General features: G+C 47.1%; 1 protein-coding gene across 1 annotated transcript; it reads left to right on the forward strand.

The window, feature by feature from the left end:
- The first annotated feature begins 12,701 nt into the window (after positions 1-12,701).
- Positions 12,702-27,233, forward strand: ZBTB7B (zinc finger and BTB domain containing 7B). Its single transcript, XM_088465640.1, has 2 exons — positions 12,702-13,757; positions 25,720-27,233. The coding sequence occupies exons 1-2, from the start codon at positions 12,706-12,708 to the stop codon at positions 26,117-26,119; spliced, it is 1,452 nt and encodes a 483-aa protein (XP_088321766.1). The 5' UTR covers positions 12,702-12,705; the 3' UTR covers positions 26,120-27,233.
- Positions 27,234-72,089: the final 44,856 nt, after the last annotated feature.

Raw genomic sequence — 72,089 nt, forward strand, 5'->3', positions numbered from 1 at the left:
TACCTCTCTATTCTATTCTACCTGATTACCTCTCTATTCTATTCTACCTGATTACCTCTCTATTCTACCTGATTACCTCTCTCTATTCTACCTGATTACCTCTCTCTATTCTATTCTACCTGATTACCTCTCTCTATTCTATTCTACCTGATTACCTCTCTCTATTCTATTCTACCTGATTACCTCTCTCTATTCTATTCTACCTGATTACCTCTCTCTATTCTATTCTACCTGATTACCTCTCTCTATTCTATTCTACCTGATTACCTCTCTATTCTATTCTACCTGATTACCTCTCTCTATTCTACTCTACCTGATTACCTCTCTATTCTATTCTACCTGATTACCTCTCTATTCTATTCTACCTGATTACCTCTCTCTATTCTACCTGATTACCTCTCTATTCTATTCTACCTGATTACCTCTCTCTATTCTACCTGATTACCTCTCTCTATTCTATTCTACCTGATTACCTCTCTATTCTATTCTACCTGATTACCTCCCTCTATTCTTTTCTACCTGATTACCTCTCTATTCTATTCTACCTGATTACCTCTCTCTATTCTACCTGATTACCTCTCTCTATTCTATTCTACCTGATTACCTCTCTATTCTATTCTACCTGATTACCTCTCTCTATTCTACCTGATTACCTCTCTCTATTCTACCTGATTACCTCTCTCTATTCTATTCTACCTGATTACCTCTCTCTATTCTATTCTACCTGATTACCTCTCTATTCTATTCTACCTGATTACCTCTCTCTATTCTATTCTACCTGATTACCTCTCTATTCTATTCTACCTGATTACCTCTCTCTATTCTACCTGATTACCTCTCTCTATTCTATTCTACCTGATTACCTCTCTATTCTATTCTACCTGATTACCTCTCTCTATTCTACCTGATTACCTCTCTCTATTCTATTCTACCTGATTACCTCTCTATTCTATTCTACCTGATTACCTCTCTCTATTCTACCTGATTACCTCTCTCTATTCTATTCTACCTGATTACCTCTCTGTTCTATTCTACCTGATTACCTCTCTGTTCTATTCTACCTGATTACCTCTCTGTTCTATTCTACCTGATTACCTCTCTATTCTATTCTACCTGATTACCTCTCTCTATTCTACCTGATTACCTCTCTATTCTATTCTACCTGATTACCTCTCTCTATTCTACCTGATTACCTCTCTATTCTATTCTACCTGATTACCTCTCTATTCTATTCTACCTGATTACCTCTCTCTATTCTATTCTACCTGATTACCTCTCTCTATTCTACCTGATTACCTCTCTATTCTATTCTACCTGATTGATTACCTCCCTCTATTCTCTAATGTACCCCCCTGTGTCTTTTCCCATAGTAAAGGGCTGTGAGGAGTACAGGTGCTATCAGTATAGATAGTGATAACGTTGCAGGTGGACCTGCTCTATATCACACATTGTAAAGTAATTTCAAGGCGGAATAACTTGCCATATCTCTCCTAGCCAGGATCCCTCGCATTGCATTATGGGATGTGCAGTTGTGTCCTGCAGTACAAAGACTGACCAGCAGAGGGCCTCGGCAGAAGTTGCTGGTCCTCTGCCCTTGTGTTTGGGTTTAGCCCAGGGTGCACTTTTGGTGTTCGGCTGGTTCCCAGTCTTTGATGTGCTGATAGCCTTTTATCACCCCTTCCCCCCCCCCCAATCAATTCCTGTCAGAGTTTACAGTATGTCCCACCTGTTTGTTGGTCACCCCAATAGTGCTTGGTAGTGGGGTTTGTTCAAGTTGGGCGCCCCCTCATTGGTATGTTGGGTTATTAATGTTGTGCCCCCCCCCCTCATTGGTACATTGTGTTATTCTCATGGTGCCCCCTCATTGGTATGTTGGGTTATTAATGTTGTGCCCCCCCCCATTGGTACGTTGGGTTATTGGGTCATCTCGCTGGTGCCTGCCCCCTCCCCCCAGTTGGTTACACACCTATATTTATTGCATACACTGTGTTATTTCCGTATGGTCCCTTACCACAGCGCGTGTCCCTGCCATCTGCCGTGCGCTGTGATGTGAGAGGTACGAGGTACTAGGTGTATGGAAAATGTTGACGTTCTGCTCTTCCTTATCTAAACGTGTCTGAAAAAAACCAAGTGACAAGTGCCCCTCCCCCTACCTCCAATCTCCTTCCCTCCACCCCCTCTCACCCCAACTTCAAAGGGGGAGCAGCTCTTCTCCCCTCACACTTCTGGGAAGTTTCTGTGGGCGGCATTTTCACACAAAAAGAAAAGCGAATTGTCTGTTATCACTGCGTCTCCAGAGCTGGCATTTTGGGGTGTAAGTTAGTCGCCTGTGTGTGTTCTGTTGCCAGTAGTCCGGGGAGCGAGGACCTTGCGTCTGAAGGCTTGACGCTGGGACTGGAGGACGGGGCTCAGCCCACAGGTATGAGATCTGGTTATCTGTACTCTCAGTGCAATCACCGTATAGACTCTGCCACTCCGGCTCACTGTCAGGTTATTCCGCCATTGCTCACTTCACCTCACAAAATGGGGACTGAGAGAGTATTCTATGTAGCTGTCATTACGGGAGTGTTGTGTGTGAGCACATAGGGCTATAGCATCTGTGTGGTGAGCTCAGTGTGGGGTACGTTAGTGGTGTGTTTGTGTGGTGGTGGTGGTCTGTGGGGTCTTTGTGTCTGCGTGGTGGGCTGTGGGTTTTGTGTGGGTATGCATGGCTGCGGGGTCTTTGTGTTCTTGAGGTGTCTGTGTCAATGTGGTGGACTGTGGGGTCTTTGTGTTGTGGTGGGGTGTGAGTGTTGTCTGTGTCACTATGGTGAACTGTGGGGTCTTCGTGGTGGGGTGTGAGTGTTGTCTGTGTCAGTATGGTGGACTGTGGGGTCTTTGTATTGTGGTGGGGTGTCAGTGTTGTCTATGTGTGGTGGACTGTGGGGTCTTTGTATTGTGGTGGGGTGTCAGTGTTGTCTATGTGTGGTGGACTGTGGGGTCTTTGTATTGTGGTGGGGTGTCAGTGTTGTCTATGTGTGGTGGACTGTGGGGTCTTTGTATTGTGGTGGGGTGTCAGTGTTGTCTATGTGTGGTGGACTGTGGTGTGTGTTTGTGTGGTAGGCTGCTGGGTGTGTATATGTACGTCCGTTTCTGGTGGCCTGTGGGGTCTTTGTGGTGGGGTGGGATGTGTGGGGGGAGCTCTGGGATCTCTGTGCATGTCTTTGGTTAGTTGTGGGGTCTTTGTTGTGTGTGGGCTGTGGTTTTGGGTTGTGTGTGGTAGGCTGAAAGGGGGGGATGTTAGGATTGTGGGGGCTGTGTGTGATTAAATGGGAGCATAATACTACTATTTTTATTGTCTATATCTGATGTCACAGCTATTTGTGTGTGTGTGTGTGTTAATACCAGTTATTATATGGTGTAGTGTAATACCAGCTATCTATGGTATATATATGACCTGGTGTAGTTTGTGATAATACCAGTTAATAATTGATTATATGGTATATATATGACCTGATGGAGTATATATGGTTTTGTGTGTGATCATTTCAGTTATTTATGGTGTGTATGTATATGTATGTGTATATATATATATATATATATATATATATATATATATATATATATATGACCTGGTGTAGTGTGTGATAATATCAGTTATTAATTTATTATATGGTATGTATGACCTGGTGTAGTGTGTGATGATACCAGTTATTCATTTAGTATATGGTGTATATATGACCTGGTGTAGAGTGCGATAATTCCAGGTATTATATGGTATATACTGTATATATGACATTGTGCAGTATATATGATGTAATGTGTATATGACGTAGTGCAGTATACCTGGTGTAGTGTGTCATAATAATACCAGTTATTATATAGTATGTATGATGTGGTACAGTGTACATGGTGTAGTGTGTGATAATACCAGTTATTATATAGTATATATGACGTGGTGCAGGGTACATAGTGGAGTGTTTGATAATATCAGTTATATGTTATATATGACCTGGTGTAGTGTGTGATAATTCCAGTTTTTATATGGAATATATATGATCTTGTGCAGTATACATGGTGCAATGTGTATATATCCATAGTGTGTGGAGTAGTATAAATGGCCTAGTGTGTGATCATACCAGTTATTATATGGTATACATGTAGTAGTGTAGTGTGTGATAATACCAGTTATTATATGGTATACATGTAGTGTTGCAGTGTATGTGGTGTAGTGTGTGATAATACCAGTTATTATATGGTATACATGTAGTGGTGTAGTGTGTGATAATACCAGTTATTATATGGTATACATGTAGTGGTGCAGTGTATGTGGCGTAGTGTGTGATAATACCAGTTATTATATGGTATACATGTAGTGTTGCAGTGTATGTGGTGTAGTGTGTGATAATACCAGTTATTATATGGTATACATGTAGTGGTGCAGTGTATGTGGCGTAGTGTGTGATAATACCAGTTATTATATGGTATACATGTAGTGGTGCAGTGTATGTGGCGTAGTGTGTGATAATACCAGTTATTATATGGTATACATGTAGTGTTGCAGTGTATGTGGTGTAGTGTGTGATAATACCAGTTATTATATGGTATACATGTAGTGGTGTAGTGTGTGATAATACCAGTTATTATATGGTATACATGTAGCGGTGCAGTGTATGTGGTGTAGTGTGTGATAATACCAGTTATTATATGGTATACATGTAGTGTTGCAGTGTATGTGGTGTAGTGTGTGATAATACCAGTTATTATATGGTATACATGTAGTGTGTGATAATATCAGTTATTATAGAGTATACATGTAGTGGTGTAGTGTGTGATAATACCAGTTATTATATGGTATACATGTAGTGGTGCAGTGTATGTGGAGTAGTGTGTGATGATACCAGTTATTATATGGTATACATGTAGTGGTGTAGTGTGTGACAATACCAGTTATTATATGGTATACATGTAGTGGTGCAGTGTATGTGGAGTAGTGTGTGATAATACCAGTTATTATATGGTATACATGTAGTGGTGTAGTGTGTGTGATAATACCAGTTATTATATGGTATACATGTAGTGGTGTAGTGTGTGATAATACCAGTTATTATATGATATACATGTAGTGGTGTAGTGTGTGATAATACCAGTTGCTATATGGTATACATGTAGTGGTGTAGTGTGTGATAATACCAGTTATTATATGGTATACATGTAGTGTGTGATAATACCAGTTATTATATGGTATACATGTAGTGGTGCAGTGTATGTGGTGTAGTGTGTGATAATACCAGTTATTATATGGTATACATGTAGTGTTGCAGTGTATGTGGTGTAGTGTGTGATAATACCAGTTATTATATGGTATACATGTAGTGGTGCAGCGTACATGGCGTAGTGTGTGATAATACCAGTTGTTATATGGTATACATGTAGTGGTGCAGTGTACATGGCCTAGTGTGTGATAATGCCAGTTATTATATGGTATACATGTAGTGGTGCAGTGTACATGGTGTAGTGTGTGATAATACCAGTTATTATATGGTATACATGTAGTGTTGCAGTGTATGTGGTGTAGTGTGTGATAATACCAGTTATTATATGGTATACATGTAGTGGTGCAGTGTATGTGGCGTAGTGTGTGATAATACCAGTTATTATATGGTATACATGTAGTGGTGCAGTGTACATGGTGTAGTGTGTGATAATACCAGTTATTATATGGTATACATGTAGTGTTGCAGTGTATGTGGTGTAGTGTGTGATAATACCAGTTATTATATGGTATACATGTAGTGGTGCAGTGTATGTGGAGTAGTGTGTGATAATACCAGTTATTATATGGTATACATGTAGTGGTGTAGTGTGTGATAATACCAGTTATTATATGGTATACATGTAGTGTTGCAGTGTATGTGGTGTAGTGTGTGATAATACCAGTTATTATATGGTATACATGTAGTGTTGCAGTGTATGTGGTGTAGTGTGTGATAATACCAGTTATTATATGGTATACATGTAGTGGTGCAGTGTATGTGGTGTAGTGTGTGATAATACCAGTTATTATATGGTATACATGTAGTGTTGCAGTGTATGTGGTGTAGTGTGTGATAATACCAGTTATTATATGGTATACATGTAGTGGTGCAGCGTACATGGCGTAGTGTGTGATAATACCAGTTGTTATATGGTATACATGTAGTGGTGCAGTGTACATGGCCTAGTGTGTGACAATACCAGTTATTATATGGTATACATGTAGTGGTGCAGTGTACATGGTGTAGTGTGTGATAATACCAGTTATTATATGGTATACATGTAGTGGTGTAGTGTGTGATAATACCAGTTATTATATGGTATACATGTAGTGGTGCAGTGTATGTGGTGTAGTGTGTGATAATACCAGTTATTATATGGTATACATGTAGTGTTGCAGTGTATGTGGTGTAGTGTGTGATAATACCAGTTATTATATGGTATACATGTAGTGTGTGATAATATCAGTTATTATATGGTATACATGTAGTGGTGTAGTGTGTGACAATACCAGTTATTATATGGTATACATGTAGTGGTGCAGTGTATGTGGAGTAGTGTGTGATAATACCAGTTATTATATGGTATACATGTAGTGGTGTAGTGTGTGTGATAATACCAGTTATTATATGGTATACATGTAGTGTGTGATAATACCAGTTATTATATGGTATACATGTAGTGGTGTAGTGTGTGATAATACCAGTTGTTATATGGTATACATGTAGTGGTGTAGTGTGTGATAATACCAGTTATTATATGGTATACATGTAGTGTGTGATAATACCAGTTATTATATGGTATACATGTAGTGGTGTAGTGTGATAATACCAGTTATTATATGGTATACATGTAGTGGTGCAGTGTACATGGCCTAGTGTGTGACAATACCAGTTATTATATGGTATACATGTAGTGGTGCAGTGTACATGGTGTAGTGTGTGATAATACCAGTTATTATATGGTATACATGTAGTGGTGTAGTGTGTGATAATACCAGTTATTATATGGTATACATGTAGTGGTGCAGTGTATGTGGTGTAGTGTGTGATAATACCAGTTATTATATGGTATACATGTAGTGTTGCAGTGTATGTGGTGTAGTGTGTGATAATACCAGTTATTATATGGTATACATGTAGTGGTGCAGTGTATGTGGTGTAGTGTGTGATAATACCAGTTATTATATGGTATACATGTAGTGTGTGATAATATCAGTTATTATAGAGTATACATGTAGTGGTGTAGTGTGTGATAATACCAGTTATTATATGGTATACATGTAGTGGTGCAGTGTATGTGGAGTAGTGTGTGATGATACCAGTTATTATATGGTATACATGTAGTGGTGTAGTGTGTGATAATACCAGTTATTATATGGTATACATGTAGTGGTGTAGTGTGTGATAATACCAGTTATTATATGGTATACATGTAGTGGTGCAGTGTATGTGGAGTAGTGTGTGATGATACCAGTTATTATATGGTATACATGTAGTGGTGTAGTGTGTGATAATACCAGTTATTATAGAGTATACATGTAGTGGTGTAGTGTGTGATAATACCAGTTATTATATGGTATACATGTAGTGGTGCAGTGTATGTGGAGTAGTGTGTGATAATACCAGTTATTATATGGTATACATGTAGTGGTGTAGTGTGTGATAATACCAGTTATTATATGGTATACATGTAGTGGTGCAGTGTATGTGGAGTAGTGTGTGATAATACCAGTTATTATATGGTATACATGTAGTGGTGTAGTGTGATAATACCAGTTATTATATGGTATACATGTAGTGTTGCAGTGTATGTGGTGTAGTGTGTGATAATACCAGTTATTATATGGTATACATGTAGTGTGTGATAATATCAGTTATTATAGAGTATACATGTAGTGGTGTAGTGTGTGATAATACCAGTTATTATATGGTATACATGTAGTGGTGCAGTGTATGTGGAGTAGTGTGTGATGATACCAGTTATTATATGGTATACATGTAGTGGTGTAGTGTGTGATAATACCAGTTATTATAGAGTATACATGTAGTGGTGTAGTGTGTGATAATACCAGTTATTATATGGTATACATGTAGTGGTGCAGTGTATGTGGAGTAGTGTGTGATAATACCAGTTATTATATGGTATACATGTAGTGGTGTAGTGTGTGATAATACCAGTTATTATATGGTATACATGTAGTGGTGTAGTGTGTGATAATACGTTATTATATGGTATATATGACCATGTGTAGTGTGTGATTAGTACCAGTTATTATATGGTATACATGTAGTGGTGTAGTGTGTGATAATACCAGTTATTATATGGTATACATGTAGTGGTGTAGTGTGTGATAATACCCGTTATTATATGGTATACATGTAGTGTGTGATAATACCAGTTATTATATGGTATACATGTAGTGGTGTAGTGTGTGATAATACCAGTTATTATATGGTATACATGTAGTGGTGTAGTGTGTGATAATACCAGTTATTATATGGTATACATGTAGTGGTGTAGTGTGTGATAATACCAATTATTATATGGTATACATGTAGTGGTGTGTCATCCAGTCACTTGCTGTTAGTTTGCAGTACATTAACCCTTTCCTGGCGTTTGTACAGGGGAATGTGGTTTATCCTCTGTGTCTATGACACCCCACACGCTGTGTTACTGAGAGGGAGGAAGCATCTCTCTTATCTGGTTACAGATGAGTTTCCACTGTGTGGTATTATACAGAGAGAGCAGCTTTTTGTAAAACCTGTATATTACCCCAGTGCCTTATATAAGAGCTCCCTCCGCTTGTACTGGGGCAGTGCTGTGTGCGTCCTGGTACAACAGGTCTGTCCAGTCCCCCTCTCCTCTCTCCAGCAGGGAGGAGCCCTCATGACTCTGTTCGTTAGCAGAACAGGACAGTAGGTGTTATGTAAGGTCCCCCTCCCTCACCCCTAATCCCGTCTGTCTGTGACCGCACAGCCATCTCTTTCCATTTATATTATCTGTAACAGCCTAACCGGCCTTCTATACAGGATTTACTGGTTATTTCCACATTATCTCTTTTACTGAGGTCTGCAGATCATTGTTTCACTCCATCTACCCCCTGACAGGTACACAGTGATATATTCTGCAGATTATTACATTACTGACCTCTCTAGTGATCTGCAGAATATTGCTCTGTCCCATCTACCCCCTGACAGGTACATAGTGATATATACTGCAGATTATTACATTACTGACCTCACTAGTGATCTGCAGAACATTGCTCTGTCCCATCTACCCCCTGACAGGTACATAGTGATATATACTGCAGATTATTACATTACTGACCTCACTAGTGATCTGCAGAACATTGCTCTGTCCCATCTACCCCCTGACAGGTACATAGTGATATATTATGCAGATTATTACATTACTGACCTCTCTAGTGATCTGCAGAACATTGCTCTGTCCCATCTACCCCCTGACAGGTACATAGTGATATATTCTGCAGATTATTACATTACTGACCTCTCTAGTGATCTGCAGAACATTGCTCTGTCCCATCTACCCCCTGACAGCTACATAGTGATACATTCTGCAGATTATTACATTACTGACCTCTCTAGTGATCTGCAGAACATTGCTCTGTCCCCTCTACCCCCTGACAGGTACATAGTGATATATACTGCAGATTATTACATTACGGACCTCTCTAGTGATCTGCAGAACATTGCTCTGTCCCATCTACCCCCTCTTCCTATAATTGCCAGTCTGTTACACGGGACATTTCTTAGCATTAATATACACAGTGTGGGCCTGCAGCGACCCCACACTTAATTCCTTTTGTAGTGGGGTCTATCGGAAATGGAGACCCAGTAAAGTGATGATGTTATCAAGCCGAGCGAGGCGGAGGCGTTAAGCCCCATCGCAGTATTATCTGCTGACAGATCTAACTGATCTTCCTGTGTCTTCGTCTCGGGCTGCTTAACCTCTCCCAAATTTTACAGAGTCAGCTTTGCCTCCCCAACATGAACGAGAACATATACATAGCTATAGACATCCCGACCTCCTCTGACACACTCATTCCTCATGAATGGTAAGACTGCACTCTCAGTGATGTCACTGCCTCCTAGTGACTGGATAGGCTGCACTCTCAGTGATGTCACTGCCTCCTAGTGACTGGATAGGCTGCACTCTCAGTGATGTCACTGCCTCCTAGTGACTGGATAGGCTGCACTCTCAGTGATGTTACTGCCTCCTAGTGACTGGATAGGCTGCACTTTCAGTGATGTCACTGGCTCCTAGTGACTGGATAGGCTGCACTCTCAGTGATGTCACTGGTTCCTAGTGGCTGGATAGGCTACACTCTCAGTGATGTCACTGCCTCCTAGTGACTCGATAGGCTACACTCTCAGTGATGTCACTGGCTCCTAGTGACTGGATAGGCTACACTCTCAGAGATGTCACTTGCTCCTAGTGACTGGATAGGCTACACTCTCAGTGATGTCACTGGCTCCTAGTGACTGGATAGGCTGCACTCTCAGTGATGTCACTGGCTCCTAGTGACTGGATAGGCTACACTCTCAGTGATGTCACTGGCTCCTAGTGACTGGATAGGCTACACTCTCAATGATGTCACTTCCTCCTAGTGACTCCATAGGCTACACTCTCAGTGATGTCACTGGCTCCTAGTGACTCGATAGGCTACACTCTCAGTGATATCACTGGCTCCTAGTGACTGGTTAGGCTACACTCTCAGTGATGTCACTGGCTGCTAGTGACAGGATAAGCTGCACTCTCAGTGATGTCACTGGTTGCTAGTGACTGGATGGACTGCACTCTTAGTGATGTCACTGGCTCCTAGTGACTGGATAGGCTGCACTCTCAGTGATGTCACTGGCTCCTAGTGACTGGATAGGCTACACTCTCAGTGATGTCACTTCCTCCTAGTGACTCCATAGGCTACACTCTCAGTGATGTCACTGGCTCCTAGTGACTCCATAGGCTACACTCTCAGTGATATCACTGGCTCCTAGTGACTGGTTAGGCTACACTCTCAGTGATGTCACTGGCTGCTAGTGACAGGATAAGCTGCACTCTCAGTGATGTCACTGGTTGCTAGTGACTGGATGGACTGCACTCTTAGTGATGTCACTGGCTCCTAGTGACTGGATAGGCTGCACTCTCAGTGATGTCACTGGCTCCTAGTGACTGGATAGGCTGCACTCTCAGTGATGTCACTGGTTCCTAGTGACTGGATAGACTGCACTCTTAGTGATGTCACTGGCTCCTAGTGACTGGATAGGCTGCACTCTCAGTGATGTCACTGGTTCCTAGTGACTGGATAGGCTACACTCTCAGTGATGTCACTGCCTCCTAGTGACTCGATAGGCTACACTCTCAGTGATGTCACTGGCTCCTAGTGACTGGATAGGCTACACTCTCAGTGATGTCACTGGCTCCTAGTGACTGGATAGGCTACACTCTCAGTGATGTCACTGGCTCCTAGTGACTGGATAGGCTGCACTCTCAGTGATGTCACTGGCTCCTAGTGACTGGATAGGCTGCATTCTCAGTGATGTCACTGGTTCCTAGTGACTGGATAGACTGCACTCTTAGTGATGTCACTGGTTCCTAGTGACTGGATAGACTGCACTCTCAGTGATGTCACTGTCTCCTAGTGACTGGATAGACTGCACTCTCAGTGATGTCACTGCCTCCTAGTGACTGGATAGACTGCACTCTCAGTGATGTCACTGCCTCCTAGTGACTGGATAGACTGCACTCTCAGTGATATCACTGGCTCCTAGTGACTGGTTAGGCTACACTCTCAGTGATGTCACTGGCTGCTAGTGACTGGTTAGGCTGCACTCTCAGTGATGTCACTGGCTGCTAGTGACAGGATAAGCTGCACTCTCAGTGATGTCACAGGCTCCTAGTGACTGGATAGGCTGCACTCTCTGTGATGTCACAGGCTCCTAGTGACTGGATAGGCTGCACTCTCAGTGATGTCACTGGTTGCTAGTGACTGGATAGGCTGCACTCTCAGTGATGTCACTGGTTGCTAGTGACTGGATAGGCTGCACTCTTAGTGATGTCACTGGCTCCTAGTGACTGGATTGGCTGCACTCTTAGTGATGTCACTGTCTCCTAGTGACTGGATAGACTGCACTCTCAGTGATGTCACTGCCTCCTAGTGACTGGATAGACTGCACTCTCAGTGATGTCACTGCCTCCTTGTGACTGAAGAGATGCACTCCTACATTTGGGCTTAGATGTCAATGGGTTGTTGAACAGAACAGATGGTCTCTGATGATATACTGTATGTGACACAAGAAGAACACTTTGGGAATTCTTTGTTTATTCATTATAGAATTTGGATTCAGTGTAGCACCCCTGTAAGGACATTTTTATCCTGCAACTTTTGTCATTTCTAAAAATAAATAAATACCCCCTTTGTCATTGTGAGATGTGGGAGTCTCTGACTTTGCCTATCTTGCACGGAATGACTTGGGTCAGGGCTCTTGGCTGAAGGTAGAGCTTGGTGCCAGCTTGGCGTTAATCAGGGTGTAACTATGACCACGTTGCTGTGACCATACATGCTGTGCCTGGCGCCTGTGGGGTCGGGGTGCTGGGGCGAGCAGCAGCCTTTGTGCTGACATATGGATACGTCTCTTATGTCACGTTGTTTGTTTGCTGCAGGTGACGATGGCTTGCTCAGAAGACGATCTGATCGGGATCCCATTCCCGGAGCACAGCAGCGATCTACTGTCCAGCCTGAACGAGCAGCGCCACCGAGGTGTATTGTGTGACATCACCATCAAGACACAGGGCCTGGAATACCGCACCCACCGCGCAGTGCTCGCTGCCTGCAGCCAATACTTCCGCAAGCTCTTTACCGGGACACCGTCTGGTAAACCATCACGGGATGTGTGTCAGCTGGACTTCCTAAAACCTGATGCCCTGGGGGCCCTCCTGGACTTTGCCTACACAGCCACACTGACCATCAGCAATGCAAACATGCGGGATGTTCTGCGAGCTGCCCGCCTGCTAGAGATCCCATGCGTAGTGGAAGCCTGCGTAGAAATCCTGCGCTGTAACGGCAGTCGGGAGGAGATGGGAGGGGATGCAGAAGACCTTGATGGGTTCTTACGGGCACGTGAGTATCTAGAGTGTTATGGCACACAGGAAAATGGCGAGGACACCACTCCACCTCCAGAGGCAGATGGCCCCCATTCCGCGGTGCTATCTATGCCGCTACACCAGAAGCCAGTGCAACTCATTCCCCGTAAGCACAGGAGGAAGTTCCTGCAGGTGAGGCCCAGTCATAGGGCCCAGAATGGAAACCCCTATGTCGTAGAAGATGACTCCATGGAAAGAGCCGTCAGCCCCACGGAAGCCCCGTCACCTACAGAATTTCCTCCAGATGACAGCATCCTGAACTGCAACCGATACACGTCAGACAACAGGCTGGTGGGACGTCTGTTTGTTCCGCCCTCTCCACCTGAGGACCTCTTGTCCGACGAGGAGCCCTCTGACATCCCCTTCCTGAACCCGCTTGACCATGAGAATCCAGAATTGACGGCCACCTCCCTAGATGACCCAAGCAAGCAGATGAGAAGGAGACGGTCACAGATGCCGCAGGAGTGTCCTGTGTGCCACAAAATTATCCATGGTGCTGGGAAACTGCCCCGCCACATGCGTACGCACACGGGGGAGAAGCCGTTTGTGTGTCAGGTCTGCGGTGTCCGATTCACCAGGTAAATGTGATGCATGAGAGGTCTCCGTCCTTGTCCCATTTTCCATATGAAACTGATATATTATCATATGACTGCAGTAACTTGTATCAGCCTCTAGGTGTCCAACAGTAATAGTTAGTGCCTCCCACAGCCTGGGCACTGCAGTAACTTGTATCAGCCTCTAGGTGCCCTGCACAACAATAATAGTTAGTGTCCCCTACGGCTTAGGCACTGCAGTAACTTGTATCAGCCTCTAGGTGTCCTACACTGCAATAATAGTTAGTGCCCCCTACAGCCTGGTCTCTGCAGTAACTTTTATCAGCACAACAATAATAGTGCCCCTACAGCCTGGACAATGCAGTAACCTGTATCATCCTCTAGGTGTCCTGCACAGCTATAATAGTGCTCCTACAGCCTGGGCAATGCAGTAACCTGTATCAGCCTCTAGGTGTCCTGCACAGCTATAATAGTGCCCCTACAGCCTGGACAATACAGTAACCTGTATCAGCCTCTAGGTGTCCTGCACAGCTATAATAGTGCTCCTACAGCCTGGAAAATGCAGTACCCTGTATCAGCCTCTAGGTGTCCTGCACAGCTATAATAGTGCTCCTACAGCCTGGGCACTGCAGTAACCTGTATCAGCCTCTAGGTGTCCTGCACAGCTATAATAGTGCCCCTACAGCCTGGGCACTGCAGTAACCTGTATCAGCCTCTAGGTGTCCTGCACAGCTATAATAGTGCTCCTACAGCCTGGAAAATGCAGTAACCTGTATCAGCCTCTAGGTGTCCTGCACAGCTATAATAGTGCCCCTACAGCCTGGGTACTGCAGTAACCTGTATCAGCCTCTAGGTGTCCTGCACAGCTATAATAGTGCCCCCTACAGCCTGGGCAATGCAGTAACCTGTATCATCCTCTAGGTGTATCTGCACAGCTATAATAGTGCCCCTACAGCCTGGGCAATGCAGTAACCTGTATCATCCTCTAGGTGTCCTGCACAGCTATAATAGTGCTCCTACAGCCTGGGCAATGCAGTAACCTGTATCATCCTCTAGGTGTCCTGCACAGCTATAATAGTGCCCCTACAGCCTGGGCAATGCAGTAACCTGTATCATCCTCTAGGTGTCCTGCACAGCTATAATAGTGCTCCTACAGCCTGGGCAATGCAGTAACCTGTATCATCCTCTAGGTGTCCTGCACAGCTATAATAGTGCCCCTACAGCCTGGGCAATGCAGTAACCTGTATCATCCTCTAGGTGTCCTGCACAGCTATAATAGTGCCCCTACAGCCTGGGCAATGCAGTAACCTGTATCATCCTCTAGGTGTCCTGCACAGCTATAATAGTGCCCCTACAGCCTGGACAATGCAGTAACCTGTATCAGCCTCTAGGTGTCCTGCACAGCTATAATAGTGCCCCTACAGCCTGGGCAATGCAGTAACCTGTATCATCCTCTAGGTGTCCTGCACAGCTATAATAGTGCTCCTACAGCCTGGGCAATGCAGTAACCTGTATCATCCTCTAGGTGTCCTGCACAGCTATAATAGTGCTCCTACAGCCTGGGCAATGCAGTAACCTGTATCAGCCTCTAGGTGTCCTGCACAGCTATAATAGTGCCCCTACAGCCTGGACAATGCAGTAACCTGTATCAGCCTCTAGGTGTCCTGCACAGCTATAATAGTGCCCCTACAGCCTGGGCAATGCAGTAACCTGTATCAGCCTCTAGGTGTCCTGCACAGCTATAATAGTGCCCCTACAGCCTGGGCAATGCAGTAACCTGTATCAGCCTCTAGGTGTCCTGCACAGCTATAATAGTGCCCCTACAGCCTGGACAATGCAGTAACCTGTATCAGCCTCTAGGTGTCCTGCACAGCTATAATAGTGCCCCTACAGCCTGGGCAATGCAGTAACCTGTATCAGCCTCTAGGTGTATCTGCACAGCTATAATAGTGCCCCTACAGCCTGGGCAATGCAGTAACCTGTATCAGCCTCTAGGTGTATCTGCACAGCTATAATAGTGCCCCTACAGCCTGGACAATGCAGTAACCTGTATCAGCCTCTAGGTGTATCTGCACAGCTATAATAGTGCCCCTACAGCCTGGACAATGCAGTAACCTGTATCAGCCTCTAGGTGTCCTGCACAGCTATAATAGTGCCCCTACAGCCTGGGTACTGCAGTAACCTGTATCATCCTCTAGGTGTCCTGCACAGCTATAATAGTGCCCCTACAGCCTGGGCAATGCAGTAACCTGTATCATCCTCTAGGTGTCCTGCACAGCTATAATAGTGCCCCTACAGCCTGGACAATGCAGTAACCTGTATCATCCTCTAGGTGTCCTGCACAGCTATAATAGTGCCCCTACAGCCTGGGCAATGCAGTAACCTGTATCATCCTCTAGGTGTCCTGCACAGCTATAATAGTGCCCCTACAGCCTGGACAATGCAGTAACCTGTATCAGCCTCTAGGTGTCCTGCACAGCTATAATAGTGCCCCTACAGCCTGGGCAATGCAGTAACCTGTATCAGTCTCTAGGTGTCCTGCACAGCTATAATAGTGCCCCTACAGCCTGGGCAATGCAGTAACCTGTGTCATCCTCTAGGTGTATCTGCACAGCTATAATAGTGCCCCTACAGCCTGGACAATGCAGTAACCTGTATCATCCTCTAGGTGTCCTGCACAGCTATAATAGTGCCCCTACAGCCTGGACAATGCAGTAACCTGTATCATCCTCTAGGTGTCCTGCACAGCTATAATAGTGCCCCTACAGCCTGGACAATGCAGTAACCTGTATCATCCTCTAGGTGTCCTGCACAGCTATAATAGTGCTCCTACAGCCTGGACAATGCAGTAACCTGTATCAGCCTCTAGGTGTCCTGCACAGCTATAATAGTGCCCCTACAGCCTGGACAATGCAGTAACCTCTATCATCCTCTAGGTGTCCTGCACAGCTATAATAGTGCCCCTACAGCCTGGACAATGCAGTAACCTGTATCAGCCTCTAGGTGTATCTGCACAGCTATAATAGTGCCCCTACAGCCTGGGCAATGCAGTAACCTGTATCAGCCTCTAGGTGTATCTGCACAGCTATAATAGTGCCCCTACAGCCTGGGCAATGCAGTAACCTGTATCAGCCTCTAGGTGTCCTGCACAGCTATAATAGTGCCCCTACAGCCTGGACAATGCAGTAACCTGTATCATCCTCTAGGTGTCCTGCACAGCTATAATAGTGCTCCTACAGCCTGGACAATGCAGTAACCTGTATCAGCCTCTAGGTGTCCTGCACAGCTATAATAGTGCCCCTACAGCCTGGACAATGCAGTAACCTGTATCATCCTCTAGGTGTCCTGCACAGCTATAATAGTGCTCCTACAGCCTGGACAATGCAGTAACCTGTATCAGCCTCTAGGTGTCCTGCACAGCTATAATAGTGCCCCTACAGCCTGGACAATGCAGTAACCTGTATCAGCCTCTAGGTGTATCTGCACAGCTATAATAGTGCCCCTACAGCCTGGGCAATGCAGTAACCTGTATCAGCCTCTAGGTGTCCTGCACAGCTATAATAGTGCCCCTACAGCCTGGACAATGCAGTAACCTGTATCAGCCTCTAGGTGTCCCTGTACCTTAATAAAAGCACCCAACCTCCAATGCTTCATATCGCTTCCTGAAAGCTCACCCACTCCCCATAGCCTAGTGCACCTCTGCGAGAGGGGCCTTTCCCTCATATCCCCCCAGTACCGATCCACTTATTCCTCTTCTGTATAGAATGAAAGCTCTTGTTATCAGAGGGCTCCATGCTCTTACTTCATCCCTCTTTAAGCTCAGGGTAATTCCATGTTTAGTGGAGCAGTGCTGCCCACCTCACATTGTGATAACGTGACGTGGTGGTTGGTGTGTGTACATATATATGTGTGCGTGCGTGTGTATGGAGATATATATATATATATATATATATATATATAATTCCTATGACATGAATAAAGTTACCTTCCAATAGTGCTGCCCACCGCACATTGTGATAACGTGACGTGGTGGTTGGTGTGTGTACATATATATGTGTGCGTGCGTGTGTATGGAGATATATATATATATATATATATATATATATATATATAATATTCCTATGACATGAATAAAGTTACCTTCCAATAGTGCTGCCCACCGCACATTGTGATAACGTGACGTGGTGGCTGGTGTGTGTACATATATATGTGTGCGTGCGTGTGTATGGAGATATATATATATATATATATATATATATAATATTCCTATGACATGAATAAAGTTACCTTCCAATAGTGCTGCCCACCGCACATTGTGATAACGTGACGTGGTGGTTGGTGTGTGTACATATATATGTGTGCGTGCGTGTGTATGGAGATATATATATATATATATATATATATAATATTCCTATGACATGAATAAAGTTACCTTCCAATAGTGCTGCCCACCGCACATTGTGATAACGTGACGTGGTGGTTGGTGTGTGTACATATATATGTGTGCGTGCGTGTGTATGGAGATATATATATATATATATATATATATATATATATAATATTCCTATGACATGAATAAAGTTACCTTCCAATAGTGCTGCCCACCGCACATTGTGATAACATGTGACATGGTGGCTGGTGTGTGTACATATATATATGTGTGTGTGTGTGTATATATATATCACCACGAGCATGGCGGCCGGTATAGAGCACCACGAGCATGGCGGCCGGTATAGAGCACCACGAGCATGGCGGCCGGTATAGAGCACCACGAGCATGGCGGCCGGTATAGAGCACCACGAGCATGGCGGCCGGTATAGAGCACCACGAGCATGGCGGCCGGTATAGAGCACCACGAGCCAGAGCCCTGTGATTAGGGTCTTTGTAGAACTTTTGGTGGTGATTTCAGGAACTTTTATCTGTTTTACGTCCAATATTTGTTTTGAAAATGAAGCTGAAAAGCTGTAAAAAAAAAAATTTCCCTGGAAAGTCTGACGGCAGATTTAGGGCTGGATTCAGTTAGCCGCAATAAGCCGCGTTGTGTGGTAACTTTGCACAAATGCGGCTTATCGTGTGTATCAGGCAATCCTATTGGCCGCTGCTTTTCGAGGTGCGAAATCCTCATAGACCACTTTGTCACCATCTCAAAGCAGCTGATAAGTTGTGCAAGGTCCCTTTTTATGGACTTGACTCAGAACCCCTTGGACTCTCCCCTTAATGACTAATTAGTCAAAACTGATTTTTTAATTTGACCCATACTGACATGTCACTTTTGTAGAGAAAATGTATAAAGTGTTAGAAAATGAGTTGAGTACTGGGACAGGTATATGGGGGGGCTGTATGGATGGGACAGGTATAGGGGGGTGCTGTATGGATGGGACAGGTATATGGGGGGGCTGTATGGATGGGACAGGTATAGGGGGGTGCTATATGGATGGGACAGGTATATGGGGGGGCTGTATGGATGGGACAGGTATATGGGGGGGCTGTATGGATGGGACAGGTATATGGGGGGGCTGTATGGATGGGACAGGTATAAGGGGGTGCTGTATGGATGGGACAGGTATATGGGGCGGCTGTATGAATGGGACAGGCATATGGGGGTGCTGTATGGATGGGACAGGTATATGAGGGGTGCTGTATGGATGGGACAGGTATATGGGGGGCTGTACGGATAGGACAGGTATATTGGGGGGCTGTGCGGATAGGACAAGTATATGGGGGTGTTGTATGGATGGGACAGGTATATGGGACAGGTATATGGGGGGCTGTATGGATGGGACAGGTATATGGGGGGGCTGTATGGATGGGACAGGTATATGGGGGGGCTGTATGGATGGGACAGGTATAGGGGGGTGCTGTATGGATGTGACAGGTATAGGGGGGTGCTGTATGGATGGGACAGGTATATGGGGCGGCTGTATGAATGGGACAGGCATATGGGGGTGCTGTATGGATGGGACAGGTATATGAGGGGTGCTGTATGGATGGGACAGGTATATGGGGGGCTGTATGGATAGGACAGGTATATTGGGGGGCTGTGCGGATAGGACAAGTATATGGGGGTGTTGTATGGATGGGACAGGTATATGGGGGGTGTATGAATGGGACAGGTATATAGGGGTCTCTATGAACTGGTATATGGGGGCTGTATGGATGGGTCAGGTATATGGGGGGCTGTATGGATGGGACAGGTATATGGGGAGGCTGTATGGATGGGACAGGTATATGGGGTGCTGCATGCATGGGACAGGTATATGGGGTGCTGTATGCATGGGACAGGTATATGGGGAGGTTGTATGGATGAGACAGTTATATGGGGGGCTATATGGATGGGACAGGTATATGAGGGAGCTGTATGGATTGGACAGGTATATGAGGGGCTGTATGGATGGGACTGAGTTATGGAGGTGCTGTATGGATGGGACAGGTATATGGGGGTGCAGTATAGATGGGACTGGTATATGGGGGCTGTGTGAATGGGACAGGTATATGGGCGGCTGTGTGGATGGGACAGGTATATGGGGGGGCTGTGTGGATGGGACAGGTATATGGGGGAGCTGTGTGGATGGGACTTGTATATGGCGGCTGTGTGGATGGGACAGGTGTATCGGGGAGGTGTAAGGATGGGACTTGTATATGGGGAGCTGTATGGATGGGACGGGTATATGGGGAGGCAGTATGGATGGGACAGGTATATGGGGGTGCTGTATGGATGGGACAGGTATATGGGGGTGCTGTCCAGATGGGACAGGCATATGGCGGAGCTGTATGGATGGGACAGGCACATGGGGGGGCTGTATGGATGGGACAGGCACATGGGGGGGCTCTATGGATGGGACAGACATATGGAGGTGCTGTATGGATGGGACAAGCATATGGGGGTGCTGTACGGATGAGACTGTTATATTGGGGGCTGTATGGATGGGACAAGTATATGGGGGGCTGTATGAAATGGACAGGCATATGGGGGTGCAGTATGGATGGGACAGGTATATGGGGGAGCTGTATGGATGGGACAGGTATATGGGGGAGCTGTATGGATGGGACAGGTATATGGGGGTGCAGAATGGATGGGACAGGTATATCGGGGTGCTGTATGGATGGGATAGGCATATGGGGGAGCTGTATGGATGGGGGTGGCATATGGGGGTGCTGTTTGGATGGGACAGGTATATGGGGAGGCTGTATGGATAGGACAAGTATATGGAGGACTGTATGGATGAGACAGTTATATGGGGGCTATATGGATGGAACAGGTATATGAGGGAGCTGTATGGATTGGACAGGTATATGAGGGGCTGTATGGATGGGACTGAGTTATGGGGGTGCTGTATGGATGGGACAGGTATATGAGGGTGCAGTATAGATGGGACTTGTATATGGGGGCTGTATGGATGGGACAGGTATATGGGGGGGTGCTGTATGGATGGGACAGGTATATGGGGAGGCTGTATGGATAGGACAAGTATATGGAGGACTGTATGGATGAGACAGTTATATGGGGGCTATATGGATGGAACAGGTATATGAGGGAGCTGTATGGATTGGACAGGTATATGAGGGGCTGTATGGATGGGACTGAGTTATGGGGGTGCTGTATGGATGGGACAGGTATATGGGGGTGCAGTATAGATGGGACTTGTATATGGGGGCTGTATGGATGGGACAGGTATATGGGGGGGCTGTGTGGATGGGACTTGTATATGGGGGGCTGTGTGGATGGGACAGGTATATCGGGGAGCTGTATGGATGGGACTTGTATATGGGGCGGTTGTATGAATGGGAAAGCTATATGGGGTGCTGTATGGATGGGACAGGTATATGAGGGTGCTGAATGGATGGGACAGGTATATCGGGGTGCTGTATGGATGGGATAGGCATATGGGGGAGCTGTATGGATGGGGACTGGCATATGGGGGTGCTGTTTGGATGGGACAGTTATATGGGAGGCTGTATGGATAGGACAGGTATATGGAGGACTGTATGGATGAGACAGTTATATGGGGGGCTATATGGATGGGACAGGTATATGAGGGAGCTGTATGGATTGGACAGGTATATGAGGGGCTGTATGGATGGGACTGAGTTATGGGGGTGCTGTATGGATGGGACAGGTAAATTGGGGTGCAGTATAGATGGGACTTGTATATGGGGGGCTGTATGGATGGGACAGGTATATGGGGGGGTGCTGTATGGATGGGACAGGTATATGGGCGGCTGTATGGATGGGACAGCTATATGGGGGTGCTGTATGGATGGGACAGGTATATCGGGGTGCTGTATGGATGGGACAGGTATATCGGGGTGCTGTATGGATGGGACAGGTATATGGGGGTCTGTATGGATGGGACAGGCATATGGGGGTGCTGTACAGATGGGACAGGTATATGGGGGGTGCTGTACGGATGGGACAGGTATATGGGGGGCTGTACGGATAGGACAGGTATATGGGGTGGCTGTGCGGATAGGACAGGTATATGGGGGTGTTGTATGGATGGGACAGGTATATGGGGGGCTGTATGAATGGGACAGGTATATGGGGGTCTCTATGAACTGGTATATGGGGGCTGTATGGATGGGTCAGATATATGGGGGGCTGTATGGATGGGACAGGTATATGGGGAGGCTGTATGGATGGGACAGGTATATGGGGTGCTGTATGCATGGGACAGGTATATGGGGTGCTGTATGTATGGGACAGGTATATGGGGAGGCTGTATGGATGAGACAGTTATATGGGGGCTATATGGATGGGACAGGTATATGAGGGAGCTGTATGGATTGGACAGGTATATGAGGGGCTGTATGGATGGGACTGAGTTATGGAGGTGCTGTATGGATGGGACAGGTATATGGGGGTGCAGTATAGATGGGACTTGTATATGGGGGGCTGTATTTATGGGACAGGTATATGGGGTGGTGCTGTATGGATGGGACAGGTATATGGGGCGGCTGTATGGATGGGACAGCTATATGGGGGTGCTGTATGGATGGGACAGGTATATCGGGGTGCTGTATGGATGGGACCGGTATATCGGGATGCTGTATGGATGGGACAGGTATATGGGGGTCTCTATGGATGGGACAGGCATATGGGGGTGCTGTACAGATGGGACAGGTATGTGGGGGTGCTGTATGGATGGGACAGGTATATGGGGGTGCAGTATAGATGGGACTTGTATATGGGGGGCTGTATGGATGGGACAGGTATATGGGGGGCTGTATGGATGGGACAGGTATATGGGGGGGTGCTGTATGGATGGGACAGGTATATGGTTCGGCTGTATGAATGGGACAGCTATATGGGGGTGCTGTGTGGATGGGACAGGTATATGGGGGTGCTGTGTGGATGGGACAGGTATATGGGGGGGGCTGTGTGGATGGGACAGGTATATGGGGGGGGGCTGTGTGGATGGGACTTGTATATGGGGAGCTTTATGGATGGGACTTGTATATGGGGACCTGTATGGATGGGACAGGTATATGGGGAGGCAGTATGGATGGGACAGGTATATGGGACAGGTATATGGGGGAGCTTTATGTATGGGACAGGTATATGGGGGTGCTGTATGGATGAGCGTTATATGGGGGGCTGTATGGATAGGACAGGTATATGGGGGTGCTGTATGGATGAGACAGTTATATGGGGGGCTATATGGATGGGACAGGTATATGGGGGTGCTCTATGGATGGGACAGGCATATGGGGACTGTATGGATGGCACAGGTATATGGGGGGCTATATGGATGGCACAGGTATATGGGGGTGCTGTGTGGACGGGACAGGTATATGGGGGTGCTGTATGGATTTGACAGGTATATGGGGGTGCTGTGTGGATGGGACAGGTATACGGGGTGCTGTATGGATGGGACAGGTATGTGGGGGTACTGAATGGATGAGACAGGTATATGGGGGGCTGTATGGATGGGACAGGTATGTGGGGGGGCTGTATGGATGGGACAGGTATATGGCGGTGCTGTATGGATGGGACAGGCATATGGGGGTGCTGTATGGATGGGACAGGTATATAGGGGTGCTGTATGGATGGGACAGGTATATGGGGTCTGTATGGATGGGACAGGTATATGGGGTGCTGTATTGATGGGACAGGTATATGGGGGTGCTGTATGGTTGGGACAGGCGTATGGGGGTGCTGTATGGATGGGACAGGTGTATAGGGGTACTGTATGGATGGGACAGGTATAAGGGGTCTGTATGGATGGGACAGGTATATGGGGGTGCTGTATGGATTTGACAGGTATATGGGGGTGCTGTATGGATGGGACAGGTATATAGGGGTAGTGTATGGATGGGACAGGTATATGGGGTGCTGTATGGATGGGACAGGTAAATGGTGGTACTGTATGGATGGGACAGGTATATGGGGGTGCTGTATGGATGAGACAGGTATATGGGGTGCTGTATGGATGGGACAGGTATATGGGGGTGCTGTATGGTTGGGACAGGTATATAGGGGTACTGTATGGATGGGACAGGTATATGGGGTGCTGTATGGATGGGACAAGTATATGGGGGTGCTGTATGGATGCTGTATATGGGGGGCTGTATGGATGGGACAGGTATATGGGGTGCTGTATGGATGGGACAGGTATATCGGGGTGCTGTATGGATGGGACAGGTATATAGGGGTGCTGTATGGATGGGACAGGTATATAGGGGTGCTGTATGGATGGGACAGGTATATGGGGGGCTATATGGATGGCACAGGTATATGGGGTGCTGTTTGGATGGGACAGGTATATGGGGTGCTGTATGGATGGGACAGGTATATGGGGGTGCTGTATGGATGAGACAGGTATATGGGGTGCTGTATGGATGGGACAGGTATATGGGGGTGCTGTATGGTTGGGACAGGTATATAGGGGTACTGTATGGATGGGACAGGTATATGGGGTGCTGTATGGATGGGACAAGTATATGGGGGTGCTGTATGGATGCTGTATATGGGGGGCTGTATGGATGGGACAGGTATATGGGGTGCTGTATGGATGGGACAGGTATATCGGGGTGCTGTATGGATGGGACAGGTATATAGGGGTGCTGTATGGATGGGACAGGTATATGGGGGGCTATATAGATGGCACAGGTATATGGGGGGCTATATGGATGGGACAGGTATATGGGGGTGCTGTATGGTTGGGACAGGTATATAGGGGTACTGTATGGATGGGACAGGTATATGGGGTGCTGTATGGATGGGACAAGTATATGGGGGTGCTGTATGGATGCTGTATATGGGGGGCTGTATGGATGGGACAGGTATATGGGGTGCTGTATGGATGGGACAGGTATATCGGGGTGCTGTATGGATGGGACAGGTATATAGGGGTGCTGTATGGATGGGACAGGTATATAGGGGTGCTGTATGGATGGGACAGGTATATGGGGGGCTATATGGATGGCACAGGTATATGGGGGGCTATATGGATGGGACAGGTATATGGGGTGCTGTTTGGATGGGACAGGTATATGAGGAGGCTGTATTGATAGGACAGGTATATGTGGGCTGTATGGATGGGACAGGTATAGGGGGGTGCTGTATGGATGGGTCTGAGTTATGGGGGTGCTGTATGGATGGGACAGGTATATGGGGGGCTGTATGGATGGGACAGGTATAGGGGGGTGCTGTATGGATGGGTCTGAGTTATGGGGGTGCTGTATGGATGGGACAGGTATATGGGGGTGCTGTATGGATGGGACAGGTATATGAGGTGCTGTATGGATGGGACAGGTATATGGGGGTGCTGTATGGATAGGACAGGTATATGGGGTTCTGTATGGATATGACAGGTATATGGGGATATGCTGTACACTATGGCTATTTATGTAGTCCTTACTCTCTGTGCTGCCCATAATGTTCCTCCTCTGTGTGATACCACATTGTAGCCCCCTACACCTGTACGCTGCCACCATACTTACCCCGCCATAGGCCCGATCTCATCGCTCTCTCCCTTCTCCCCAGGAACGACAAGCTGAAGATCCACATGCGGAAGCACACGGGTGAGCGGCCATATTGCTGCGAGCACTGCAGCGCCCGCTTCCTGCACAGCTACGACCTGAAGAACCACATGCACCTGCACACCGGCGACCGCCCCTACGAATGCTCCCTATGTCATAAAGCCTTCGCCAAGGAAGACCACCTCCAGCGGCACATGAAGGGCCAGAACTGCCTAGAGGTCCGCACCAGGAGGCGGCGCAAAGAGGATCCGCCCGCACAGCGCATCGTCCCGAGCCCCGCTCTCGACCTGGCTAATGGCAAAATGGAAGACCTCCGCCTCTCCATGCTGCGGTACTGGGGGCTGCCACGGCCTCATTCAGGAGGGGCCAGCCCGGAGGGGCCCTTGGTTTTGGACCCTTCGTAGCATCTCCATGACTGTAACTCCCGTCCCCCACATCCCTTCACAAGTGAAAGAAGCCTTTAGAGACTTTTGCCCATGGCAGCACTTCTGCTAACCCTACCACAGAAGTCCTCGGTGTCCCCACTGTTCCCTTAAAGAATTGGGGTACCTCTTCCCCCCCCCCTCCTCCGATGCTCCTGCACCCCCATTACTCATGATGTCACAGCGCTCTCAAGATGATGTCATAATATTGACCGACAGACTGGCAAGGTCCGGCCTCTGCTGGTGGACTGTAAAGGTGGGGTGCGGGGGCGGCTCCGAGGCGTTGGGGAGGAGATAGGACGCTTTTCCTAAGCCTCAGGGATCATTTAAAGTCGGCCTCTCCCGGGTGAGGTGTCTCTTTCCAAATTTGCTTCTTCAAACCTAGGATAAGATATTAATAATCGCTATTTTTTATTGAACGAGATATATAATATATACTGTGTCTGTATATAGAGATGAAGATACATATATATATAAATATATATATATATATATATTAAGGAGTATATATAAATTTAAAATGCATAGAGATAAGTCAGAAAAGCAATAATTTTGTTTTGTGAGCTGGCTGTTCGGGTGACCCTGCAATGTGTGGGGGTGGGAGGGGGGAGCGGATGGGGTCCCCCCTCCCACGTCCCTGGATTCATGGTGTTGTGCCTTCTGAGAATGTCGTCCCTGGTGTTAGGAGTCCCCTTGTATTGCTTTGTAATGAGATGGTTGGGGCTGGATGTGTTGGGAGGAATCTCTGCCCCCCATTCCCCGGCACCTCTGAGTTGGGGTCTGCTCAGACATGGTAATCCTTATTTTCCGGCCTGCGGTGCCTCCACCAGGCTCTGATGGCGCTATATACAATTGTAAGCTGTGGATTGGGTTTAGGCAAACTCCTCCCCTCCAGCAGTTGTGGAGGCGGAGTCCCAGCATGCCTTTCTACATCAAGGGACATGCTGTGACTTTTAGTTCCGCAACCACTGCTGTAGAATATTACGTCACACGTAATATCTGGGGTGGCCCCCAGGAATAAGCGTGCCCCTGTGTATACCCTCATGTCTCCCCTCATGGCTTAGGAAAGATAATTTTCCTATAAGTGAGGATTACTTCTAAGGGAGGGGGCAGGGCGGGGGGGGGGGTCAGCACTGTCCGGGGTGGGCCCCTGTATTTGCTGACGGAATTGTTACCATTGGGCCTGGGGGCTGTGATACTAGACCAGGACTAGCCACAAGTCAGCATGCAGGTGGCATTATGCAAAGGGGGCCACTTTGGAAAAGTTGGGGTGCAGTAGTGGGCAGTGAGACCCCAAATACAGGAGCTGGATTTTCTGTTTGTATATTATTTAAATTATTGTTATTATTGAGTGATTGGGCTCCGCAGTAGTATAGTGATCTCTGCCTGCTCAGTATATCGGTCCAGCCAAGACGGAGAATACTATAACCCCCCGCCCGCCCGCCCTGTATCTCCGCACAGTCTTATATCTCAGTCATTCCTGTACCACATGGAGTATGAATTGCCGTAGTGTCCTAGGTAACATTTCGGACCAAGGTTCCCCTTAGATTGTCACCGTTCCGGAGGATCCACCCCTCCGCGTGTGCCCTGCGTCTGTCTCGCTTACAGAAGGTATATGGGGAGGGAGGTGGGTAAGGATCCTGCAGCCTAGTTCTGCGCAGTCCCCTGTCCTGTTTGTCTGTCCTGTCGGCTGGGTGTTGGCCAGCAGCGAATGGCGCTTTGGCAGTTATGTCATTTGCTATGTGTGATCATGTGACCAGGAAAGTGCTGTAGAGGGGAACGTCATACACATCATCTTAGGTCAGCCGCACAGTTTGGGATAATTACCAATAAAATCCATTCTAATCGCTATGAGATTTATCATCTCCCATGAGAACAGGAGGAATCGGATGATTTATGGCCATACGAGGGGCGTTTGCTAGATTACCTGACAGCCCCTTTGTCCACCTCACTCCCGGAAGGTCGGATTGTACTGCATCCATTGTATATAAAGCTTACCTGCTGTTTACTTATAGCGAAGGCAGCTGCTGTGTGGGCTGAACCAATATTCGTGAGAATGCAGCCTATCCAGTCACTGGTACCCTGTGACATCACTGAGAATGCAGCCTATCCAGTCACTGGTACCCTGTGACATCACTGAGTGTGCAGCCTATCCAATCACTAGGAGCCAGTGACATCACTGAGTGTGCAGCCTATCCAATCAGTAGGAGCCAGTGACATCACTGAGTGTGCAGCCTATCCAATCAGTAGGAGCCAGTGACATAACTGAGAGTGCAGCCTATCCAGTCACTAGGAACCAGTGACATCACTGAGAGTGCAGCCTATCCAATCAGTAGGAGCCAGTGACATAACTGAGAGTGCAGCCTATCCAGTCACTAGGAACCAGTGACCTCACTGAGAGTGCAGCCTATCCAATCACTAGGAGCCAGTGACATCACTGAGAGTGCAGCCTATCCAGTCACTAGGAGCCAGTGACATCACTGAGAGTGCAGCCTATCCAGCCACTAGGAGGCAGTGACATCACTGAGAGTGCAGCCTATCCAATCACTAGGAGCCAGTGACATCACTGTGTGCAGCCTATCCAATCAGTAGGAGCCAGTGACATAACTGAGAGTGCAGCCTGTCCCTTCACTAGAAGCCAGTGACATCACTGATAATGAGGCCTATCCAGCCACTAGGAACCAGTGACATCACTGAGAGTGCAGCCTATCCAGTCACTAGGAGCCAGTGACATCACTGAGAGTGCAGCCTATCCAGCCACTAGGAGGCAGTGACATCACTGAGAGTGCAGCCTATCCACCCACTAGGAAGCAGTGACATCACTGAGAGTGCAGCCTATCCAGTCACTAGGAGCCAGTGACATCACTGAGAGTGCAGCCTATCCAGTCACTAGGAGCCAGTGACATCACTGAGAATGCAGCCTATCCAGTCACTAGGAACCAGTGATATCACTAAGAGTGCAGCCTATCCAGTCACTAGGAGCCAGTGACATCACTGAGAATGCAGCCTATCCAGTCACTAGGAACCAGTGATATCACTAAGAGTGCAGCCTATCCAGTCACTAGGAGCCAGTGACATCACTGAGAATGCAGCCTATCCAGTCACTAGGAGCCAGTGACATCACTGAGAATGCAGCCTATCCCTTTTTGTCCCCTTAGTTTGGCCTACAACATGTCTGCCTTCTGTGTGTGTTGCTGACAGATTCTGTTTAAGAATTTTCTTCACCAAAACGTAATTTATTTTCTATGGTGACGAATGTTCTCATCGATGCCGCACGTCCCACATACACACACAACAGGCATCTAAAGCACTTCTACTGTTCTGTCTGCAGAGTACCCATCACTCCCATGCGGTAATTAGGGGTGCTGGAGTTTAGGGGGTGGGGGGGGGTGTCAGGGTCCCAGCGGGCTGGATGGTTTGAGCCGTGATCTGTACATACGTGTGTTTGTGATAATGTCTGTATATAAGTTTGTCTGCAGGTTTTAGGGTCCTGAATCCATTTACTGCAAATTCCAAAGCCATAACCGCAATGACTTGTAAAAGAAGAAGTTTCCCCCCCACTCCTGCCCTCCGGTCCTGGGCCGACAATGGGCACATGGGTTCCCCCTCGCTGTAACCTCCGTGCGCTGCGCCATTCCATTTTTATAATTCCCCTGCGTTTAGACATTCATTTATAACTAAGTTCATGTTGGAGATTGTTGCAGTCTATACTGTTACTGAGTATATTGTCCCAATTCTCCCACTAAGAGCTTCTGTCTGACTCGTGCTACTGTGCTGTACTACATGTATCAGGCGTGACGGAATAAACGCTCCGCTGCTATGTCTGAGATGTAGAATGATTTCTCCATGTGTCCCTGATACACGAACCCTTTGTGCACGAGGACATGCCGTCGGCGTGTTCTATGTACATGCCATTGGCGTGTCACTGTTTACATCCAACACAGCTCTCAATGCTGCTGCAGAACCTCTTAGAGGGCAGATGCGTCATCCATGTTTAGTGAGGTGATTGGCAGCCGTGTGTCTGATTGATTTTCCGCAACGTGGACCAGTAAAACCCAGTACCCCCCCCCCCTCATCCAGTCGTCTAGCCAGCCAGCCAGCCGGACGCGGCGGACATTACGGGGTGCCCTGTCCGCTGTGTTTCTGTCCTTGCACTAATCAGATTAACCCCTGCAGTGCTGGTCGGCGGCTGGGGGGGGCGTGGTTGCACAGAAACTCCTCCCATTATTGGGGGGGTGGGTAGGGGCGACGGGTGAGTGAGAGGTTGGGGGGGGTGAGGGTGTGCCTTCCTTACGAGAACACTTTTACTTGAACTTATACACTGGTGTGAAAAGAGGGAAAGAAAATAAGATTATTTAAAATAAAATTTTTGTTTTGCTTTTTTTAATGAAGGCTAATGGAAAAAAATAAAAAATATATATATAAAAAAAATATGTTGTATTTATTTCCAGCAATGTAACTGAGCCGTGTGTGTATGGCAGTAGCTGCGACCTCACCCCATAAGGGCTCCGCGTCTCTGTGGTGTATATTGACTGTGATAGTGCTGGGGGAAGTATTTACATGCTGAACCTCACACTTCCTGTTAGTTCACTAAAGGACAATGCAGAGCACCCTGCCCAGGTGTCAGCACCCTGAGACTCTGCAACTATTAATGGCAGGCTATGCTGGGACTTGTAGTTCTACAGGAGCAGCAGAGCCACGGTTCTGGGTAGAAATAAATGTGTGAGGTTCTGAATTTGTTGTGGACCCGGGGTGGTGATAGGAGCAGACACAGAAGCAGACTTAAATGAAAAAGGGGAGTTTTTAATAAGTGACTTAGAAGACATGGGAATGGCAAATGAAAAGTCCAGGTATAGCACTAAAGTGCACTTCATAACTGTAGTGGGGGTTACTGGGAAATGTCCGGATAGTGACAGACAGGAACAGTCCAGTAAACAAATATGGTGAGCTGTAACGAGTGCAGGAATGATGAGCTGTAACGAGTGCGGGAATGATGAGCTGTAACGAGTGCAGGAATGATGAGCTGTAACGAGTGCAGGTATGATGAGCTGTAACGAGTGCAGGAATGATGAGCTGTAACTGAATGCAGGAATGATGAGCTGTAACGAGTGCAGGTATGATGAGCTGTAACGAGTGCAGGAATGATGAGCTGTAACGAGTGCAGGAATGATGAGCTGTAACTGAATGCAGGAATGATGAGCTGTAACGAGTGCAGGAATGATGAGCTGTAACTGAATGCGGGAATGATGAGCTGTAACGAGTGCAGGTATGATGAGCTGTAACGAGTGCAGGAATGATGAGCTGTAACGAGTGCAGGAATGATGAGCTGTAACTGAATGCAGGAATGATGAGCTGTAACGAGTGCAGGAATGATGAGCTGTAACTGAATGCGGGAATGATGAGCTGTAACGAGTGCGGGAATGATGAGCTGTAACTGAATGCGGGAATGATGAGCTGTAACTGAATGCGGGAATGATGAGCTGTAACTGAATGCGGGAATGATGAGCTGTAACGAGTGCGGGAATGATGAGCTGTAACTGAATGCGGGAATGATGAGCTGTAACGAGTGCGGGAGTGATGAGCTGTAACGAGTGCGGGAGTGATGAGCTGTAACTGAATGCAGGAATGATGAGCTGTAACGAGTGCGGGAATGATGAGCTGTAACGAGTGTGGGAATGATGAGCTGTAACTGAATGCGGGAATGATGAGCTGTAACTGAATGCAGGAATGATGAGCTGTAACTGAATGCAGGAATGATGAGCTGTAACTGAATGCAGGAATGATGAGCTGTAACGAGTGCAGGAATCATGAGATGTAACCAGTGCGGGAATCATGAGCTGTAACCAGTGCAGGAATCATGAGCTGTAACGAGTGCGGGAATGATGAGCTGTAACGAGTGCGGGAATGATGAGCTGTAACTGAATGCGGGAATGATGAGCTGTAACTGAATGCGGGAATGATGAGCTGTAACTGAATGCGGGAATGATGAGCTGTAACGAGTGCGGGAATGTTGAGCTGTAACGAGTGTGGGAATGATGAGCTGTAACTGAATGCGGGTATGATGAGCTGTAACTGAATGCGGGTATGATGAGCTGTAATGAGTAACGAGTAACGAGTGCGGGAATGATGAGCTGTAACGAGTGCAGGAATGATGAGCTGTAACTGAATGCAGGAATGATGAGCTGTAATGAGTGCAGGCTGAGGTAATGAAGTCCAGCTGGGAGTGAATGGAAGCAAGGTGCAGGGAACAGCAGGTTCAGGTACTTGGGCAGGTGAGAAGGTATATGGAGGGTGCACAGAAAATCCAGCAGGTTGGAGCAGGCAAGCTTCAGGCTAGAAGTGTATACAAATAGAAAGTATGGTGGTCGCTCACATCAGCTTAATGATATTGCTCAGGTGCTTGTACAGGGCCGGGTTTATACTGAACCACAGAAAAAAGAAGATTCCCTCCAGCACACTGCAGCAATATTAGCAAAAATATTTGAATCCTACATGATAATAGAAATTCAGAGGTATTGGTTACATACATTTGCAAATATATGATTAAGCGCCGGGCCAGCGTCAAGGCTCCTCTATACTGTCGTCCCTAACATGAAAAAAACATTTTTGGGGTACCTCCTAAGTGAGTCAGCTCTCAGCTTATACATGTGTGGTTATCATGCAGTATATTCATTGTAATTATATGACCCAGAGTGGGTGCTACTATTTTGTAGCAATAATTATTTTGGGGTGGGCGTGGGGTTCCCGGAGTGGCTCTGGCTGGGCCTTTTTCAGGGCATCACCACTTAATTCAAATAGATATTTTTTCATCACCTTTCCATTTGTTTGTATATTATTTATGTAATTGTAATTCTTTCTTATTATATGAACACTTATTGATTAGCTTGACACATCTATACTTAACACTTCACTATCACCTTTCTTCCATTTTTCGTGTGATGCCCTGGGAGTGGTCCTTGGCTGGGTTGTTTTGGGCTGCTCTGCGCCTCGGACGTGAACCCCTTAATGTTAGGGACATCGGTATAGAGGAACCTTGACGCTGGACCGGCGCTTAATCATATATTTGCAAATGTATGCAAACAATACCTCTGAATTTCTATTATCATGTAGGATTCAAATATTTTTGCTAATATTGCTGCAGTGTGCTGGAGGGAATCTTCTTTTTTCTGTGGTTTAGAAGAGTATACAAGCAGGCAGGTAAGGCACAGGTACTCTCTCTCAGCCGCAGCTGAGAAACACGTTGCACTGGCCAGGAAGGCAGGCTCTGGACCTTCCTAAATACTCAGTGCCGCGCTGTGACTGGCTGCAATGAGCACATGACCTACCAGGATTGTACAGCCGGAATCACATGGCCGCAGGCAAGATGGCGGCGCCCATGCCAATGGAACGGAAACACCGCCAGACCTCACCAAGCCTAGTGACAATGTGCCCACACAAAACCATGCGCAGCCAATGCCCCTTGCCAAACACCAGCACCGCTGCCAGAGACCTCCCGCCATAACGACCTCACAGGTAATACCCGGTAACTACCATGCCGAGAAACCCTGGCCGTGACAAAATGAACGCTCGGACATATACCCTGCAGATCAATGCAACGTGCCCCCTGCTTCATGTGCTGCAGATGCAACCAAAAATGCGCAGGACATGTGTGCTGTGACATGTCAGAACTAGCGCCACATCTACAGCAGGGATATACCTACAGGCATTGTATAACCTCTCCCTCCCAGTACCATTTATACAGCAGGGATTAACCTTTCCCTCCCAGTACCACATATACAGCAGGGATATACCTACAGGCGTTGTATAACCTCTCCCTCCCAGTACCACATATACAGCAGGGATAAACCTACAGACGCTGTATAATCTCTCCCTCCCAGTACCACATATACAGCAGGGATATACCTACAGGCGTTGTATAACCTCTCCCTCCCAGTACCACATATACAGCAGGGAATATACCTACAGGCGCTGTATAACCTCTCCCTCCCAGTACCACATGTACAGCAGGGATATACCTACAGGCGCTGTATAACCTCTCCCTCCCAGTACCACATGTACAGCAGGGATATACCTACAGGCGCTGTATAACCTCTCCCTCCCAGTACCACATATACAGCAGGGATATACCTACAGGCGCTGTATAACCTCTCCCTCCCAGTACCACATGTACAGCAGGGATATACCTACAGGCGTTGTATAACCTCTCCCTCCCAGTACCACATGTACAGCAGGGATATACCTACAGGCGTTGTATAACCTCTCCCTCCCAGTACCACATATACAGCAGGGATATACCTACAGGCGTTGTATAACCTCTCCCTCCCAGTACCACATGTACAACAGGGATATACCTACAGGCATTATATAACCTCTCCCTCCCAGTACCACATATACAGCTGGGATATACCTACAGGCGTTGTATAACCTCTTCCCCGCAGTACCACATATACAGCAGGGATATACCTACAGGCATTGTATAACCTCTCCCTCCCAGTACCATTTATACAGCAGGGATTAACCTCTCCCTCCCAGTACCACATATACAGCAGGGATATACCTACAGGCGCTGTATAATCTCTCCCTCCCAGTACCACATATACAGCAGGGATATACCTACAGGCGTTGTATAACCTCTCCCTCCCAGTACCACATATACAGCAGGGATATACCTACAGGCGCTGTATAACCTCTCCCTCCCAGTACCACATGTACAGCAGGGATATACCTACAGGCGCTGTATAACCTCTCCCTCCCAGTACCACATGTACAGCAGGGATATACCTACAGGCGCTGTATAACCTCTCCCTCCCAGTACCACATGTACAGCAGGGATATACCTACAGGCATTATATAACCTCTCCCTCCCAGTATGACATATACAGCTGGGATATACCTACAGGCGTTGTATAACCTCTCCCTCCCAGTACCACATATACAGCAGGGATATACCTACAGGCGTTGTATAACCTCTCCCTCCCAGTACCACATGTACAGCAGGGATATACCTACAGGCGCTATATAACCTCTCCCTCCCAGTACCACATATACAGCTGGGATATACCTACAGGCGCTGTATAACCTCTCCCTCCCAGTACCACATATACAGCAGGGATATACCTACAGGCGATGTATAACCTCTCCCTCCCAGTACCTCATGTACAGCAGGGATATACCTACAGGCGTTGTATAACCTCACCCTCCCAGTACCACATGTACAGCAGGGATATACCTACAGGCGATGTATAACCTCTCCCTCCAAGTACCACATATACAGCAGGGATATACCTACAGGCGATGTATAACCTCTCCCTCCCAGTACCACATATACAGCAGGGATATACCTATAGACGTTGTATAACCTCTCCCTCCCTGTACCACATATACAGCAGAGATATACCTACAGGCGTTGTATAACCTCTCCCTCCCAGTACCACATGTACAGCAGGGATATACCTACAGGCATTATATAACCTCTCCCTCCCAGCACCACATATACAGCAGGGATATACCTACAGGCGTTGTATAACCTCTCCCTCCCAGTACCACATGTACAGCAGGGATATACCTACAGGCGTTATATAACCTCTCCCTCCCAGCACCACATATACAGCAGGGATATACCTACAGGCCTTGTATAACCTCTCCCTCCCAGTACCACATATACAGCAGGGGTATACCTACAGGCGTTGTATAACCTCTCCCTCCCAGTACCACATATACAGCAGGGATATACCTACAGGCGTTGTATAACCTCTCCCTCCCAGTACCACATGTACAGCAGGGATATACCTACAGGCGTTGTATAACCTCTCCCTCCCAGTACCACATATACAGCAGGGATATACCTACAGGCGCTGTATAACCTCTCCCTCCCAGTACCACATATACAGCAGGGATATACCTTCAGGCGTTATATAACCTCCCCCCCAGTACCACATATACAGTAGGGATATACCTACAGGCGCTGTATAACCTCTCCCTCCCAGTACCACATATCCAGCAGGGATATACCTTCAGGCGTTATATAACCTCCCCCCCCAGTTCCACATATACAGCAGGGATATACCTACAGGCGCTGTATAACCTCTCCCTCCCAGTACCACATGAACAGCAGGGATATACCTACAGGCGCTGTATAACCTCTCCCTCCCAGTACCACATGTACAGCAGGGATATACCTACAGGCGTTGTATAACCTCTCCCTCCCAGTACCACATGTACAGCAGGGATATACCTACAGGCGTTGTATAACCTCTCCCTCCCAGTACCACATGTACAGCAGGGATATACCTACAGGCGTTGTATAACCTCTCCCTCCCAGTACCACATATACAGCAGGGATATACCTACAGGCGCTGTATAACCTCTCCCTCCCAGTACCAAATGTACAGCAGGGATATACCTACAGGCGTTGTATAACCTCTCCCTCCCAGTACCACATATACAGCAGGGATATAGCTACAGGCGTTGTATAACCTCTCCCTCCCAGTACCACATGTACAGCAGGGATATACCTACAGGCATTGTATAACCTCACCCTCCCAGTACCACATATACAGCAGGGATATACCTACAGGCGCTGTATAACCTCTCCCTCCCAGTACCACATATACAGCAGGGATATACCTACAGGCGTTGTATAACCTCTCCCTCCCAGTACCACATATACAGCAGGGATATACCTACAGGCGCTGTATAACCTCTCCCTCCCAGTACCACATATACAGCAGGGATATACCTTCAGGCGTTATATAACCTCCCCCCCCAGTACCACATATACAGTAGGGATATACCTACAGGCGTTATATAACCTCTCCCCCCCCCCCCCGTACCACATGGATCTGATCAGCATTAGGCCCTGTGATTGTATCTGTACCATTTACTAAATTGCACTTTTGTACAATCTAATATCTCAGTACTGTTCATATATTTAAACCTTTCTTTAAGTGAATAATGTTTGGAATTGGGGGAAATACTAGAAGGGTCTCAGGACGATGGGGAGAAGTCAGGGTTTTCACCCACAAAATACAAAAAATGCTTGACGGTTATGTACAGGTCGGCAGTATACATATTTTGTGTAGTGCCGACATGTAGGAAGGCGTTAGCAGGTCCTCAGGCTGCCATGAGCTGCCTTCATTAGTCTGTGCATATATTTTTTTTTTACAGGAGGAGCAGACTACAGTACACGCGGCTGCACTCTGCCTGCTGTATCTGCTCTGTGCCAGGCCTGCCCACTCTGTTACCGACGGGTCACTCGGCTTCATCACGTAGTTACAGTTAGTTTGTTGCTGTTTGTGTCCCCACACTTTCTGCTTCCATCACCCCCCCCTCTCACTAGTGCCCATTCGCTGCTGTCCCCCATGGTGTACTAATAACCAGTATATATTCTCCTGTCACTTACCACTCACTCCCTCCATCTCCCCTGCCCTGTGCTGACTGATTCACCTACCTCTGTCCTCTATGGTCATCCCTCTTATATGGCATGTCTGCTCTCACCGCCTCTGAGGGTGCAAACTCCAACCCTGGCACTCCAAACAGACCTTCATGTGTTCTCTAACTATAGCCTATCCTACCAACACACCTCTAACTATAGCCTATCCTACCAACACACCTCTAACTATAGCCTATCCTACCAACACACCTCTAACTATAGCCTATCCTACCAACACACCTCTAACTATAGCCTATCCTACCAACACATCTCTAACTATAGCCTGTCCTACCTGCACACCTCTAACTATAGCCTATCCTACCAACACACCTCTAACTATAGCCTATCCTACCAACACACCTCTAACTATAGCCTATCCTACGGCACACCTCTAACTATAGCCTATCCTACCAACACACCTCTAACTATAGCCATTCCTACCAACACACCTCTAACTATAGCCTATCCTACCAACACACCTCTAACTATAGCCTATCCTACCAACACACCTCTAACTATAGCCTATCCTACCAACACACCTCTAACTATAGCCTATCCTACCAACACACCTCTAACTATAGCCTATCCTACGGCACACCTCTAACTATAGCCTATCCTACCAACACACCTCTAACTATAGCCATTCCTACCAACACACCTCTAACTATAGCCTATCCTACCAACACACCTCTAACTATAGCCTATCCTACCGGCACACCTCTAACTATAGCCTATCCTACCAACACACCTCTAACTATAGCCTATCCTACCAAAACACCTCTAACTATAGATTATCCTACCAACACACCTCTAACTATAGCCTATCCTACCAACACACCTCTAACTATAGCCTATCCTACCAACATACCTCTAACTATAGCCTATCCTAATTTCACACCTGTAACTATAGCCTATCCTACCAACACACCTCTAACTATAGCCTATCCTACCTGCACACCTCTAACTATAGCCTATCCTACCAACATACCTCTAACTATAGCCTATCCTACCAACACACCTCTAACTATAGCCTATCCTACCAACACACCTCTAACTATAGCCTATCCTACCAACACACCTCTAACTATAGCCTATCCTACCAACACACCTCTAACTATAGCCTATCCTACCAACACATCTCTAACTATAGCCTATCCTACCAACACACCTCTAACTATAGCCTATCCTACCAACATACCTCTAACTATAGCCTATCCTAATTGCACACCTGTAACTATAGCCTATCCTACCAACACACCTCTAACTATAGCCTATCCTACCTGCACACCTCTAACTATAGCCTATCCTACCAACATACCTCTAACTATAGCCTATCCTACCAACACACCTCTAACTATAGCCTATCCTACCAACACACCTCTAACTATAGCCTATCCTACCAACACACCTCTAACTATAGCCTATCCTACCAACACACCTCTAACTATAGCCTATCCTACCAACACACCTCTAACTATAGCCTATCCTACCAACATACCTCTAACTATAGCCTATCCTAATTGCACACCTGTAACTATAGCCTATCCTACCAACACACCTCTAACTATAGCCTATCCTACCAACACACCTCTAACTATAGCCTATCCTACCAACATACCTCTAACTATAGCCTATCCTACCAACACACCTCTAACTATAGCCTATCCTACCAACACACCTCTAACTATAGCCTATCCTACCAACACACCTCTAACTATAGCCTATCCTACCAACACACCTCTAACTATAGCCTATCCTACCAACACACCTCTAACTATAGCCTATCCTACCAACACATCTCTAACTATAGCCTATCCTACCTGCACACCTCTAACTATAGCCTATCCTACCTGCACACCTCTAACTATAGCCTATCCTACCAACATACCTCTAACTATAGCCTATCCTAATTGCACACCTGTAACTATAGCCTATCCTACCAACACACCTCTAACTATAGCCTATCCTACCTGCACACCTCTAACTATAGCCTATCCTACCAACATACCTCTAACTATAGCCTATCCTACCAACACACCTCTAACTATAGCCTATCCTACCAACACACCTCTAACTATAGCCTATCCTACCAACACACCTCTAACTATAGCCTATCCTACCAACACACCTCTAACTATAGCCTATCCTACCAACACACCTCTAACTATAGCCTATCCTACCAACACACCTCTAACTATAGCCTATCCTACCAACATACCTCTAACTATAGCCTATCCTAATTGCACACCTGTAACTATAGCCTATCCTACCAACACACCTCTAACTATAGCCTATCCTACCAACATACCTCTAACTATAGCCTATCCTACCAACATACCTCTAACTATAGCCTATCCTACCAACACACCTCTAACTATAGCCTATCCTACCAACACACCTCTAACTATAGCCTATCCTACCAACACACCTCTAACTATAGCCTATCCTACCAACACACCTCTAACTATAGCCTATCCTACCAACACACCTCTAACTATAGCCTATCCTACCAACACATCTCTAACTATAGCCTATCCTACCTGCACACCTCTAACTATAGCCTATCCTACCAACACACCTCTAACTATAGCCTATCCTACCAACACACCTCTAACTATAGCCTATCCTACGGCACACCTCTAACTATAGCCTATCCTACCAACACACCTCTAACTATAGCCATTCCTACCAACACACCTCTAACTATAGCCTATCCTACCAACACACCTCTAACTATAGCCTATCCTACCAACACACCTCTAACTATAGCCTATCCTACCAACACATCTCTAACTATAGCCTATCCTACCTGCACACCTCTAACTATAGCCTATCCTACCAACACACCTCTAACTATAGCCTATCCTACCAACACACCTCTAACTATAGCCTATCCTACGGCACACCTCTAACTATAGCCTATCCTACCAACACACCTCTAACTATAGCCATTCCTACCAACACACCTCTAACTATAGCCTATTCTACCAACACACCTCTAACTATAGCCTATCCTACCGGCACACCTCTAACTATAGCCTATCCTACCAACACACCTCTAACTATAGCCTATCCTACCAAAACACCTCTAACTATTGATTATCCTACCAACACACCTCTAACTATAGCCTATCCTACCAACACACCTCTAACTATAGCCGATCCTACCAACATACCTCTAACTATAGCCTATCCTAATTGCACACCTGTAACTATAGCCTATCCTACGGCACACCTCTAACTATAGCCTATCCTACCAACACACCTCTAACTATAGCCATTCCTACCAATACACCTCTAACTATAGCCATTCCTACCAATACACCTCTAACTATAGCCTATCCTACCAACACACCTCTAACTATAGCCTATCCTACCAACACACCTCTAACTATAGCCTATCCTACCAACACACCTCTAACTATAGCCTATCCTACCTGCACACCTCTAACTATAGCCTATCCTACCTGCACACCTCTAACTATAGCCTATCCTACCAACACACCTCTAACTATAGCCTATCCTACCAACACACCTCTAACTATAGCCTATCCTACCTGCACACCTCTAACTATAGCCTATCCTACCGGCACACCTCTAAAAATAGCCTATCCTACCTGCACACCTTTAACTATAGCCTATCCTACCTGCACACCTTTAACTATAGCCTATCCTACCAACACACCTCCAACTATAGCCTATCCTACCGGCACACCTCTAACTATAGCCTATCCTACGGCACACCTCTAATTATAGCCTATCCTACCTGCACACCTCTAACTATAGCCTATCCTACCAACACACCTCTAACTATAGCCTATCCTACCGGCACACCTCTAACTATAGCCTATCCTACCTGCACACCTCTAACTATAGCCTATCCTACCAACACACCTCTAACTATAGCCTATCCTACCTGCACACCTCTAACTATAGCCTATCCTACCAACACACCTCTAACTATAGCCTATCCTACCAACCCACCTCTAACTATAGCCTATCCTACCAACACACCTCTAACTATAGCCTATCCTACGGCACACCTATAACTATAGCCTATCCTACCTGCACACCTCTAACTAGCCTATCCTACCAACACACCCCTAACTATAGCCTATCCTACCTGCACACCTCTAACTATAGCCTATCCTACCAACCCACCTCTAACTATAGCCTATCCTACCGGAACACCTCTAACTATAGCCTATCATAACGGCACACCTCTAACTATAGCCTATCCTACCAGAACACCTCCAACTATAGCCTATCCTACCGGCACACCTCCAACTATAGCCTATCCTACCGGCACAGCTCTAACTATAGCCTATCCTACCGGCACACCTCTAACTACACCACACCTCTAATTATAGCGTATCCTACCGGCACACCTCTAACTATAGCCTATCCTACCGGCACACCTCTAACTACAGCACACCTCTAACTATAGCCTATCCTACAGGCACATCTCTAACTATAGCCTATCCTACAGGCACACCTCTAACTATAGCCTATCCTACAGGCACATCTCTAACTATAGCCTATCCTACCAGCGCACTTCTGACTATAGCCTATACTACCGACACACCTCTGCATATCCTCACATCCACTCCGAGTCCCACTAGCTCTTATTGTCTCAGCATTGCCCTCTTCTTCTGGATGGTAAGCTCTCAGGAACAGGCCATCTCCACTCTCTGTCTTATGTCATTAGTCAATTGCCAGTGACTTCAGCCAACTATCCATCATAGAGCACTAATAAGTAGGCGCCCCTGCAGCCATCTTTAATTCCACTAAGCTGTCTATTGGGTGATTTGGTGATAACTGTGTGTAGACTGCCATCTGCTGGTAATACATAAGAATTGCAGGCATTGAGGTTTATATATGTGTTATTCTGTCACTGCCTATGACGTATGTGGAATATAAAAAACATCCTCTGCACCCTTAATGTAAGGTATGATAACCGGATGGCCTCACTCCAGCAGGCAATCACGATATGCATAGAGGTTACTTGTACTGGAGCAACCTAAATGTGCTTACTTCACCATTGTTAGGTTAGACAGATTCTCTCTCACCGTCAGTCACTGTTACTGACTCCTCCTTCTGCGTCATGGGTGGGTAACTCACTACCACCATTAGGCTCCTACACCATCACCTAGGACCACTGTTTCAACATGCTCCTACACCCGCATTTGTAATTGCTTCTCCCAGGCTCCTACACCGGCACCCGTAACAGCTCCTACCACCTGGCACCTGCCACTGGCATCTGGAAACGCTTTTCAATGGCTGCTACCACTGGCACCTGTATCTGTTTTCCGAAGGTTCCTACCACCAGAGCCTACAGCTGCTTGTCCCCCCAGGCTCCCCCACCGACACTGTACTGTTTCTCCAAGGCTCCTACCACCAGCATTGGTAATCACTTCTGCCAGGCTCCTACCACCAGCATTGGGAACCACTTCTGCCAAGCTCCTATCACCAGGATTAGGAACCACTTCTGCCAGGCTCCTATCACCAGCATTGGTAATCACTTCTGCCAGGCTCCTATCACCAGCATTGGGAAGCTCTTCTGCCAGGCTCCTATCACCAGCATTGGGAATCACTTCTGCCAGGCTCCTATCAACAGCATTAGGAACCACTTCTGCCAGGCTCCTATCACCAGCACTGGGAACCACTTCTACCAGGCTCCTATCACCAGCATTGGGAACCACTTCTGCCAGGCTCCTATCACCAGCATTGGGAACCACTTCTGCCAGGCTCTTATCAACAGCATTGGGAACCACTTCTGCCAGGCTCCTACCACCAGCATTGGAAATCTCTTCTGCCAGGCTCCTACCACCAGCATTGGGAACCACTTCTGCCAAGCTCCTATCACCAGGATTAGGAACTACTTCTGCCAGGCTCCTATCACCAGCATTGGGAACCACTTCTGCCAGGCTCCTACCACCAGCATTGGGAACCACTTCTGCCAGGCTCCTACCACCAGCATTGGGAACCACTTCTGCCAGGCTCCTAACACCAGCATTGGGAACCACTTCTGCCAGGCTCCTACCACCAGCATTGGTAATCACTTCTGCCAGGCTCCTATCACCAGCATTGGGAAGCTCTTCTGCCAGGCTCCTATCACCAGCATTGGGAATCACTTCTGCCAGGCTCCTATCAACAGCATTAGGAACCACTTCTGCCAGGCTCCTATCACCAGCACTGGGAACCACTTCTACCAGGCTCCTATCACCAGCATTGGGAACCACTTCTGCCAGGCTCCTATCACCAGCATTGGGAACCACTTCTGTCAGGCTCCTATCAACAGCATTGGGAACCACTTCTGCCAGGCTCCTACCACCAGCATTGGGAATCTCTTCTGCCAGGCTCCTACCACCAGCATTGGGAACCACTTCTGCCAAGCTCCTATCACCAGGATTAGGGACCACTTCTGCCAGGCTCCTATCACTAGCATTGGGAACCACTTCTGCCAGGCTCCTACCACCAGCATTGGGAACCACTTCTGCCAGGCTCCTATCACCAGCATTGGGAACCACTTCTGCCAGGCTCCTATCACCAGCATTGGGAATCTCTTCTGCCAGGCTCCTACCACCAGCATTGGGAACCACTTCTGCCAGGCTCCTACCACCAGCATTGGAAATCTCTTCTGCCAGGCTCCTACCACCAGCATTGGGAACCACTTTTGCCAGGCTCCTACCACCAGCATTGGGAAGCTCTTCTGCCAGGCTCCTATCACCAGCATTGGGAAGCTCTTCTGCCAGGCTCCTATCACCAGCATTGGGAACCACTTCTGCCAGGCTCCTATCAACAGCATTGGGAATCTCTTCTGCCAGGCTCCTACCACCAGCATTGGGAAACACTTCTGCCAGGCTCCTATCAACAGCATTAGGAACCACTTCTGCCAGGCTCCTATCACCAGCATTGGGAAACACTTCTACCAGGCTCCTATCACCAGCATTGGGAACCACTTCTGCCAGGCTCCTATCACCAGCATTGGGAACCACTTTTGCCAGGCTCCTACCACCAGCATTGGGAAGCTCTTCTGCAAGGCTCCTATCACCAGCATTGGGAAGCTCTTCTGCCAGGCTCCTATCACCAGCATTGGGAACCACTTCTGCCCGGCTCCTATCAACAGCATTGGGAATCTCTTCTGCCAGGCTCCTACCACCAGCATTGGGAACCACTTCTGCCAGGCTCCTATCACCAGCATTGGGAACCACTTCTGCCAGGTTACTATCAACAGCATTGGGAAACACTTCTGCCAGGCTCCTACCACCAGCATTGGGAACCACTTCTGCCAGGCTCCTATCACCAGCATTGGGAACCACTTCTGCCAGGCTCCTACCACCAGCATTGGGAACCACTTCTGCCAGGCTCCTACCACCAGCATTGGGAACCACTTCTGCCAGCCTCCTATCACGGATCAGCCGGTGCCAGTTTGCAGGGGTGAAGCACCTGGACGGCGACTAGTGGTTAGCGCCAGGACGGCTCAGAGGCGTCACACAATCAGAATGAGCTGCAACATGTACAGCAGGTATTGGGGGTAGGTATATGAGATGCACACTAGGGGGTCTCCTGTGTGTCTGTGTATAATATGTACAACAGGTATTGGGGGTAGGTATATGAGATGCACACTAGGGGGTCTCCTGTGTGTCTGTGTGTAACATGTACAGCAGGTATTGGGGTAGGTATATGAGATGTACACTAGGGGGTCTCCTGTGTGTCTGTGTGTAACATGTACAGCAGGTATTGGGGGTAGGTATATGAGATGTACACTAGGGGTCTCCTGTGTGTCTGTGTGTAACATGTACAGCAGGTATTGGGGGTAGGTACATGAGATGCACACTAGGGGGTCTCCTGTGTGTCTGTGTGTAACATGTACAGCAGGTATTGGGGGTAGGTACATGAGATGCACAATAGGGGGTCTCCTGTGTGTCTGTGTGTAACATGTACAGCAGGTATTGGGGGTAGATATATGAGATGTACACTAAGGGGTCTCCAGTGTGTCTGTGTGTAACATGTACAGCAGGTATTGGGGGTAGATATATGAGATGTACACTAGGGGGTCTCCTGTGTGTCTGTGAGTAACATGTACAGCAGGTATTGGGGGTAGGTATATGAGATGTACACTAGGGGGTCTCCTGTGTGTCTGTGTGTAACATGTACAGCAGGTATTGGGGGTAGGTATATGAGATGTACACTAGGGGGTCTCCTGTGTGTCTGTGTGTAACATGTACAGCAGGTATTGGGGGTAGGTATATGAGATGTACACTAGGGGGGTCTCCTATGTGTCTGTGTGTAACATGTACAGCAGGTATTGGGGGTAGGTATATGAGATGTACACTAGGGGGTCTCCTGTGTGTAACATGTACAGCAGGTATTGGGGGTAGGTATATGAGATGTACACTAGGGGGTCTCCTGTGTGTCTGTGTGTAACATGTACAGCAGGTATTGGGGGTAGGTATATGAGATGTACACTAGGGGGTCTCCTGTGTGTCTGTGTGTAACATGTACAGCAGGTATTGGGGGTAGGTATATGAGATGTACACTAGGGGGTCTCCTGTGTGTCTGTATGTAACATGTACAGCAGGTATTGGGGGTAGATATATGAGATGTACACTAGGGGGTCTCCTGTGTGTCTGTATGTAACATGTACAGCAGGTATTGGGGTTAGGTATATGAGATGTACACTAGGGGGTCTCCTGTGTGTCTGTATGTAACATGTACAGCAGGTATTGGGGGTAGATATATGAGATGTACACTAGGGGGTCTCCTGTGTGTCTGTGTGTAACATGTACAGCAGGTTTTGGGGGTAGGTATATGAGATGTACACTAGGGGGTCTCCTGTGTGTCTGTGTGTAACATGTACAGCAGGTATTGGGGGTAGGTGTATGAGATGTACACTAGGGGGTCTCCTGTGTGTCTGTATGTAACATGTACAGCAGGTATTGGGGTAGGTATATGAGATGTACACTAGGGGGTCTCCTGTGTGTATCATGTACAGCAGGTATTGGGGGTAGGTATATGAGATGTACACTAGGGGGTCTCCTGTGTGTCTGTATGTAACATGTACAGCAGGTATTGGGGGTAGGTATATGAGATGTACACTAGGGGGTCTCCTGTGTGTAACATGTACAGCAGGTATTGGGGGTAGGTATATGAGATGTACACTAGGGGGTCTCCTGTGTGTAACATGTACAGCAGGTATTGGGGGTAGGTATATGAGATGTACACTAGGGGGTCTCCTGTGTGTAACATGTACAGCAGGTATTGGGGGTAGGTATATGAGATGTACACTAGGGGGTCTCCTGTGTGTAACATGTACAGCAGGTATTGGGGGTAGGTATATGAGATGTACACTAGGGGATCTCCTGTGCGTCTGTGTGTAACATGTACAGCAGGTATTGGGGGTAGGTATATGAGATGTACACTAGGGGGTCTCCTGTGTGTCTGTGTGTAACATGTACAGCAGGTATTGGGGGTAGGTATATTAGATGTACACTAGGGGGTCTCCTGTGTGTCTGTATGTAACATGTACAGCAGGTATTGGGGGTAGGTATATGAGATGTACACTAGGGGGTCTCCTGTGTGTCTGTATGTAACATGTACAGCAGGTATTGGGGGTAGATATATGAGATGTACACTAGGGGGTCTCCTGTGTGTCTGTGTGTAACATGTACAGCAGGTATTGGGGGTAGGTGTATGAGATGTACACTAGGGGGTCTCCTCTGTGTCTGTGTGTAACATGTACAGCAGGTATTGGGGTAGGTGTATGAGATGTACACTAGGGGGTCTCCTGTGTGTCTGTGTGTAACATGTACAGCAGGTATTGGGGGTAGGTATATGAGATGTACACTAGGGGGTCTCCTGTGTGTCTGTATGTAACATGTACAGCAGGTATTGGGGGTAGGTATATGAGATGTACACTAGGGGGTCTCCTGTGTGTCTGTATGTAACATGTACAGCAGGTTTTGGGGGTAGGTATATGAGATGTACACTAGGGGGTCTCCTGTGTGTAACATGTACAGCAGGTATTGGGGGTAGGTATATGAGATGTACACTAGGGGGTCTCCTGTATGTCTGTGTGTAACATGTACAGCAGGTATTGGGGGTAGGTATATGAGATGTACACTAGGGGGTCTTCTGTGTGTAAAATGTACAGCAGGTATTGGGGGTAGGTATATGAGATGTACACTAGGGGGTCTCCTGTGTGTAACATGTACAGCAGGTATTGGGGATAGGTATATGAGATGTACACTAGGGGGTCTCCTGTATGTCTGTGTGTAACATGTACAGCAGGTATTGGGGGTAGGTGTATGAGATGTAAACTAGGGGGTCTTCTGTGTGTCTGTGTGTAACATGTACAGCAGGTATTGGGGGTAGGTATATGAGATGTACACTAGGGGGTCTTCTGTGTGTCTGTGTGTAACATGTACAGCAGGTATTGGGGGTAGGTGTATGAGATGTACACTAGGGGGTCTTCTGTGTGTCTGTGTGTAACATGTACAGCAGGTATTGGGGGTAGGTGTATGAGATGTACACTAGGGGGTCTCCTGTGTGTCTGTATGTAACATGTACAGCAGGTATTGGGGGTAGGTGTATGAGATGTACACTAGGGGGTCTCCTGTGTGTTACATGTACAGCAGGTATTGGGGGTAGGTATATGAGATGTTCACTAGGGGGTCTCCTGTGTGTTACATGTACAGCAGGTATTGGGGGTAGGTATATGAGATGTACACTAGGGGGTCTCCTGTGTGTCTGTGTGTAACATGTACAGCAGGTATTGGGGGTAGGTATATGAGATGTACAAGGGGGTCTCCTGTGTGTCTGTGTGTAACATGTACAGCAGGTATTGGGGGTAGGTATATGAGATGTACACTAGGGGGTCTCCTGTGTGTCTGTGTGTAACATGTACAGCAGGTATTGGGGGTAGGTATATGAGATGTACACTAGGGGGTCTCCTGTGTGTCTGTGTGTAACATGTACAGCAGGTATTGGGGGTACGTGTATGAGATGTACACTAGGGGGTCTCCTGTGTGTCTGTGTGTAACATGTATAGCAGGTATTGGGGGTAGGTATATGAGATGTACACTAGGGGGTCTCCTGTGTGTAACATGTACAGCAGGTATTGGGGGTAGGTATATGAGATGTACACTAGGGGGTCTCCTGTGTGTCTTTGTGTAACATGTACAGCAGGTATTGGGGGTAGGTATATGAGATGTACACTAGGGGGTCTCCTGTGTGTAACATGTACAGCAGGTATTGGGGGTAGGTATATGAGATGTACACTAGGGGGTCTCCTGTGTGTAACATGTACAGCAGGTATTGGGGGTAGGTATATGAGATGTACACTAGGGGGTCTCATGTGTGTGTGTGTGTAACATGTACAGCAGGTATTGGGAGTAGGTATATGAGATGTACACTAGGGGGGTCTCCTGTGTATCATGTACAGCAGGTATTGGGGGTAGGTATATGAGATGTACACTTGGGGGTCTCCTGTGTGTAACATGTACAGCAGGTATTGGGGGTAGGTATATGAGATGTACACTAGGGGGTCTCCTGTGTGACTGTATGTAACATGTACAGCAGGTATTGGGGTAGGTATATGAGATGTACACTAGAGGGTCTCCTGTGTGTAACATGTACAGCAGGTATTGGGGGTAGGTATATGAGATGTACACTAGGGGGTCTCCTGTGTGTAACATGTACAGCAGGTATTGGGGGTAGGTATATGAGATGTACACTAGGGGGTCTCCTGTATGTTACATGTACAGCAGGTATAGGGGTAGGTATATGAGATGTACACATGGGGTCTCCTGTGTGTCTGTATGTAACAAGTACAGCAGGTATTGGGGGTAGGTATATGAGATGTACTCTAGGGGGGTCTCCTGTGTGTATCATGTACAGCAGGTATTGGGGTAGGTATATGAGATGTACACTAGGGGGTCTCCTGTGTGTCTTTGTGTAACATGTACAGCAGGTATTGGGGGTAGGTATATGAGATGTACACTAGGGGGTCTCCTGTGTGTAACATGTACAGCAGGTATTGGGGGTAGGTATATGAGATGTACACTAGGTGGTCTCCTGTGTGTCTGTGTGTAACATGTACAGCAGGTATTGGGGTGGGAATATGAGATGTACACTAGGGGGTCTCCTGTGTGTAACATGTACAGCAGGTATTGGGGGTAGGTGTATGAGATGTACACTAGGGGGTCTCCTGTGTGTCTGTGTGTAACATGTACAGCAGGTATTGGGGGTAGGTATATGAGATGTACACTAGGGGGGTCTCCTATGTGTCTGTGTGTAACATGTACAGCAGGTATTGGGGGTAGGTATATGAGATGTACACTAGGGGGTCTCCTGTGTGTAACATGTACAGCAGGTATTGGGGGTAGGTATATGAGATGTACACTAGGGGGTCTCCTATGTGTCTGTGTGTAACATGTACAGCAGGTATTGGGGGTAGGTATATGAGATGTACACTAGGGGGTCTCCTGTGTGTCTGTGTGTAACATGTACAGCAGGTATTGGGGGTAGGTATATGAGATGTACACTAGGGGGTCTCCTGTGTGTCTGTATGTAACATGTACAGCAGGTATTGGGGGTAGGTATATGAGATGTACACTAGGGGGTCTCCTGTGTGTCTGTATGTAACATGTACAGCAGGTTTTGGGGGTAGGTATATGAGATGTACACTAGGGGGTCTCCTGTGTGTAACATGTACAGCAGGTATAGGGGGTAGGTATATGAGATGTACACTAGGGGGTCTCCTGTATGTCTGTGTGTAACATGTACAGCAGGTATTGGGGGTAGGTATATGAGATGTACACTAGGGGGTCTTCTGTGTGTAAAATGTACAGCAGGTATTGGGGGTAGGTATATGAGATGTACACTAGGGGGTCTTCTGTGTGTAAAATGTACAGCAGGTATTGGGGGTAGGTATATGAGATGTACACTAGGGGGTCTCCTGTGTGTCTGTGTGTAACATGTACAGCAGGTATTGGGGGTAGGTATATGAGATGTACACTAGGTGGTCTCCTGTGTGTCTGTGTGTAACATGTACAGCAGGTATTGGGGGTAGGTGTATGAGATGTACACTAGGGGGTCTCCTGTGTGTCTGTGTAACATGTACAGCAGGTATTGGGGGTAGGGGTATGAGATGTACACTAGGGGGTCTCCTGTGTGTCTGTGTAACATGTACAGCAGGTATTGGGGGTAGGTATATGAGATGTACACTAGGGGGTCTCCTGTGTGTAACATGTACAGCAGATATTGGGGGTAGGTGTATGAGATGTACACTAAGGGGTCTCCTGTGTGTCTGTGTAACATGTACAGCAGGTATTGGGGTAGGTATATGAGATGTACACTAGGGGGTCTCCTGTGTGTAACATGTACAGCAGGTATTGGGGGTAGGTATATGAGATGTACACTAGGGGGTCTCCTGTGTGTCTGTGTAACATGTACAGCAGGTATTGGGGGTAGGTATATGAGATGTACACTAGGGGGTCTCCTGTGTGTTACATGTACAGCAGGTATTGGGGGTAGGTGTATGAGATGTACTCTAAGGGGTCTCCTGTGTGTCTGTGTGTATCATGTACAGCAGGTATTGGGGGTAGGTATATGAGATGTACACTAGGGGGTCTCCTGTGTGTTACATGTACAACAGGTATTGGGGGTAGGTATATGAGATGTACACTAGGGGGTCTCCCGTGTGTTACATGTACAGCAGGTATTGGGGGTAGGTATATGAGATGTACACTAGGGGGTCTCCTGTGTGTCTGTGTGTAACATGTACAGCAGGTATTGGGGGTAGGTATATGAGATGTACACTAGGGGGTCTCCTGTGTGTAACATGTACAGCAGGTATTGGGGGTAGGTATATGAGATGTACACTAGGGGGTCTCCTGTATGTTACATGTACAGCAGGTATAGGGGTAGGTATATGAGATGTACACATGGGGTCTCCTGTGTGTCTGTATGTAACAAGTACAGCAGGTATTGGGGGTAGGTATATGAGATGTACTCTAGGGGGGTCTCCTGTGTGTATCATGTACAGCAGGTATTGGGGTAGGTATATGAGATGTACACTAGGGGGTCTCCTGTGTGTCTTTGTGTAACATGTACAGCAGGTATTGGGGGTAGGTATATGAGATGTACACTAGGGGGTCTCCTGTGTGTAACATGTACAGCAGGTATTGGGGGTAGGTATATGAGATGTACACTAGGTGGTCTCCTGTGTGTCTGTGTGTAACATGTACAGCAGGTATTGGGGTGGGAATATGAGATGTACACTAGGGGGTCTCCTGTGTGTAACATGTACAGCAGGTATTGGGGGTAGGTGTATGAGATGTACACTAGGGGGTCTCCTGTGTGTCTGTGTGTAACATGTACAGCAGGTATTGGGGGTAGGTATATGAGATGTACACTAGGGGGTCTCCTGTGTGTCTGTGTGTAACATGTACAGCAGGTATTGGGGGTAGGTATATGAGATGTACACTAGGTGGTCTCCTGTGTGTCTGTGTGTAACATGTACAGCAGGTATTGGGGGTAGGTGTATGAGATGTACACTAGGGGGTCTCCTGTGTGTCTGTGTAACATGTACAGCAGGTATTGGGGGTAGGGGTATGAGATGTACACTAGGGGGTCTCCTGTGTGTCTGTGTAACATGTACAGCAGGTATTGGGGGTAGGTATATGAGATGTACACTAGGGGGTCTCCTGTGTGTAACATGTACAGCAGGTATTGGGGGTAGGTGTATGAGATGTACACTAAGGGGTCTCCTGTGTGTCTGTGTAACATGTACAGCAGGTATTGGGGTAGGTATATGAGATGTACACTAGGGGGTCTCCTGTGTGTAACATGTACAGCAGGTATTGGGGGTAGGTATATGAGATGTACACTAGGGGGTCTCCTGTGTGTCTGTGTAACATGTACAGCAGGTATTGGGGGTAGGTATATGAGATGTACACTAGGGGGTCTCCTGTGTGTTACATGTACAGCAGGTATTGGGGGTAGGTGTATGAGATGTACACTAAGGGGTCTCCTGTGTGTCTGTGTGTATCATGTACAGCAGGTATTGGGGGTAGGTATATGAGATGTACACTAGGGGGTCTCCTGTGTGTTACATGTACAACAGGTATTGGGGGTAGGTATATGAGATGTACACTAGGGGGTCTCCCGTGTGTTACATGTACAGCAGGTATTGGGGGTAGGTATATGAGATGTACACTAGGGGGTCTCCTGTGTGTCTGTGTGTAACATGTACAGCAGGTATTGGGGGTAGGTATATGAGATGTACACTAGGGGGTCTCCTGTGTGTCTGTGTGTAACATGTACAGCAGGTATTGGGGGTAGGTATATGAGATGTACACTAGGGGGTCTCCTGTGTGTAACATGTACAGTAGGTATTGGGGTAGGTATATGAGATGTACACTAGGGGGTCTCCTGTGTGTCTGTGTGTAACATGTACAGCAGGTATTGGGGGTAGATATATGAGATGTACACTAGGGGGTCTCCTGTGTGTCTGTGTGTAACATGTACAGCAGGTATTGGGGGTAGGTATATGAGATGTACACTAGGGGGTCTCCTGTGTGTGTGTGTGTAACATGTACAGCAGGTATTGGGGGTAGGTATATGAGATGTACATTAGGGGGTCTCCTGTGTGTCTGTGTCTAACATTTACAGCAGGTATTGGGGGTAGGTATATGAGATGTACTCTAGGGGGGTCTCCAGTGTGTATCATGTACAGCAGGTATTGGGGTTAGGTATATGAGATGTACACTAGGGGGTCTCCTGTGTGTCTTTGTGTAACATGTACAGCAGGTATTGGGGGTAGGTATATGAGATGTACACTAGGGGGTCTCCTGTGTGTAACATGTACAGCAGTTATTGGGGGTAGGTATATGAGATGTACACTAGGGGGTCTTGTGTGTGTGTGTGTGTGTGTGTAACATGTACAGCAGGTATTGGGGTAGGTATATGAGATGTACAAGGGGGTCTCCTGTGTGTCTGTGTGTAACATGTACAGCAGGTATTGGGGGTAGGTATATGAGATGTACACTAGGGGGTCTCCTGTGTGTCTGTGTATAACATGTACAGCAGGTATTGGGGGTAGGTATATGAGATGTACACTAGGTGGTCTCCTGTGTGTCTGTGTGTAACATTAAGCAGGTATTGGGGATAGGTATATGAGATGTACACTAGGGGGTCTCCTGTGTGTAACATGTACAGCAGGTATTGGGGTAGGTATATGAGATGTACACTAGGGGGTCTCCTGTGTGTAACATGTACAGCAGGTATTGGGGATAGGTATATGAGATGTACACTAGGGGGTCTCCTGTGTGTAACATGTACAGCAGGTATTGGGGATAGGTATATGAGATGTACACTAGGGGGTCTCGTGTATGTAACATGTACAGCAGGTATTGGGGGTAGGTATATGAGATGTACACTAGGGGGTCTCCTGTGTGTAACATGTACAGCAGGTATTGGGGATAGGTATATGAGATGTACACTAGGGGGTCTCCTGTGTGTAACATGTACAGCAGGTATTGGGGTAGGTATATGAGATGTACAAGGGGGTTTCCTGTGTGTCTGTGTATAATATGTACAGCAGGTATTGGGGGTAGGTATATGAGATGTACACTAGGGGGTCTCCTGTGTGTCTGTGTGTAACAAGTACAGCAGGTATTGGGGTAGGTATATGAGATGTACACTAGGGGGTCTCCTGTGTGTCTGTGTGTAACATGTACAGCAGGTATTGGGGGTAGGTATATGAGATGTACACTAGGGGGTCTCCTGTGTGTCTGTGTGTAACATGTACAGCAGGTATTGGGGTAGGTATATGAGATGTACAAGGGGGTTTCCTGTGTGTCTGTGTATAATATGTACAGCAGGTATTGGGGGTAGGTATATGAGATGTACTCTAGGGGGGTCTCCTGTGTGTATCATGTACAGCAGGTATTGGGGTTAGGTATATGAGATGTACACTAGGGGGTCTCCTGTGTGTCTTTGTGTAACATGTACAGCAGGTATTGGGGGTAGGTATATGAGATGTACACTAGGGGTCTTCTGTGTGTGTGTGTGTAACATGTACAGCAGGTATTGGGGGTAGGTATATGAGATGTACACTAGGGGGTCTCCTGTGTGTCTGTGTGTAACATGTACAGCAGGTATTGGGGGTAGGTATATTAGATGTACACTAGGGGGTCTCCTGTGTGTCTGTATGTAACATGTACAGCAGGTATTGGGGGTAGGTATATGAGATGTACACTAGGGGGTCTCCTGTGTGTCTGTATGTAACATGTACAGCAGGTATTGGAGGTAGGTATATGAGATGTACACTAGGGGGTCTCCTGTGTGTCTGTGTGTAACATGTACAGCAGGTATTGGGGGTAGGTGTATGAGATGTACACTAGGGGGTCTCCTCTGTGTCTGTGTGTAACATGTACAGCAGGTATTGGGGTAGGTGTATGAGATGTACACTAGGGGGTCTCCTGTGTGTCTGTGTGTAACATGTACAGAAGGTAGTGGGGGTAGGTATATGAGATGTACACTAGGGGGTCTCCTGTGTGTCTGTATGTAACATGTACAGCAGGTATTGGGGGTAGGTATATGAGATGTACACTAGGGGGTCTCCTGTGTGTCTGTATGTAACATGTACAGCAGGTTTTGGGGGTAGGTATATGAGATGTACACTAGGGGGTCTCCTGTGTGTAACATGTACAGCAGGTATAGGGGGTAGGTATATGAGATGTACACTAGGGGGTCTCCTGTATGTCTGTGTGTAACATGTACAGCAGGTATTGGGGGTAGGTATATGAGATGTACACTAGGGGGTCTTCTGTGTGTAAAATGTACAGCAGGTATTGGGGGTAGGTATATGAGATGTACACTAGGGGGTCTTCTGTGTGTAAAATGTACAGCAGGTATTGGGGGTAGGTATATGAGATGTACACTAGGGGGTCTCCTGTATGTCTGTGTGTAACATGTACAGCAGGTATTGGGGGTAGGTATATGAGATGTACACTAGGGGGTCTCCTGTGTGTCTGTGTGTAACATGTAGAGCAGGTATTGGGGGTAGGTATATGAGATGTACACTAGGGGTCTTCTGTGTGTGTGTGTGTAACATGTACAGCAGGTATTGGGGGTAGGTATATGAGATGTACACTAGGGGGTCTCCTGTGTGTCTGTGTGTAACATGTACAGCAGGTATTGGGGGTAGGTATATTAGATGTACACTAGGGGGTCTCCTGTGTGTCTGTATGTAACATGTACAGCAGGTATTGGGGGTAGGTATATGAGATGTACACTAGGGGGTCTCCTGTGTGTCTGTATGTAACATGTACAGCAGGTATTGGAGGTAGGTATATGAGATGTACACTAGGGGGTCTCCTGTGTGTCTGTGTGTAACATGTACAGCAGGTATTGGGGGTAGGTGTATGAGATGTACACTAAGGGGTCTCCTCTGTGTCTGTGTGTAACATGTACAGCAGGTATTGGGGTAGGTGTATGAGATGTACACTAGGGGGTCTCCTGTGTGTCTGTGTGTAACATGTACAGAAGGTATTGGGGGTAGGTATATGAGATGTACACTAGGGGGTCTCCTGTGTGTCTGTATGTAACATGTACAGCAGGTATTGGGGGTAGGTATATGAGATGTACACTAGGGGGTCTCCTGTGTGTCTGTATGTAACATGTACAGCAGGTTTTGGGGGTAGGTATATGAGATGTACACTAGGGGGTCTCCTGTGTGTAACATGTACAGCAGGTATAGGGGGTAGGTATATGAGATGTACACTAGGGGGTCTCCTGTATGTCTGTGTGTAACATGTACAGCAGGTATTGGGGGTAGGTATATGAGATGTACACTAGGGGGTCTTCTGTGTGTAAAATGTACAGCAGGTATTGGGGGTAGGTATATGAGATGTACACTAGGGGGTCTTCTGTGTGTAAAATGTACAGCAGGTATTGGGGGTAGGTATATGAGATGTACACTAGGGGGTCTCCTGTATGTCTGTGTGTAACATGTACAGCAGGTATTGGGGGTAGGTGTATGAGATGTAAACTAGGGGGTCTTCTGTGTGTCTGTGTGTAACATGTACAGCAGGTATTGGGGGTAGGTATATGAGATGTACACTAGGGGGTCTTCTGTGTGTCTGTGTGTAACATGTACAGCAGGTATTGGGGGTAGGTGTATGAGATGTACACTAGGGGGTCTTCTGTGTGTCTGTGTGTAACATGTACAGCAGGTATTGGGGGTAGGTGTATGAGATGTACACTAGGGGGTCTCCTGTGTGTCTGTATGTAACATGTACAGCAGGTATTGGGGGTAGGTGTATGAGATGTACACTAGGGGGTCTCCTGTGTGTTACATGTACAGCAGGTATTGGGGGTAGGTATATGAGATGTTCACTAGGGGGTCTCCTGTGTGTTACATGTACAGCAGGTATTGGGGGTAGGTATATGAGATGTACACTAGGGGGTCTCCTGTGTGTCTGTGTGTAACATGTACAGCAGGTATTGGGGGTAGGTATATGAGATGTACAAGGGGGTCTCCTGTGTGTCTGTGTGTAACATGTACAGCAGGTATTGGGGGTAGGTATATGAGATGTACACTAGGGGGTCTCCTGTGTGTCTGTGTGTAACATGTACAGCAGGTATTGGGGGTAGGTATATGAGATGTACACTAGGGGGTCTCCTGTGTGTCTGTGTGTAACATGTACAGCAGGTATTGGGGGTACGTGTATGAGATGTACACTAGGGGGTCTCCTGTGTGTCTGTGTGTAACATGTATAGCAGGTATTGGGGGTAGGTATATGAGATGTACACTAGGGGGTCTCCTGTGTGTAACATGTACAGCAGGTATTGGGGGTAGGTATATGAGATGTACACTAGGGGGTCTCCTGTGTGTCTTTGTGTAACATGTACAGCAGGTATTGGGGGTAGGTATATGAGATGTACACTAGGGGGTCTCCTGTGTGTAACATGTACAGCAGGTATTGGGGGTAGGTATATGAGATGTACACTAGGGGGTCTCCTGTGTGTAACATGTACAGCAGGTATTGGGGGTAGGTATATGAGATGTACACTAGGGGGTCTCGTGTGTGTGTGTGTGTAACATGTACAGCAGGTATTGGGAGTAGGTATATGAGATGTACACTAGGGGGGTCTCCTGTGTATCATGTACAGCAGGTATTGGGGGTAGGTATATGAGATGTACACTTGGGGGTCTCCTGTGTGTAACATGTACAGCAGGTATTGGGGGTAGGTATATGAGATGTACACTAGGGGGTCTCCTGTGTGTCTGTATGTAACATGTACAGCAGGTATTGGGGTAGGTATATGAGATGTACACTAGAGGGTCTCCTGTGTGTAACATGTACAGCAGGTATTGGGGGTAGGTATATGAGATGTACACTAGGGGGTCTCCTGTGTGTAACATGTACAGCAGGTATTGGGGGTAGGTATATGAGATGTACACTAAGGGGTCTCCTGTATGTTACATGTACAGCAGGTATAGGGGTAGGTATATGAGATGTACACATGGGGTCTCCTGTGTGTCTGTATGTAACAAGTACAGCAGGTATTGGGGGTAGGTATATGAGATGTACTCTAGGGAGGTCTCCTGTGTGTATCATGTACAGCAGGTATTGGGGTAGGTATATGAGATGTACACTAGGGGGTCTCCTGTGTGTCTTTGTGTAACATGTACAGCAGGTATTGGGGGTAGGTATATGAGATGTACACTAGGGGGTCTCCTGTGTGTAACATTTACAGCAGGTATTGGGGGTAGGTATATGAGATGTACACTAGGTGGTCTCCTGTGTGTCTGTGTGTAACATGTACAGCAGGTATTGGGGTGGGAATATGAGATGTACACTAGGGGGTCTCCTGTGTGTAACATGTACAGCAGGTATTGGGGGTAGGTGTATGAGATGTACACTAGGGGGTCTCCTGTGTGTCTGTGTGTAACATGTACAGCAGGTATTGGGGGTAGGTATATGAGATGTACACTAGGGGGTCTCCTGTGTGTCTGTGTGTAACATGTACAGCAGGTATTGGGGGTAGGTATATGAGATGTACACTAGGTGGTCTCCTGTGTGTCTGTGTGTAACATGTACAGCAGGTATTGGGGGTAGGTGTATGAGATGTACACTAGGGGGTCTCCTGTGTGTCTGTGTAACATGTACAGCAGGTATTGGGGGTAGGGGTATGAGATGTACACTAGGGGGTCTCCTGTGTGTCTGTGTAACATGTACAGCAGGTATTGGGGGTAGGTATATGAGATGTACACTAGGGGGTCTCCTGTGTGTAACATGTACAGCAGGTATTGGGGGTAGGTGTATGAGATGTACACTAAGGGGTCTCCTGTGTGTCTGTGTAACATGTACAGCAGGTATTGGGGTAGGTATATGAGATGTACACTAGGGGGTCTCCTGTGTGTAACATGTACAGCAGGTATTGGGGGTAGGTATATGAGATGTACACTAGGGGGTCTCCTGTGTGTCTGTGTAACATGTACAGCAGGTATTGGGGGTAGGTATATGAGATGTACACTAGGGGGTCTCCTGTGTGTTACATGTACAGCAGGTATTGGGGGTAGGTGTATGAGATGTACACTAAGGGGTCTCCTGTGTGTCTGTGTGTATCATGTACAGCAGGTATTGGGGGTAGGTATATGAGATGTACACTAGGGGGTCTCCTGTGTGTTACATGTACAACAGGTATTGGGGGTAGGTATATGAGATGTACACTAGGGGGTCTCCTGTGTGTTACATGTACAGCAGGTATTGGGGGTAGGTATATGAGATGTACACTAGGGGGTCTCCTGTGTGTCTGTGTGTAACATGTACAGCAGGTATTGGGGGTAGGTATATGAGATGTACACTAGGGGGTCTCCTGTGTGTCTGTGTGTAACATGTACAGCAGGTATTGGGGGTAGGTATATGAGATGTACACTAGGGGGTCTCCTGTGTGTAACATGTACAGTAGGTATTGGGGTAGGTATATGAGATGTACACTAGGGGGTCTCCTGTGTGTCTGTGTGTAACATGTACAGCAGGTATTGGGGGTAGATATATGAGATGTTCACTAGGGGTCTCCTGTGTGTTACATGTACAGCAGGTATTGGGGGTAGGTATATGAGATGTACACTAGGGGGTCTCCTGTGTGTTACATGTACAGCAGGTATTGGGGGTAGGTATATGAGATGTTCACTAGGGGGTCTCCTGTGTGTTACATGTACAGCAGGTATTGGGGGTAGGTATATGAGATGTACACTAGGGGGTCTCCTGTGTGTCTGTGTGTAACATGTACAGCAGGTATTGGGGGTAGGTATATGAGATGTACAAGGGGGTCTCCTGTGTGTCTGTGTGTAACATGTACAGCAGGTATTGGGGGTAGGTATATGAGATGTACACTAGGGGGTCTCCTGTGTGTCTGTGTGTAACATGTACAGCAGGTATTGGGGGTAGGTATATGAGATGTACACTAGGGGGTCTCCTGTGTGTCTGTGTGTAACATGTACAGCAGGTATTGGGGGTACGTGTATGAGATGTACACTAGGGGGTCTCCTGTGTGTCTGTGTGTAACATGTATAGCAGGTATTGGGGGTAGGTATATGAGATGTACACTAGGGGGTCTCCTGTGTGTAACATGTACAGCAGGTATTGGGGGTAGGTATATGAGATGTACACTAGGGGGTCTCCTGTGTGTCTTTGTGTAACATGTACAGCAGGTATTGGGGGTAGGTATATGAGATGTACACTAGGGGGTCTCCTGTGTGTAACATGTACAGCAGGTATTGGGGGTAGGTATATGAGATGTACACTAGGGGGTCTCCTGTGTGTAACATGTACAGCAGGTATTGGGGGTAGGTATATGAGATGTACACTAGGGGGTCTCGTGTGTGTGTGTGTGTAACATGTACAGCAGGTATTGGGAGTAGGTATATGAGATGTACACTAGGGGGGTCTCCTGTGTATCATGTACAGCAGGTATTGGGGGTAGGTATATGAGATGTACACTTGGGGGTCTCCTGTGTGTAACATGTACAGCAGGTATTGGGGGTAGGTATATGAGATGTACACTAGGGGGTCTCCTGTGTGTCTGTATGTAACATGTACAGCAGGTATTGGGGTAGGTATATGAGATGTACACTAGAGGGTCTCCTGTGTGTAACATGTACAGCAGGTATTGGGGGTAGGTATATGAGATGTACACTAGGGGGTCTCCTGTGTGTAACATGTACAGCAGGTATTGGGGGTAGGTATATGAGATGTACACTAGGGGGTCTCCTGTATGTTACATGTACAGCAGGTATAGGGGTAGGTATATGAGATGTACACATGGGGTCTCCTGTGTGTCTGTATGTAACAAGTACAGCAGGTATTGGGGGTAGGTATATGAGATGTACTCTAGGGAGGTCTCCTGTGTGTATCATGTACAGCAGGTATTGGGGTAGGTATATGAGATGTACACTAGGGGGTCTCCTGTGTGTCTTTGTGTAACATGTACAGCAGGTATTGGGGGTAGGTATATGAGATGTACACTAGGGGGTCTCCTGTGTGTAACATTTACAGCAGGTATTGGGGGTAGGTATATGAGATGTACACTAGGTGGTCTCCTGTGTGTCTGTGTGTAACATGTACAGCAGGTATTGGGGTGGGAATATGAGATGTACACTAGGGGGTCTCCTGTGTGTAACATGTACAGCAGGTATTGGGGGTAGGTGTATGAGATGTACACTAGGGGGTCTCCTGTGTGTCTGTGTGTAACATGTACAGCAGGTATTGGGGGTAGGTATATGAGATGTACACTAGGGGGTCTCCTGTGTGTCTGTGTGTAACATGTACAGCAGGTATTGGGGGTAGGTATATGAGATGGACACTAGGTGGTCTCCTGTGTGTCTGTGTGTAACATGTACAGCAGGTATTGGGGGTAGGTGTATGAGATGTACACTAGGGGGTCTCCTGTGTGTCTGTGTAACATGTACAGCAGGTATTGGGGGTAGGGGTATGAGATGTACACTAGGGGGTCTCCTGTGTGTCTGTGTAACATGTACAGCAGGTATTGGGGGTAGGTATATGAGATGTACACTAGGGGGTCTCCTGTGTGTAACATGTACAGCAGGTATTGGGGGTAGGTGTATGAGATGTACACTAAGGGGTCTCCTGTGTGTCTGTGTAACATGTACAGCAGGTATTGGGGTAGGTATATGAGATGTACACTAGGGGGTCTCCTGTGTGTAACATGTACAGCAGGTATTGGGGGTAGGTATATGAGATGTACACTAGGGGGTCTCCTGTGTGTCTGTGTAACATGTACAGCAGGTATTGGGGGTAGGTATATGAGATGTACACTAGGGGGTCTCCTGTGTGTTACATGTACAGCAGGTATTGGGGGTAGGTGTATGAGATGTACACTAAGGGGTCTCCTGTGTGTCTGTGTGTATCATGTACAGCAGGTATTGGGGGTAGGTATATGAGATGTACACTAGGGGGTCTCCTGTGTGTTACATGTACAACAGGTATTGGGGGTAGGTATATGAGATGTACACTAGGGGGTCTCCTGTGTGTTACATGTACAGCAGGTATTGGGGGTAGGTATATGAGATGTACACTAGGGGGTCTCCTGTGTGTCTGTGTGTAACATGTACAGCAGGTATTGGGGGTAGGTATATGAGATGTACACTAGGGGGTCTCCTGTGTGTCTGTGTGTAACATGTACAGCAGGTATTGGGGGTAGGTATATGAGATGTACACTAGGGGGTCTCCTGTGTGTAACATGTACAGTAGGTATTGGGGTAGGTATATGAGATGTACACTAGGGGGTCTCCTGTGTGTCTGTGTGTAACATGTACAGCAGGTATTGGGGGTAGATATATGAGATGTACACTAGGGGGTCTCCTGTGTGTCTGTGTGTAACATGTACAGCAGGTATTGGGGGTAGGTATATGAGATGTACACTAGGGGTCTCCTGTGTGTGTGTGTGTAACATGTACAGCAGGTATTGGGGGTAGGTATATGAGATGTACACTAGGGGGTCTCCTGTGTGTCTGTGTGTAACATTTACAGCAGGTATTGGGGGTAGGTATATGAGATGTACTCTAGGGGGGTCTCCAGTGTGTATCATGTACAGCAGGTATTGGGGTTAGGTATATGAGATGTACACTAGGGGGTCTCCTGTGTGTCTTTGTGTAACATGTACAGCAGGTATTGGGGGTAGGTATATGAGATGTACACTAGGGGGTCTCCTGTGTGTAACATGTACAGCAGTTATTGGGGGTAGGTATATGAGATGTACACTAGGGGGTCTTGTGTGTGTGTGTGTGTGTGTGTGTGTGTGTAACATGTACAGCAGGTATTGGGGTAGGTATATGAGATGTACAAGGGGGTCTCCTGTGTGTCTGTGTGTAACATGTACAGCAGGTATTGGGGGTAGGTATATGAGATGTACACTAGGGGGTCTCCTGTGTGTCTGTGTATAACATGTACAGCAGGTATTGGGGGTAGGTATATGAGATGTACACTAGGTGGTCTCCTGTGTGTCTGTGTGTAACATTAAGCAGGTATTGGGGATAGGTATATGAGATGTACACTAGGGGGTCTCGTGTGTGTAACATGTACAGCAGGTATTGGGGTAGGTATATGAGATGTACACTAGGGGGTCTCCTGTGTGTAACATGTACAGCAGGTATTGGGGATAGGTATATGAGATGTACACTAGGGGGTCTCCTGTGTGTAACATGTACAGCAGGTATTGGGGATAGGTATATGAGATGTACACTAGGGGGTCTCGTGTATGTAACATGTACAGCAGGTATTGGGGGTAGGTATATGAGATGTACACTAGGGGGTCTCCTGTGTGTAACATGTACAGCAGGTATTGGGGATAGGTATATGAGATGTACACTAGGGGGTCTCCTGTGTGTAACATGTACAGCAGGTATTGGGGTAGGTATATGAGATGTACAAGGGGGTTTCCTGTGTGTCTGTGTATAATATGTACAGCAGGTATTGGGGGTAGGTATATGAGATGTACACTAGGGGGTCTCCTGTGTGTCTGTGTGTAACAAGTACAGCAGGTATTGGGGTAGGTATATGAGATGTACACTAGGGGGTCTCCTGTGTGTCTGTGTGTAACATGTACAGCAGGTATTGGGGGTAGGTATATGAGATGTACACTAGGGGGTCTCCTGTGTGTCTGTGTGTAACATGTACAGCAGGTATTGGGGTAGGTATATGAGATGTACAAGGGGGTTTCCTGTGTGTCTGTGTATAATATGTACAGCAGGTATTGGGGGTAGGTATATGAGATGTACTCTAGGGGGGTCTCCTGAGTGTATCATGTACAGCAGGTATTGGGGTTAGGTATATGAGATGTACACTAGGGGGTCTCCTGTGTGTCTTTGTGTAACATGTACAGCAGGTATTGGGGGTAGGTATATGAGATGTACACTAGGGGGTCTCCTGTGTGTCTGTGTGTAACATGTACAGCAGGTATTGGGGGTAGGTATATGAGATGTACACTAGGGGGTCTCCTGTGTGTCTGTGTGTAACATGTACAGCAGGTATTGGGGGTAGGTATATGAGATGTACACTAGGGGGTCTCCTGTGTGTCTGTGTGTAACATGTATAGCAGGTATTGGGGGTAGGAATATGAGATGTACACTAGGGGGTCTCCTGTGTGTCTGTGTGTAACATGTACAGCAGGTATTGGGGGTAGGTATATGAGATGTACACTAGGGGGTCTCCTGTGTGTCTGTGTATAATATGTACAGCAGGTATAGGGGATAGGTATATGAGATGTACACTAGGGGGTCTCCTGTGTGTCTGTGTGTAACATGTACAGCAGGTATTGGGGTAGGTATATGAGATGTACACTAGGGGGTCTCCTATGTGTCTGTGTGTAACATGTACAGCAGGTATTGGGGGTAGGTATATGAGATGTACACTAGGGGGTCTCCTGTGTGTCTGTGTGTAACATGTACAGCAGGTATTGGGGGTAGGTATATGAGATGTACACTAGGGGGTCTCCTGTGTGTCTGTGTATAATATCTACAGCAGGTATAGGGGATAGGTATATGAGATGTACACTAGGGGGTCTCCTGTGTGTCTGTGTGTAACATGTACAGCAGGTATTAGGGGTAGGTGTATGAGATGTACACTAGTGGGTCTCCTGTGTGTCTGTGTGTAACATGTACAGCAGGTATTGGGGGTAGGTGTATGAGATGTACACTAGGGGGTCTCCTGTGTGTCTGTGTGTAACATGTACAGCAGGTATTGGGGGTAGGTATATGAGATGTACACTAGGTGGTCTCCTGTGTGTCTGTGTGTAACATGTACAGCAGGTATTGGGGTAGGTATATGAGATGTACACTAGGGGGTCTCCTGTGTGTCTGTATGTAACATGTACAGCAGGTATTGGGGTAGGTATATGAGATGTACACTAGGGGGTCTCCTGTGTGTCTGTGTGTAACATGTACAGCAGGTATTGGGGGTAGGTATATGAGATGTACACTAGGGGGTCTCCTGTGTGTCTGTGTGTAACATGTACAGCAGGTATTGGGGGTAGGTATATGAGATGTACACTAGGGGGTCTCCTGTGTGTCTGTGTGTAACATGTACAGCAGGTATTGGGGGTAGGTATATGAGATGTACACTAGGGGGTCTTGTGTGTGTGTGTGTTTGTGTGTGTGTGTAACATGTACAGCAGGTATTGGGGGTAGGTATATGAGATGTACACAAGGGGATCTCCTGTGTGTCTGTGTGTAACATGTACAGCAGGTATTGGGGGTAGGTATATGAGATGTACACTAGGGGGTCTTGTGTGTGTGTGTGTGTGTGTGTGTGTGTGTGTGTGTGTGTGTGTGTGTGTGTGTGTGTGTGTGTGTGTGTGTGTAACATGTACAGCAGGTATTGGGGTAGGTATATGAGATGTACACCAAGGGGTCTCCTGTGCGTCTGTATGTAACATGTACAGCAGGCATTGGGGGTAGGCGTATGAGATGTAGACTAGGGGGTCTCCTGTGTGTTACATGTACAGCAGGTATTGGGGGTAGTTATATGAGATGTACACTAGGGGGTCTCCTGTGTGTTACATGTACAGCAGGTATTGGGGGTAGGTATATGAGATGTACATTAGGGGGTCTCCTGTGTGTCTGTGTGTAACATGTACAGCAGGTATTGGGGGTAGGTATATGAGATGTACACTAGGTGGTCTCCTGTGTGTCTGTGTGTAACATGTACAGCAGGTATTGGGGGTAGGTATATGAGATGTACACTAGGGGGTCTCCTGTGTGTAACATGTACAGCAGGTATTGGGGGTAGGTATATGGGATGTACACTAGGTGGTCTACTGTGTATGTGTGTAACATGTACAGCAGGTATTGGGGGTAGGTATATGAGATGTACACTAGGGGGTCTCCTGTGTGTCTGTGTGTAACATGTACAGCAGGTATTGGGGGTACGTGTATGAGATGTACACTAGGGGGTCTCCTGTGTGTGTGTGTGTAACATGTTCAGCAGGTATTGGGGGTAGGTATATGAGATGTACACTAGGGGGTCTCCTGTGTGTGTGTGTTTGTGTAACATGTACAGCAGGTATTGGGGTAGGTATATGAGATGTACACTAGGGGGTCTCCTGTGTGTCTGTGTGTAACATGTACAGCAGGTATTGGGGGTAGGTATATGAGATGTACACTAGGGGGTCTCATGTGTGTGTGTGTTTGTGTAACATGTACAGCAGGTATTGGGGTAGGTATATGAGATGTACACTAGGGGGTCTCCTGTGTGTCTGTGTGTATCATGTACAGCAGGTATTGGGGTTAGGTATATGAGATGTACACTAGGGGGTCTCCTGTGTGTCTGTGTGACATGTACAGCAGGTATTGGGGGTAGGTATATGAGATGTACACTAGGGGGTCTCCTGTGTGTAACATGTACAGCAGGTTTTGGGGGTAGGTATATGAGATGTACACTAGGGGGTCTCCTGTGTGTTACATGTACAGCAGGTATTGGGGGTAGGTATATGAGATGTACAAGGGGGTCTCCTGTATGTCTGTGTGTAACATGTACAGCAGGTATTGGGGGTAGGTATATGGGATGTACACTAGGGGGTCTCCTGTGTGTCTGTGTGTAACATGTACAGCAGGTATTGGGGGTACGTGTATGAGATGTACACTAGGGGGTCTCCTGTGAGTCTGAGTGTAACATGTACAGCAGGTATTGGGGGTAGGTATATGAGATGTACACTAGGGGGTCTCCTATGTGTCTGTGTGTAACATGTAGAGCAGGTATTGGGGGTAGGTATATGAGATGTACACTAGGGGGTCTCCTATGTGTCTGTGTGTAACATGTAGAGCAGGTATTGGGGGTAGGTATATGAGATGTACACTAGGGGGTCTCCTGTGAGTCTGAGTGTAACATGTACAGCAGGTATTGGGGGTAGGTATATGAGATGTACACTAGGGGGTCTCCTATGTGTCTGTCTGTAACATGTAGAGCAGGTATTGGGGGTAGGTATATGAGATGTACACTAGGGGGTCTCCTGTATGTCTGTGTGTAACATGTACAGCAGGTATTGGGGGTACGTGTATGAGATGTACACTAGGGGGTCTCCTGTGTGTCTGTGTGTAACATGTACAGCAGGTATTGGGGGTAGGTATATGAGATGTACACTAGGGAGTCTCCTGTGTGTAACACGTACAGCAGGTATTGGGGGTAGGTATATGAGATGTACACTAGGGGTTCTTGTGAGTGTGTGTGTGTGTGTGTGTGTGTGTGTGTGTGTGGTGTGTGTGTGTGTGTGTGTGTGTGTGTGTCTGTGTGTAACATGTACAGCAGGTATTGGGGGTAGGTATATGAGATGTACACTAGGGGGTCTCCTGTGTGTCTGTGTGTAATATGTACAGCAAGTATTGGGGTAGGTATATGAGATGTACACTAGGGGGTCTCCTGTGTGTAACATGTACAGCAGGTATTGGGGGTAGGTATATGAGATGTACACTAGGGGGTCTCCTGTGTGTCTGTGTGTAACATGTACAGCAGGTATTGGGGGTAGGTATATGAGATGTACACTAGGGGGTCTCCTGTGTGTCTGTGTGTAACATGTACAGCAGGTATTGGGGGTAGGTATATGAGATGTACACTAGGGGGTCTCCTGTGTGTCTGTGTGTAACATGTACAGCAGGTATTGGGGGTAGGTATATGAGATGTACACTAGGGGGTCTTCTGTGTGTCTGTGTATAATATGTACAGCAGGTATTAGGGGTAGGTATATGAGATGTACACTAGGGGGTCTCCTGTGTGTCTGTGTGTAACATGTACAGCAGGTATTGGGGATAGGTATATGGGATGTACACTAGGTGGTCTCCTGTGTGTCTTTGTGTAACATGTACAGCAGGTATTGGGGGTAGGTATATGAGATGTACACTAGGGGGTCTCCTGTGTGTCTGTGTGTAACATGTACAGCAGGTATTGGGGGTAGGTATATGAGATGTACACTAGGGGGTCTCCTGTGTGTCTGTATGTAACATGTACAGCAGGTATTGGGGTAGGTATATGAGATGTACACTAGGGGGTCTCCTGTGTGTCTGTGTGTAACATGTACAGCAGGTATTGGGGGTAGGTATATGAGATGTACACTAGGGGGTCTCCTGTGTGTCTGTGTGTAACATGTACAGCAGGTATTGGGGGTAGGTATATGAGATGTACACTAGGGGGTCTCCTGTGTGTCTGTATGTAACATGTACAGCAGGTATAGGGGGTAGGTATATGAGATGTACACTAGGGGGTCTCCTGTGTGTCTGTGTGTAACATGTACAGCAGGTATAGGGGGTAGGTATATGAGATGTACACTAGGGGGTCTCCTGTGTGTAACATGTACAGCAGGTATTGGGGGTAGGTATATGGGATGTACACTAGGTGGTCTACTGTGTCTGTGTGTAACATGTACAGCAGGTATTGGGGGTAGGTATATGAGATGTACACTAGGGGGTCTCCTGTGTGTCTGTGTGTAACATGTACAGCAGGTATTGGGGGTACGTGTATGAGATGTACACTAGGGGGTCTCCTGTGTGTGTGTGTGTAACATGTTCAGCAGGTATTGGGGGTAGGTATATGAGATGTACACTAGGGGGTCTCCTGTGTGTAACATGTACAGCAGGTATTGGGGGTACGTGTATGAGATGTACACTAGGGGGTCTCCTGTGTGTGTGTGTGTAACATGTTCAGCAGGTATTGGGGGTAGGTATATGAGATGTACACTAGGGGGTCTCCTGTGTGTCTGTGTGTTACATGTACAGCAGGTATTGGGGGTAGGTATATGAGATGTACACTAGGGGGTCTCCTGTGTGTCTGTGTGTAACATGTACAGCAGGTATTGGGGGTAGGTATATGAGATGTACACTAGGGGGTCTCGTGTGTGTGTGTGTGTTTGTGTAATATGTACAGCAGGTATTGGCGGTAGGTATATGAGATGTACACTAGGGGTCTCCTGTGTGTAACATGTACAGCAGGTTTTGGGGGTAGGTGTATGAGATGTACACTAGGGGGTCTCCTGTGTGTAACATGTACAGCAGGTTTTGGGGGTAGGTGTATGAGATGTACACTAGGGGGTCTCCTGTGTGTTACATGTACAGCAGGTATTGGGGGTAGGTATATGAGATGTACAAGGGGGTCTCCTGTGTGTTACATGTACAGCAGGTATTGGGGGTAGGTATATGGGATGTACACTAGGGGGTCTCCTGTGTGTCTGTGTGTAACATGTACAGCAGGTATTGGGGTAGGTATATGAGATGTACAAAGCGGTCTCCTGTGTGTCTGTGTGTAACATGTACAGCAGGTATTGGGGGTAGGTATATGAGATATACACTAGAGGGTCTCCTGTGTGTCTGTGTGTAACATGTACAGCAGGTATTGGGGGTACGTGTATGAGATGTACACTAGGGGGTCTCCTGTGTGTCTGTATGTAACATGTACAGCAGGTATAGGGGGTAGGTATATGAGATGTACACTAGGGGGTCTCCTGTGTGTCTGTGTGTAACATGTACAGCAGGTATAGGGGGTAGGTATATGAGATGTACACTAGGGGGTCTCCTGTGTGTAACATGTACAGCAGGTATTGGGGGTAGGTATATGGGATGTACACTAGGTGGTCTACTGTGTCTGTGTGTAACATGTACAGCAGGTATTGGGGGTAGGTATATGAGATGTACACTAGGGGGTCTCCTGTGTGTCTGTGTGTAACATGTACAGCAGGTATTGGGGGTACGTGTATGAGATGTACACTAGGGGGTCTCCTGTGTGTGTGTAACATGTTCAGCAGGTATTGGGGGTAGGTATATGAGATGTACACTAGGGGGTCTCCTGTGTGTAACATGTACAGCAGGTATTGGGGGTACGTGTATGAGATGTACACTAGGGGGTCTCCTGTGTGTGTGTAACATGTTCAGCAGGTATTGGGGGTAGGTATATGAGATGTACACTAGGGGATCTCGTGTGTGTGTGTGTTTGTGTGTGTGTGTGTGTAATATGTACAGCAGGTATTGGCGGTAGGTATATGAGATGTACACTAGGGGGTCTCCTGTGCGTCTGTGTGTAACATGTACAGCAGGTATTGGGGGTAGGTATATGAGATGTACACTAGGGGGTCTCCTGTGTGTCTGTGTGTAACATGTACAGCAGGTATTGGGGGTAGGTATATGAGATGTACACTAGGGGGTCTCGTGTGTGTGTGTGTGTTTGTGTAATATGTACAGCAGGTATTGGCGGTAGGTATATGAGATGTACACTAGGGGTCTCCTGTGTGTAACATGTACAGCAGGTTTTGGGGGTAGGTGTATGAGATGTACACTAGGGGGTCTCCTGTGTGTAACATGTACAGCAGGTTTTGGGGGTAGGTGTATGAGATGTACACTAGGGGGTCTCCTGTGTGTTACATGTACAGCAGGTATTGGGGGTAGGTATATGAGATGTACAAGGGGGTCTCCTGTGTGTTACATGTACAGCAGGTATTGGGGGTAGGTATATGGGATGTACACTAGGGGGTCTCCTGTGTGTCTGTGTGTAACATGTACAGCAGGTATTGGGGTAGGTATATGAGATGTACAAAGCGGTCTCCTGTGTGTCTGTGTGTAACATGTACAGCAGGTATTGGGGGTAGGTATATGAGATATACACTAGAGGGTCTCCTGTGTGTCTGTGTGTAACATGTACAGCAGGTATTGGGGGTACGTGTATGAGATGTACACTAGGGGGTCTCCTGTGTGTCTGTGTGTAACATGTACAGCAGGTATTGGGGGTAGGTATATGGGATGTACACTAGGGGGTCTCCTGTGTGTCTGTGTGTAACATGTAGAGCAGGTATTGGGGGTACGTGTATGAGATGTACACTAGGGGGTCTCCTGTGTGTCTGTGTGTAACATGTACAGCAGGTATTGGGGGTAGGTATATGAGATGTACACTAGGGAGTCTCCTGTGTGTTACATGTACAGCAGGTATAGGGGGTAGGTATATGAGATGTACACTAGGTGGTCTCCTGTGTGTCTGTGTGTAACATGTACAGCAGGTATTGGGGTAGGTATATGAGATGTACAAAGCGGTCTCCTGTGTGTCTGTGTGTAACATGTACAGCAGGTATTGGGGGTAGGTATATGAGATATACACTAGAGGGTCTCCTGTGTGTCTGTGTGTAACATGTACAGCAGGTATTGGGGGTAGGTATATGAGATGTACACTAGGGGGTCTCGTGTGTGTGTGTGTTTGTGTGTGTGTGTGTGTGTGTGTGTGTGTGTAATATGTACAGCAGGTATTGGCGGTAGGAATATGAGATGTACACTAGGGGGTCTCCTGTGCGTCTGTGTGTAACATGTACAGCAGGTATTGGGGGTAGGTATATGAGATGTACACTAGGGGGTCTCCTGTGTGTCTGTGTGTAACATGTACAGCAGGTATTGGGGGTACGTTTATGAGATGTACACTAGGGGGTCTCGTGTGTGTGTGTGTTTGTGTGTGTGTGTGTTTGTGTGTAATATGTACAGCAGGTATTGGGGTAGGTATATGAGATGTACACTAGGGGGTCTCCTGTGTGTAACATGTACAGCAGGTATTGGGGGTAGGTATATGGGATGTACACTAGGTGGTCTACTGTGTCTGTGTGTAACATGTACAGCAGGTATTGGGGGTAGGTATATGAGATGTACACTAGGGGGTCTCCTGTGTGTCTGTGTGTAACATGTACAGCAGGTATTGGGGGTACGTGTATGAGATGTACACTAGGGGGTCTCCTGTGTGTGTGTAACATGTTCAGCAGGTATTGGGGGTAGGTATATGAGATGTACACTAGGGGGTCTCCTGTGTGTAACATGTACAGCAGGTATTGGGGGTACGTGTATGAGATGTACACTAGGGGGTCTCCTGTGTGTGTGTAACATGTTCAGCAGGTATTGGGGGTAGGTATATGAGATGTACACTAGGGGATCTCGTGTGTGTGTGTGTTTGTGTGTGTGTGTGTGTAATATGTACA

The sequence above is a fragment of the Taudactylus pleione genome, unplaced genomic scaffold, assembly GCF_031769625.1.
Source record: "Taudactylus pleione unplaced genomic scaffold, aTauple2 ptg002073l, whole genome shotgun sequence".
NCBI classification, from domain to species: domain Eukaryota; kingdom Metazoa; phylum Chordata; class Amphibia; order Anura; family Myobatrachidae; genus Taudactylus; species Taudactylus pleione.

Coding starts and splice junctions, on each gene's coding strand:
- ZBTB7B (XM_088465640.1), top strand. CDS start 12,706: ATGGCTTGCTCAGAAGACGATCTGATCGGGATCCCATTCCCGGAGCAC. Junction 13,758..25,719: donor TGCGGTGTCCGATTCACCAG/GTAAATGTGATG, acceptor CCTTCTCCCCAG/GAACGACAAGCTGAAGATCC.